Here is a 72,089-nt window from a genome sequence, read left to right on the forward strand (position 1 = left end):
AGCACTGGGGTGTGGAGACGTCAGCAGGTCGTGCTGAAGCTCATCAGCTTGGCCGACAGAAAAAAAATCTTCCCCCGAGGTTAGGGATACCATCCTCGATGTGACGGCAAAGTGATTTTCCCCGCTGCACCTGGGCCCAGGCATGTTGGCGTATGTGATAATGGCTGGAACCTGGTATCAGATCTGGAGCTTGCCAGACTCAAACACGGTCCACACATGGCCCACGTTTTCAACTTGTTGGTGCAAAGGTTCTTTGAAACCTACACCATTGTGCCTGATATACTGGTCAAAATGTGGCCATTTTCGTAAGTGAAAAGTAGCCTCTGCTAGGCTGAAAACATTCAAAGCACACTCCTCTCATCTTTAGACCGTTGGCTGGAGGAGGAAGACAAGGGGGATGAAGTGGCATTTCATGTCACTGTCCCACAGGAGGCTTGAGGGTGAAGTTCAGTGCATCTCATTGCTTCAGCACGGATGGTGTGAAGGGGAGTGGAAAATGTAGGAAATGGAGAGTGACCCTTATGGTTGGGGGCAGCGAAGTCATGCCAAGTAACACACTGGCACACATGGCTGACTTCATGTTGGGTTGCTTTTCAATAGACAAAGGCATAGTTCACATCATGAGAGCAAACAATTCTGGATTAAACAAAAAATTGTATTGAGTTTATATAGCTTGACTGAATTGTTGTGCATCCCAGGTAGGTTTTGGGGGGTACAGCATTAAAAAATTGGATTGAGCTTATATAGTGTGACTGAATTGCTGTGTATCACATTTAGCTTTTTTTTTTTTTTTTTTTTTGGGGGGGGGTAGACCCTTAAAAAGTGGATTGAGCTGATATAGCCTGATTGAATTGCTGTGTATCCCAGGTAGGTTTTGGGGGGTACAGCATTAAAAAATTAGATTGAGCTTATATAGCTTGACTGAATTGCTGTGTATGCCAGGTAGGTTTTGGGGGGTATATACGATCAGCAAAAGTCCAGCTCACCCTTAAGTAAATGAATCATGTCCTGGGCTGCTCGGATGTGGACGGACTTCACTCCACGTAATCCACAGTAGACAACAAGTAGAGGTTCCAGCGTCACCAGGTTTATTTAAAAAGTAACTTTTATTCGTCCATTAAAAAGGCATTACAGCATACCACATAGTGGAAAGTATACACTCACCAGCCACTTTATTAGGTACACCTGTCCAACTGCTCGCTAACACTTAATTTCTAATCAGCCAATCACATGGCGACAACTCAGTGCATTTAGGCATGTAGACATGGTCAAGACAATCTCCTGCAGTTCAAACCGAGCATCAGTATGGGGAAGAAAGGTGATTTGAGTGCCTTTAAACGTGGCATGGTTGTTGGTGCCAGAAGGGCTGGTCTGAGTATTTCAGAAACTGCTGATCTACTGGGATTTTCACGCACAACCATCTCTAGGGTTTACAGAGAATGGTCCGAAAAAGAAAAAACATCCAGTGAGCGGCAGTTCTGTGGGCGGAAATGCGTTGTTGATGCCAGAGGTCAGAGGAGAATGGCCAGACTGGTTCGAGCTGATAGAAAGGCAACAGTGACTCAAATAGCCACCCGTTACAACCAAGGTAGCCAGAAGAGCATCTCTGAACGCACAGTACGTCGAACTTTGAGGCAGATGGGCTACAGCAGCAGAAGACCACACCGGGTGCCACTCCTTTCAGCTAAGAACAGGAAACTGAGGCTACAATTTGCACAAGCTCATCGAAATTGGACAATTGAAGATTGGAAAAATGTTGCCTGGTCTGACGAGTCTCGATTTCTGCTGCGACATTCGGATGGTAGGGTCAGAATTTGGCGTCAACAACATGAAAGCATGGATCCATCCTGCCTTGTATCAACGGTTCAGGCTGGTGGTGGTGGTGTCATGGTGTGGGGAATATTTTCTTGGCACTCTTTGGGCCCCTTGGTACCAATTGAGCATCGTTGCAACGCCAAAGCCTACCTGAGTATTGTTGCTGACCGTGTCCATCCCTTTATGACCACAATGTACCCAACATCTGATGGCTACTTTCAGCAGGATAATGCGCCATGTCATAAAGCTGGAATCATCTCAGACTGGTTTCTTGAACATGACAATGAGTTCACTGTACTCCAATGGCCTCCACAGTCACCAGATCTCAATCCAATAGAGCATCTTTGGGATGTGGTGGAACGGGAGATTCGCATCATGGATGTGCAGCCGACAAATCTGCGGCAAATGTGTGATGCCATCATGTCAATATGGACCAAAATCTCTGAGGAATGCTTCCAGCACCTTGTTGAATCTATGCCACGAAGAATTGAGGCAGTTCTGAAGGCAAAAGGGGGTCCAACCCGTTACTAGCATGGTGTACCTAATAAAGTGGCCGGTGAGTGTACACATACAGAGATCTTGATTTGCTACGCGTTTTGGAACTTAGGTTTGTTCCTTCAGCATGGCATTTTTTGGGGGGTACAGCATTAAAAAAAACTGGATTGAGCTTATATAGCGTGACTGAATTGCTGTGTATCACACTTAGCTTTTGGGGGGTAGACCCTTAAAAATTGGATTAAGCTTATATAGACTGATTGAATTGCTGTGTTTCCCACTTAGCTTTGGGGGTACAGCTGAGGAAAACTGGATGTTGCGTATATGGACTGACTGAATTGCTGTGTATACCACTTAGCTTTGGTGGGTACAGCATTAAAAACAGGTTTGACCATACATGGACTGAATGAACGGCTGTCTCCCACTTAGCTTTGGGGGGTACAGCATTAAAAACAGGTTTGACCATACATGGACTGAATGAACGGCTGTCTCCCACTTGGCTTTGGGGGTTACAGCATTAACCAAAAAAAAAAAGGTTTGACCATACATGGACTAAATGAATGGCTGTCTCCCATTTAGCTTTGGGGGTACAGCATGGGAAAGCTGGATGTTGCATATCTAGACTTACTGAATTGCTGTGTATCCCACTTAGCTTTGGGGAGTAGACCCTTAAAAATTAGATTGAGCGTACATAGCCTGAGTGAATTTCTGTGTATCCCACTTAGGTTTTGTGGGTACACATACTGGGGATATCTGGATTGAGCATACATAGCCGGACCCAATTGCTCTGTATCCCTGTTAAGTGTTTGGGGGGACACCACCTGCAAGGCTGGGTTGAGCATATAGAACTGGACTGAATTGCTCTGTATTCCTGTTTTGGGGGGACACCACCTGCAAAGCTGGGTTGAGCGTATATAATATAACTGGACTGAATTGCTCTGTATCCCTGTTAGATGTTTGGGGACAATGTCTTTTCTGTGTCCCTCTCAGTAGTCTGCTGTCTTGCTCTTGCCTTAGACTAAGGTCCCCTTAGCTCTGTGATAAAGATGATTTTTAATGGGAAGTCTGCAGTGACAGTAAGGAGGCAGCCCCTGGAGGGAGGATAGTGGTCAACCTGCCTCTGTGCCTAGATATTATCTCAACCATCCAATACATCTATACATAATAAAATGGGTAGCTTGCTAAATATTTTACTGATTATATGGGATTATATGTGAGAAGCTGTGCACTGTATATTTGTACGTAGTGCCTTGATTGTACTGTGCCAGGTTGGAAATATGGGCCCACTAGTTACCCTGGGTCAGAGGCTCACTAGTGCCCTGGGTCAGGGGCTCACTGGGATACTTACAGTTCTGCAATGTGCATGAGGCTTGTATTCATAATGGATTTTTTTGTGGTGTTTTCCATGATTTGGTAATTTATTTTTTATTACTGAACATTTAGCTCCAAAACATGTGAAAAACCTACTTACACTCTAAATAATGTAACAAATACAAGATTATAAAAAAAAAAAAAAAAAAAAAAAAAAAAAGGCTGATATAACAAATTATTTTTCCAGCTTTGCAAGCATTCTGTAAGGGAATTGCACTAAGGCATTGCTAATTCCTTAGTGCTGCTGAAAGAAGGGAAAGAGACAGTGAGCCCTAAACTCGAGCCAGCCCCTATCCCTACCTAATTGCCACAACTGTCCTAATGACTGGAGCAACTGGGCGGCAATCCCTTCTCTGAATAACTGCACACAGAACAAAACACAGAAGCAGAGCCAGCAAGTCAAAGGGTCAGTAAAAGTTGAGCAACTCGGTACAAAATCGAAATCCAAGAGATTAGTCAAAGGTGTAGCAGAGGTCAGAAGTCAGAATACAATAATAGCAGAAAGAAGAGCTTAGCAGGGATAAAGTCTCAGGACAGAGATACAATAGCCAGCAAGCCAGTGTGGGCTGATGGCCTGTATATAGGAAGCCGAAGACCTGCCCTAGACTTGATTGGTAGACAGGCTGTCAATCACACAGGCAAGACTATGATTAACTATTTAATGAACAGAGGGAAACAAGGTGCAGGAAATGTGTGTGGTGGAAATTCAATTACAAAGAGAGGTAATAGAGCAGTGTTCAGACAGAGCAACAAAAACCTCTTAAGCAAGGAATCATAACTAAACATGCCTCCTGCATCGCAGTGTGTGAGCAGAGTGATGCAGAGACTTGAACAGGCAGAGATGCTACAGTACCCCGCTTTTATGAGGGACCACCTACGTTACACATTTATTGCATGACAATGCCATAGCTCGATGATTCAAGAAAAGCACAATCAATGATAAAAACAATAGGCTTTTTTATTATTTTTTTTTAAAGCTCTATTATGGCAACGTTTCAAACAACATCCCATAAAAAAGGCAAAAAAATAACATCAAACCAACTTAGCAATGTGCCAGTCACACAAGTGTGGTTCTTTACCTTATGTACATATTTAACACAAACATTTTAAAATTTAACATGTGTTGCACTTTGTACACATTGAACCGCAAATAGGTAGTGGGGTTATTTGCATTTTCTATAAAGTTCAATAATAAAGACCATTTTCCTGAGAATATTTGTTCTTGAAAGAAAATTACAATTAGAAAAAATAAACACAAAATGTTCATTTAAATCTTGTTGAGGAAAAGGAAGGGGTGGGGGACGCCTGTCACGACCTGGGAAAGTTATAAAAAATGCCAGCTTAACATTATTATTATTATTATTAAATTATTAAAGTACCATTAAGTTAAATGTATACATTCCATACAAAAAGTTGTTAAATCTTCTGTAAATGATTTAACACTGATTGTTGCAATGACAATTGCACTTTTCTCTTTACAAAAAATATTGTGTGTGGAAGAAAAAGTATCATTTGCTACCCTGTATGCACATCAAGACTGAACAATCCAGTCACTTACATAAACCTCAAACAACGAGAAACCCTCCACCCGACTGTGGCATTTTGTACACGTGGGGAACCTAGGACTTTGTGGTTGATGCTACTTTGATTTCATATTTCCGATTTTTGCCATATTAAAAGGAGAACAGATCTTGGAAAAGGAACAAGGAAACAATCCGCCCAGACCCTTATAAATGTTTTCTGTCATCCACTGCCCTGGAAGCCATTCTCATCAGAATGGTCAATGCCATTGGTGAGAACTGAACCTCAGTGATATAGGCAAATACTGCTCTTAATAGAATAGACTGTTAGTCGATTTTAGGTGGCAGTGACACTTTCTTTCTACCTGAAAGAGAGATAGAATTGTGGTCAATGACAAAGACTTTTTTGTTTATCTACATTGAAAGCGTAAAATACAAATGGATGGTGCACCTTGGCGCAGGTATTGGCAGATGTTGAGTCCACTGGGGAGTAGGTGTAATAAGTAAACGTAGCGGTACTACTAATTTCTTCAATTGTGGGGGGGGGGGGGGACTTTTTTATTAAGACTGGAATTTCCTACCCCAGTCTTACTTCATTCCCCAACAGGCACAAGACGCAACAGAATTACTAGAAGTCCCCATCCTCTTAATAGTTGCTCATGTAGGTGCACCTGAACTCAACCTTAGATTTCTGGTATAACACACCACTTTTTTTGGCATGATTTATAGTAAAGCTGATGGACTGGGGTGCCCTTGGTCAATCTAGATTCCTGCCAGATTTTGCCCACTTTCTAAAAAAGTAGGACGTGAGGCACAGGAGCTGAGATGTGCCATCAGGTGTCCAAATGTGCATAGTTGAGGTACCTTTTTGGCCAGCAAAGTTGATATATCTGGGTCAGTGTGTTAACCCTGGGTTTCCGCTGTGCAAATTGTTGGAATTCATATTTGGAAGAAGATAAATGTTCTAAAATGGCAAGCTGATCAACAGAACAGTTTATCAACTCTCAACACAGTTTATTTGTGGTTGTGTTATATTTGTATTTTTGTGTATGTAATGGACAATCTAACAGCCAGAAGGATATGCCACTGTTTATCTCCAAGACCACTTGGCATCTAACAGCCAATCTAGGTTGGCAACAAGAGCATCTCCAACAAAAAGAACACCTTCTATCAATATCTGGTTTCAATAATTACGTAGCAGGTGCCAACATCAGGTTTCTAATGCTGCTACAACAACGTTTAATACCAAAATATACTTCAATGCATGACCAGGTTTGTAGTGTACAGAATGTCACTTCATCGACTTCTGCTAAATAGGAGTGACAGTAAAACTTCTTGAGATGATTACATAAGATGAAATAGTGGATTTAGCTAGTGGAAATTGGGGTGAAATTCACCACCTGGAAGCCTGGAAAATAAAACTAAGTCAAGTGTCTTTTCACAAGGCAGCATTTGTCAATGTGTGGTGGAGTATAAAGGCCTTCCTCGAAAAAGCAGTAATTCCATCCATCCAGATTAGGAAGTTCATTCAACAGTAACTTCTTGGAACAAAATCATGTAGGAGATGTATCTGCTGGTCTTATTCCTCTTGCATAGATGATCTACAACGTTCTCCACATGAACCAAGGCACGTATGATTAGAAAGCATTCTTCATGGATGTATAAAGATCAGAAGTCTGTAGACTTGCTTTAACAAGCATAGAGGAGGAGGCTTACGGATGCCAAATCCATTCCAACAGTTATCAAGCCAAAGCCAAAGCACACCAAGAATCCGGCCTGACAGAACCGCCAACTTCAGAGGAGGATCCCATAGTGACAGCGGAGTACAGCCCTTCTTGCCCTGTGTATTTTAGTGCATTGTTATCTGGGCTGGTGCTACCACTTTGCTGAGAAGACATCAACAATGACCCGACCTTCAAAAAGAAAAGGTACATAAGACATTAAAACTTAATACGGCATTTCTACATCAAAAATCCCTTGCAATTAACTACATGGTTTGTGGAGCCAGGATGCTTAACTTCTATGTTGCTAAAAGTGTTGAGGCTGGTTATGATGATTGTCACACTTATCTGTATAACTGGTTACTAGAAAAGTAACAATAACATTCAACAATGAAGTGATGATTAGAGTAGAATTCGATCCAAATTTCAGGAGTTATTCAATACGCATTGAATCCAGATTTCCTCACACTTTGTGGTAACAAATAGCATTTTTTCCTAAAATGGGTGCTGCAAATGTTAGGACATGAGGCAAGGAACTCTGGGAACGCGAGATCACCCACAATGCCATGCGTGCAGCCACTCAGCAACCACCCTGCTCCAAAACCCGTGGTCAGAGCACAGCTCCATATGGGGGTTTTAAGCCCTTGGATGCTGTGATCAAACATGACCACAGCATCCAAGGGGTTCCGCCATGTTACATGACCCCCTCTGCGAGATCGGGCAAGGGGTTGCCTATTTGTTTCTTCTGCAGCACTTGGTCTGGCCATTGACACCGAGCTGCTATTAGCCTCCAGTACCTGGTTAATCCTGCTCAGAAGTGAGTAAGTCAGCCTATGCGTCTGCAAAGTCTGACTTCCTCTATAGGACTAAAATACATGTGTATTGCAGTATATAGTGCTGAACAAGCAATCAGTGTATGACTGGTTCACATCCCCAAGTGGGACATCACTAAAAACCACTGCAAGGCAGTGTCCTACACCACTATACAGGCTCTCTGCAGACAGAAAATAGCGGTTTCTAATGTGAATGGCTGTAAATTAATTCGGATTGAATCGAATCGGAAAATTTTTGAAAAATTCATTCATCTCTAGTGATGATTGTCTATAATGTATATTTTTATGTGTGACTTTGAAAAAAATGATTGGATCAATAGGTTTTTTTTTTCTAAAAAGGTGTACTTTAACAAGACACAATACGGAGACATATGCATCATTCATTATTTACACTAGGATTTCACCATTTTGACCAGGCACGAAGGGATTTCATTGCATCAAATTTATGAAGTATCATGAGACATTTTCATAAATGTGTTGCAATGTGTGAGAACATATATGTGCTAGAATATGACCTATTATCTACATTCTGTTCTATTTGGGCTTCACTTGAAATATAGTTGTTACATTGCCCAACAATATCTGTTACTTTGAGCAAAGTATACCAAACTCAAACTTCAAGATAGATATGAGTTTTTCTTCCCTGAGGAGTTCACAAAGCCAGACATATCAGGCGCTCTGTGCTAGGAATTTCATGCAGCTATACTTAAGTTGTCACTGTAAATTATGGCATCAAGATTTGCAAGAAGGATCTAATAGCTATGGAATTAGAGTAATCGGCCAATAACATGGAGTCCCATGGTGCCATTTATAGGTCATTGATTTAATACATTAACCATAACCCATCATCAAACGTTAAGATACTCCTTGACTTCAGGATCCAATACCATGGACATGGCTAGAAGGTTTTGTAGATTAATTCATTATTTTACATATTACTTATTCATTATTTTAACTTGCGACAAAAAGATTGTTAACAGAATGAGAGACTTCCTAGACAGGAGGAAGGTGTTCAGATCTTAAGGACAGGTTACTTTTATGATAGGGTGTCTTTCTATATTTCTTTTGGTTGCCACATGTGATCCGTCAACATTGTGATGTCAGATGCAGTCCTGAATGCAAAGGTTTGGGGCAGATTTATTAAGATTGGTATTTTGGACGCCAGTCTTAATACAGGCCTTGACAGATGCAAGGTGTGCCTGATTTATCAAAGGGCTCCACTTGTGCTCCAAACTGAAAATCAACACCATTCCGGAAAACTAACATAAGGTATAATAAATGTCAGATCCAGACATCTCTGCTCTGGCCCATTTCGGTCCATTGGTCCAGAAATGGAAAATCGCAAGCGATTGTAGAACAAAAAATGCCTTGCACATTCGGCACAGAAAAGGTCCTTGCATGAAATGTGTGCCAGAAGACTGGCATAGATGGGATACATAAACGATACATTTCCCCCATTGTGTCTCTCTGAGCTACACGTTACATTTATTGGGCACTTGTTATTGCAATGATGATCTCCTGCTATCTAGGCTTCCGTGGACTAACTAGAAAACTTATATTTCAGTCTTCAAATGTACAGTTTATAGGACTTGGGTGTGTAGATGAAGTATCTGTGGTATGAAGATAAAATTGCTGACGCTACTTTCTAGTGAATAGATCCAAGCCAGAGTCTTTCAGTGCTGGGAACTGTTTTGCAATAAATCCATTTAGTGCCCTAAACACTGAATTCTTTTAGCATTCCTTCACTTTTACTGAGGTCTGTTATAACTATGGCCATAATCCAAAGTGTTTCTCTATATGTTCATGTAACACAAAATCTTAGAAAAATATAATAAACCTGTAGAGGAATTATCACTTAATACAACATCACACATAATATATGTAACAAAGATAGTCATTAGTAATGGTAGTAATAAATCATTCCTGTTTTGTACCTTATTGGTTAAATGTAGGATTCTTCACGGACAACCTGGCAACTTTCTTAATATCATAGGACTAAGGTGCCCATTAATGTGCCCAATTTGCTGAGGACCACACATGACCATTACGTATACCACAAAAATCCTTGGGGTACCAATCATGTTATCATGAACTGATCCCCAAAACCCTAGTTAACATTTGTGTTTCTGTCTTCTAAGGAGCTAGTCAGATTCCAAGGAACCCTGCCTGAAAGATACTTGCCTATCTGAATACCATCCTGAAAGGGAACTAATGGCCCTCTCAACTACAAAGTAAATGCATATTCTATGTTTATAATGAATTCTAACCCTCAATCCAAACATGTGAACCGCTGCATAAGAAGTAGAAGCCCCTGAAAAATGATTGTGGCAAAGGTCACTATATATCTTAATGTGCTAGTGTTTTAAAATACAGAAATAAAAGTAAAAAAAAACAAAAAAAAACACTTTACCGTAGTCATTTATAGACTTTCCTTTCAGATACGAGTTAACCAAATTGACACAGAATTCTATTTTTATATTGGCCTGGTTATGACTTATAATTTTCTAGTATACATGCTATCAGGCATTGAAAGCTAAATGTTTGTAGAGATAACTTCCCCAAGATAAGATAGAGATAAGATACAGAGTTGTATTCTGAGGTTATCACGATGACACTTACCCCAGAAGCCGTGCTCTGAGTGCTCGGAGAACCGCTCTTTACACAGTCATCAGAGTTTGTGGATGAAGTTGTGGAAGTCGGAGTCATAGGGATTTGGTGGTTACCAGTACCTAGAAGGACATACATATTAAATATTTGGCGCTTTCTTCTTCACTGGACACTCTGAAGAAGCAGCAAACCATCAACAGACATGGAAACAACGCTCACCATTTTGTGATTTATGGACTTGTTTTTACAGGACAATTTTTTTTCTCCACATTATTTACAGGTTTCTTACATAACGTTCACTCTAGTGTTCAGGTTTCCAGTCTCCAACTCCACTTGGGGACCAAAAACGAAAATCCTATTCCCATGAACCCCATAGGCTATAATGTGGTCTACCGGGCTTCCGCCTATTTTATTTTCCTGTTTGCAGGACTCTTCTCTCTGCCTATTTTAAGCAGAATGGAGGACGCAATCCCCAAATGCTAGTGTGAACCTAGCCTTATTTATTTCTTCATTTTACAAATGTTTGCATTTACTGCTCGTATTTCTAACATAAAATGGATCTTTCTGCAGTGGCACAGGTTTGTAACCCATTTACAGCCAGTGGTCCATAACAGGTTAACAACATAGTTGTCCATAAGCTTTACTGCTAAGCATTACTAGTAACAACTGCTGACCGTTTGTAACACAAATTTGGTGATAATTTTATAATATTTGCGAACTTGTTTTAATTATGTGAACACTGAGCTAAGAAATGCATTAATGTCATTTCTATTGTACACCATATTGTATAAAGATTTTTCTCTTTTCTATACAAGATTTGTTTATATATTACCATTACTAGAGGAGGATATCCTTGTTTAGTGTAGGACCTACCATTACTAGAGGAGGAAAGCCTTGTTTAGTGTAGGACCTACCATTATTAGAGGAGGACAGCCTTGTTTAGTGTAGGACCTACCATTACTAGAAGAGAACAGCCTTGTTTAGTGTAGGACCTACCATTACTAGAGGAGGACAGACAGCCTTGTTTAGTGTAGGACCTACCATTACTAGAGGAGGACAGCCTTGTTTAGTGTAGGACCTACCATTACTAGAAGAGAACAGCCTTGTTTAGTGTAGGACCTACCATTACTAGAGGAGGACAGACAGCCTTGTTTAGTGTAGGACCTACCATTACTAGAAGAGAACAGCCTTGTTTAGTGTAGGACCTACCATTACTAGAGGAGGACAGACAGCCTTGTTTAGTGTAGGACCTACCATTACTAGAAGAGAACAGCCTTGTTTAGTGTAGGACCTACCATTACTAGAGGAGGACAGACAGCCTTGTTTAGTGTAGGACCTACCATTACTAGAGGAGGACAGCCTTGTTTAGTGTAGGACCTACCATTACTAGAGGAGGACAGCCTTGTTTAGTGTAGGACCTACCATTACTAGAGGAGGACAGCCTTGTTTAGTGTAGGACCTACCATTACTAGAGGAGGACTTAGACTTGTTTAGATTCTTTGGCTTTCGCTTTCTAGTTTGGATTCCTTCTTTCTTCATAGCCAGTGGTCGAGGAACCTGAAATAACAGGAATATAAGATAATGCTTTATAAATACATAACAGGGAAGGTTCTGCTTATCTCTACTGAACTGGTGTCACCCAATATGGATCGTTATATACACAAATGTCCCCTTGTCCACAAATGGACTTTGACTTTTCACTTCACCTTTGCGATACCTAAACATTTTAAGGCTTTTTTTCCACAAGTTGGCCTACACTAATATTATTAGAGATGAGCGAACAGTGTTCTATCGAACACATGTTCGATCGGATATCAGGGTGTTCGCCATGTTCGAATCGAATCGAACACCACGTGGTAAAGTGCGCCAAAATTCGATTCCCCTCCCACCTTCCCTGGCGCCTTTTTTGCACCAATAACAGCGCAGGGGAGGTGGGACAGGAACTACGACACTGGGGGCATTGAAAAAAATTGGAAAAAGTCATTGGCTGCCGAAATCAGGTGACCTCCATTTTAGACGAATAGTGGATTTCAAATCCGGGTCATATGAGAATGTGAACTTTGTGACTATGAGACAGGGATAGCTGTACAGGCAGGGATAGCTAGGGATAACCTTTATTTAGGGGGGAATGTTATTAAAAATAACTTTTTGGGGCTCTATCGGGTGTGTAATTGTGATTTTTGTGAGATAAACTTTTTCCCATAGGGATGCATTGGCCAGCGCTGATTGGCCGAATTCCGTACTCTGGCCAATCAGTGCTGGCCAATGCATTCTATTAGCTTGATGAAGCAGAGTGTGCACAAGGGTTCAAGCGCACCCTCGGCTCTGATGTAGCAGAGCCGAGGCTGCACAAGGGTTCAAGCGCACCCTCGGCTCTGATGTAGGAGAGCCGAGGGTGCACTTGAACCCTTGTGCACCCTCAGCTCTGCTACATCAGAGCCGAGGGTGCGCTTGAACCCTTGTGCACACTCTGCTTCATCAAGCTAATAGAATGCATTGGCCAGCGCTGATTGGCCAATGTATTCTATTAGCCTGATGAAGTAGAGCTGAATGTGTGTGCTAAGCACACACATTCAGCTCTACTTCATCGGGCTAATAGAATGCATTGGCCAGCGCTGATTGGCCAGAGTACGGAACTCGACCAATCAGCGCTGGCTCTGCTGGAGGAGGCGGAGTCTAAGATCGCTCCACACCAGTCTCCATTCAGGTCCGACCTTAGACTCCGCCTCCTCCGGCAGAGCCAGCGCTGATTGGCCGAAGGCTGGCCAATGCATTCCTATGCGAATGCAGAGACTTAGCAGTGCTGAGTCAGTTTTGCTCAACTACACATCTGATGCACACTCGGCACTGCTACATCAGATGTAGCAATCTGATGTAGCAGAGCCGAGGGTGCACTAGAACCCCTGTGCAAACTCAGTTCACGCTAATAGAATGCATTGGCCAGCGCTGATTGGCCAATGCATTCTATTAGCCCGATGAAGTAGAGCTGAATGTGTGTGCTAAGCACACACATTCAGCACTGCTTCATCAAGCCAATACAATGCATTAGCCAGTGCTGATTGGCCAGAGTACGGAATTCGGCCAATCAGCGCTGGCTCTGCTGGAGGAGGCGGAGTCTAAGGTCGGACCTGAATGGAGACTGGTGTGGAGCGATCTTAGACTCCGCCTCCTCCAGCAGAGCCAGCGCTGATTGGTCGAGTTCCGTACTCTGGCCAATCAGCGCTGGCCAATGCATTCTATTAGCCCGATGAAGTAGAGCTGAATGTGTGTGCTTAGCACACACATTCAGCTCTACTTCATCAGGCTAATAGAATACATTGGCCAATCAGCGCTGGCCAATGCATTCTATTAGCTTGATGAAGCAGAGTGTGCACAAGGGTTCAAGCGCACCCTCGGCTCTGATGTAGCAGAGCTGAGGGTGCACAAGGGTTCAAGTGCACCCTCGGCTCTCCTACATCAGAGCCGAGGGTGCGCTTGAACCCTTGTGCACACTCTGCTTCATCAAGCTAATAGAATGCATTGGCCAGCACTGATTGGCCAGAGTACGGAATTCGGCCAATCAGCGCTGGCCAATGCATTCTATTAGCCCGATGAAGTAGAGCTGAATGTGTGTGCTAAGCACACACATTCAGCACTGCTTCATCACGCCAATACAATGCATTAGCCAGTGCTGATTGGCCAGAGTACGGAATTCGGCCAATCAGCGCTGGCTCTGCTGGAGGAGGCGGAGTCTAAGATCGCTCCACACCAGTCTCCATTCAGGTCCGACCTTAGACTCCGCCTCCTCCAGCAGAGCCAGCGCTGATTGGTCGAGTTCCGTACTCTGGCCAATCAGCGCTGGCCAATGCATTCTATTAGCCCGATGAAGTAGAGCTGAATGTGTGTGCTTAGCACACACATTCAGCTCTACTTCATCGGGCTAATAGAATGCATTGGCCAGCGCTGATTGGCCGAATTCCGTACTCTGGCCAATCAGCACTGGCTAATGCATTGTATTGGCTTGATGAAGCAGTGCTGAATGTGTGTGCTTAGCACACACATTCAGCTCTACTTCATCGGGCTAATAGAATGCATTGGCCAATCAGCGCTGGCCAATGCATTCTATTAGCGTGAACTGAGTTTGCACAGGGGTTCTAGTGCACCCTCGGCTCTGCTACATCAGATTGCTACATCTGATGTAGCAGTGCCGAGTGTGCATCAGATGTGTAGTTGAGCAAAACTGACTCAGCACTGCTAAGTCTGCATTCGCATAGGAATGCATTGGCCAGCCTTCGGCCAATCAGCGCTGGCTCTGCCGGAGGAGGCGGAGTCTAAGGTCGGACCTGAATGGAGACTGGTGTGGAGCGACCTTAGACTCCGCCTCCTCCAGCAGAGCCAGCGCTGATTGGCCGAATTCCGTACTCTGGCCAATCAGCACTGGCTAATGCATTGTATTGGCTTGATGAAGCAGTGCTGAATGTGTGTGCTTAGCACACACATTCAGCTCTACTTCATCGGGCTAATAGAATGCATTGGCCAGCGCTGATTGGCCGAATTCCGTACTCTGGCCAATCAGCACTGGCTAATGCATTGTATTGGCTTGATGAAGCAGTGCTGAATGTGTGTGCTTAGCACACACATTCAGCTCTACTTCATCGGGCTAATAGAATGCATTGGCCAATCAGCGCTGGCCAATGCATTCTATTAGCGTGAACTGAGTTTGCACAGGGGTTCTAGTGCACCCTCGGCTCTGCTACATCAGATTGCTACATCTGATGTAGCAGTGCCGAGTGTGCATCAGATGTGTAGTTGAGCAAAACTGACTCAGCACTGCTAAGTCTGCATTCGCATAGGAATGCATTGGCCAGCCTTCGGCCAATCAGCGCTGGCTCTGCCGGAGGAGGCGGAGTCTAAGGTCGGACCTGAATGGAGACTGGTGTGGAGCGACCTTAGACTCCGCCTCCTCCAGCAGAGCCAGCGCTGATTGGCCGAATTCCGTACTCTGGCCAATCAGCACTGGCTAATGCATTGTATTGGCTTGATGAAGCAGTGCTGAATGTGTGTGCTTAGCACACACATTCAGCTCTACTTCATCGGGCTAATAGAATGCATTGGCCAGCGCTGATTGGCCGAATTCCGTACTCTGGCCAATCAGCACTGGCTAATGCATTGTATTGGCTTGATGAAGCAGTGCTGAATGTGTGTGCTTAGCACACACATTCAGCTCTACTTCATCGGGCTAATAGAATGCATTGGCCAATCAGCGCTGGCCAATGCATTCTATTAGCGTGAACTGAGTTTGCACAGGGGTTCTAGTGCACCCTCGGCTCTGCTACATCAGATTGCTACATCTGATGTAGCAGTGCCGAGTGTGCATCAGATGTGTAGTTGAGCAAAACTGACTCAGCACTGCTAAGTCTGCATTCGCATAGGAATGCATTGGCCAGCCTTCGGCCAATCAGCGCTGGCTCTGCCGGAGGAGGCGGAGTCTAAGGTCGGACCTGAATGGAGACTGGTGTGGAGCTATCTTAGACTCCGCCTCCTCCAGCAGAGCCAGCGCTGATTGGTCGAGTTCCGTACTCTGGCCAATCAGCACTGGCCAATGCATTTCTATGGGGAAAAGTTAGCTTGCGAAAATCGCAAACTGACAGGGATTTCCATGAAATAAAGTGACTTTTATGCCCCCAGACATGCTTCCCCTGCTGTCCCAGTGTCATTCCAGGGTGTTGGTATCATTTCCTGGGGTGTCATAGTGGACTTGGTGACCCTCCAGACACGAATTTGGGTTTCCCCCTTAACGAGTTTATGTTCCCCATAGACTATAATGGGGTTCGAAACCCATTCGAACACTCGAACAGTGAGCGGCTGTTCGAATCGAATTTCGAACCTCGAACATTTTAGTGTTCGCTCATCTCTAAATATTATATTTAACGTTCTCTAATGCTTCATTTTCACATTGTTACAGACCCCATTTAGCCTCTAATGCAAAATATACATCTTATTATATGGCTCAAATGACTTCATTTAGAAGAAGCCTATTGATAAATGGGTGTTTTACACATGTACATACTGAGGGGTAGTCGTCAAACGAAAATCATGACTGTCTTAACCTGTTTGCCAGAAAGTTTATAGGTTAATGGAAAGGGGCACAGTAATAATAGATTATGACTGTAAATGGAATTTATGGTGTTTTTGTGCAAACTTGCTCCATTCACATATAAAATAGAGGTTACAAATGCAAGAGTGCTGTATACACAAGGAATAGTTGTGGGGAACACAATTATCCCAAAATTATCATTTCACCCCTCAACAAACACAGGGCATAAGGCAGAGCATTACAAGCAGTGGTTAGATTTTTCTCGAGTTTCTGCAGAGAATGCAGCAAAGACCCCAGAGGTCCAGGCGCCATACCTAGTATAAGGCTGCATTCACACTGAGTAACACTGGCGTTTTTTGTGCTTATTTTTGCACATAGCGCCGCGTTAACGCTGAGTTTGCGCCGGTCAACGCCACCGCAAAATAGCGCGGCGTTAACGCGGCGCTATGTGCAAAAATAAGCACAAAAAACACCAGCGTTACTCAGTGTGAATGCAGCCTAAAGGAATCCCATAATAGAATATAGAAAAAAAAATAAAATAAAATAAAATATTACACAGATGAGATGTCTATTTTGATTAAAAAAAAAAAAAAAAAAAGTAGCAAAAAAAAGTAATACATACCCCATGTAATTTCATGTATAAGCCACAGGCATTGCATACAGGCTCTCCCTCTGTATTCCTGCGCCATAATGTTGTAGTAGTCGTGTGACAGTTGGCACAAGACAGTCCAATTCTCCTTGAAGAAGGCTACAAGAAATAAAAGGAACCTCTGTAAATATCAGATTTCACTGGATTTAAGAGGCAGTCAATGTCTGACTACATACACTGGCAGGGTCTTTAATATTTCCCATAAATCTAATTACAATAGTAAAAGATCAATGCACCTGTGTGTAGGAATATTAAGATAGGTTATCTCCATCTATAAAGTTAATGGTTGTTTTCAAACATCAGAGATAAAGATCCTTATAAACATAATAAAGAAGAGATAGGGATTCATTATAGTAAAAAAAAAAAAAATTCTTATGCAATAGATAAGCTGGGAGAGAAAGCAAAAGATGGCGCCGCAGGCGTTTACAGAGCTAATATGCTGCTTCACCATGTACAGTTAGGATTACTCCCAGCCAGATCCCGCTGTGCAAAACATTCAGGCCCATCACTTTGGGATCTCTGGCTTACAAACCCCACCAATGTAAGTCAATAGATCTTTCCCCTTTTAAGTGGGGGCTGTTGACCTGTCCATCTGTCAGAAGAGTGTCATAAGGGAATAGTAATGTAAGTGTCATCAGACGTCTTGTTTGCTCCTAGAACATTACGACGTGTGTTACACATTAATAAATACGTTGTATTTCACAAAAAGTAGACAGCTTGTTTGGAAGCAAAGAATAATAAATGCCATATGGACAATGCATGATCCCTTCTTAATCTGTTCTCAAACTACAAGTGAACTTTTGGCAGCGAGGGCCGTGTTACAAATAAGCCCTTTATGACTCTATATCCAGCACTTTGAAGCCAAGGTACAGCAGTCTCATATTAAAAGCAGTCATATAACAAAAACTAAACACAGCTTTATTAGTGCCTGAGTGTACAATGGACAATGACTCTCTAACAGACAGAAAGGCAAATGGCTATAATAATGATGGCTAAGGTACAAAGCATAATAAAAAACTGAGTAAATATGGGAAATAACATGAACAATTCATTAATTCACATTTCATATTCTCTTATTTGTAACCAACTAACCATCAATGACTATTAACTTCTTACTTGTTGGAAATTTAGACAAAAGTTAGGACAAAAATTGTAGGCAGTCTGGGGTCTGTCCTCCTCCATACAACTAATGGACCAAGGGGGTCTCTGGGACAATAACATTGATATCTTATCCTTACAACAGACATCCAGGCAGGGTGGACCGGGGAGGACGTTAAAACTCAGGGATTTCTTGGAATAAGCCCCATAAACAATAGAGAGGATCTGGTGGAATAGAGAGGATTCTGTACTTTGGCCTTTCCTTTTGACTTGCATATCTTATTTTTGTAGCGCACATTAGGGTGTGCTAGAAAAAACTCCAATGGTGAACACCAGTTATAAGTGTCCCATGGGTTGGACCCACACACCAAACACACAGTGATGGCCAATTCAGGTTTTAATGTCCTTTCAAGCCCCTTCCCCAAGCACCATTCTAGTCTGTAGGGGGTAATGTGCAGTGTTTGACTGTACCCCTTGTCATTCTAATAGATGAGGTGTATATCTACATCTCAGGAGGATATATCAATAAGCCAGTGACATATGATACCGATTGTACAACCAATGTCACATAGGTTTTAGGCTGCACAGTTCGCCATTTCTACTATACACAATACACTATGCCACCATTCAATGCGTTCCAGAGACTTCTAACTGATAAATGGGAAACATTTAAACAGGAACAACCAAGAAAATTTTTTAGGAAATCCATAATCCATTATGAGGAATAAGGCAGGACGGCGCTCACAGGTCCAATAGATTAAATCTATTGGACCTGTGAGCGCCGTCCTGCCTTATTCCTCTGCTGTTTCCCCAGTTGACACAACTGGTGTCTTTGAGACGTGCTGCTCCCCATACCTGGTATCATATACACCTTAGTACGGAGTTGTGAACGCTGTCACAACCAAACCAGGTGAGAGGCCACCAGGTCTGATACATTCATTACAATTATCTAAAAAGGTGAATAGACTATCTACACTATAAAGTGTGCTCGGTGTTTTTCTATCTTTTATAATCCATTATGAGTGATAGGACACATTGCCATCATTTGGAACTGCTTGTCTTCATAACTCATAAGGATAACCATTATGTGACTTATCTAGCCAAATAATAATGTCTAGAGAGTGTCCCTAATGCTAATTGTCACCCCTTGGGATGTGGTTCAGCCTGTGACCGTCTCCTATGTGTGCTCTGCCTAGTCTTCACACTGTAAGATTAGTGTAGCCTGCTATAATCTCGTATTGTACCTATTATATATCATGGCACAGGTTCTTCTAGATCAGGAATTGTGTCAACCACATGTTAAAGAGACTGATGAATAAGAAAAGCATTACTTTTTTCCATAAACAATATTGCTTGTGGTATTGGCTTTTCTCCACCCATTTAAAGAACACTGAGCTGCAATACCAGATACATCCCATGGACAGGTGTGGCGCTGTTTCTGGAAGAAAACCCCTTTAGTCCGGGGCCCTATGTGGCGCAAATGCTGCATTTTGCCCATGGGAGAAATACCATGGAAAAAACGTGGTGTTTTGCAGTCAGTGTAGTGTATGGGATTCTAGTGATTTCCATCCCCACAGTGCGGCAAAGTGCGAGCGAACGACACACTGCAATTTCCAAACCCATTGCCGTTTTGGAAATGGTAGCACGTCAATTATACCTATGGAAACGCCACCAGTTTACCTATAAGTAAAATTTGAAAGCGCTGCGGGGAAAACCCACAATGTGTCGCTGCCATGTATTTTCCTACTCTACTTTTTCTCTTGCCTGCTATTTTGTGTCTTAGCCTTCGTGATCTCACACTACACAGATGTCAGTAAGCTGCACTCAGGGGGCGGACGCCGGTGAGATGTCATATTGTAGACCTAACTGAGCTATAGAGGAGATAGAGAGTAGGTATCTTTCGTTTCAATTAGCACAACATGTCCGTAGTGCATTGCCAACGTATATGGCAGAAATCGCTCCCTTATATATGTTGACATTCCCATTGATTGCCTAAGGCCTTGTTCATATCTGCATCAGGAGCCTCGGTTGTAGATTCCACCATTCAGTACTATACTAGCCTTCATAACAACAGACCCCATGATAGAACCAGGATGGGCCCATTTAAGTCAGTGGGATCTGTTGGATTCCATCATGTTATGGATCCACGACTACTTCATTTTTTCCACCTATAATGGTAAACACCCTGCAGATGTGAACAGAGCTCAAGGTCGGTCCTTGTGAAATACGTTTGGCTGGGATTAGTCAGGATCCCTTACTGCATTGATAAGCAGTGTTACAACCTTTCCAATACATCTGTGTACAGAAAGCTATGCAGCTTAGAAAACCTCATATGTGGTGTTGAATGTCGTGTGCATTTTTGGGGCCGTTGGTTCAGGACACAATTGCTGAATGTCTTAGGAGTCTAGCCTTATAAACATAAACACATGGGTCTAGGGAAAACTAATTTAACACACACTGGGGTTCCCAGTGTGTGTTAGTCTAGCCTTATACTAGCGAGTCCGATCACAGATAACCAATGACTACAAGAATAAAAACCTGAACACTGCAACACACAAGATGGCCATGTTACAGATTCTGCAGCAGGACAAGGAACAAATGTGTCCTACAAATTTATCATTATATACATGGAATCGTGGTAAAATTTCTGCAGCCTTTTAGGATTACTGTAGTGTAAATATCAGATGAATTTAGCTCAGGCCTCCACAAAATCCCATAAATAATCCTAATAAACTGTAATCTAATCCCAATCCAATAACACACTACAGTATTGATCCTCAACACAACAAATACATTACAAAAGAGACAGGTGTAACACAATAGTCAGGAAACCTCTGCTTGTATTATATATAGGTAACTGTTCACACACAGTGGAGCACAATGACCTGGAAACAATCTTCTCTTTAGCAGGACAGAGAACAATGGCAAGTGATACGCCATAATACAGACAGAACCTAAAAGACTAAGAGTAATGTGTATCATATACCATTTATACAGTAACAAAGTATTATGTATGTATGTTAGTTATAGAAGATACAGATATCAGTATAAAGGATATAGAGGATTGCTTGCTTTTACTGAACAGTACAGTATATGACCCCATGAAATAGCATAAAAATATGGGAATTACATGATTCTCACCTACGATAGGAAAGTAAGTGCCCCCTGACAGAGTAAGTGTACCCGGGCCCCAGTGCAAAATCTGTAATGGAGCCATTAAGTATTATATGCCATTTAGAACAGCGGTATATTTGTTGGGGCAGATGGATCATTGGGGCCACCTCATGTATCAGGGCTCTGTAGATATATGGCAGTAAAGTAAGTGCCCCCCTAACATTCTATAATGAGACACTATTACTTACCACTCTTTTCTGTGGTTTGATAAGGGGTCGGCTCAGACCATTCATCTTGCTGTACAGACCACAGGCATTACACAGATAGTGTCCGGTGCCGTCCCGTCTCCACAGTGGGGTCTGTACTGAGCCACAGTTCACACACTCCCGACTCTCCGGCAGCTCATCCAGCACATCTACGGGAAATCAGAAGTCATTATATAAAGCGCTATCGGCTCTGCCTCTCACTATACAATGCTCCGTAAAGGCAAATCACAATGTTCTTATATTCAACCCATTAATCCCAAGGCCCCATGCTGAATCTGTGAAAAACGCTGCAGGAAAAAAAAATGCAATGCGGTCTTTTCTGCAGTGCTTTTTTTTTTTTTTTGCTGTGACTAGCTACATGGGGCCTTAGCCTATTCATCACATTAAGTGCTAAAATCTTCCAAATTAGCTGTTTTTATTGTGCAATTTGAAATTTCTGAACTCAAGTAAATCTGGTACATAATTCCATTCCCTTATGCCTATTTTAACCCTTAAGTTATCTCATTGTAACCTTAAGGAGCCTTCACACGGAGTAAACGCACGTGTATTTTTGCAAAATACACATGTAAAAACACACGTGTAAAAATAAGACTCCCATTGACTTCAATGATATTTTTTGCACGTGTAAAAATACGCCTGTAAAATGTTGAAGTCAATGGGAGTCTTATTTTTACACTTGTATTTTTACACGTGTATTTTACAAAAATACACGCGCGTTTACTCCGTGTGAAGGCTCCATTGGCTAAATATAGCAAAAAAACACTGCAGAAAAAAAAATGGAGCGAAAACTTGTATCTAGAGTGGGGGGCGTATAGGAAAAAAAACTTCAATTGCCATTTTTTAAAATATATTTTTTATGACATTCACATTTAATGTTAATATTTTACAGTTATGATTTAGATAATACCAAATGTATATAGATTATTTTTTTTACAATTTTTGAGCAATAAAATCCTATTCAGAAAGTGACAAGACAAGTGTTTTTCTTTCTTTTTTTTAATGTAGTTTGTGAGTCCCATATAAGGCTCACAATGTACATTTTTTCCTAGCAGTATATCTTTGTAGTAGGAGAGAAAATCCATGCAAACACGGGGAGAACATACAAACTCCTTGCAGATATTGTCCTTGGCAGGATTTGAACCCAGGACTCCAACACTGCAAGGCTGCAGTGCTAACCACTGAGCCAATGTGTGCCCCCCTACAAGACAAGTTATTATTGGTAAATCGTTGCTGTACATGCGTCTTTTTGATCAGTGTTATGATATTTATAAGGAAGGATGAATAATGCACCTATTCTACTTTATTGGCCCCCCTTATACATTATATATGTGATAGGTATCCACACATCTATAATTTTTTTTCTTCATTAACAAGGGGGAAAAAAAAAGTCTATTTTTACAGAACCACCTTGGTGTTGCAGTCAACGTTAATTGCATCATAAGGGCCGGTCAGACAGGCTGCAGAGGCAACAAACGGCTGCACTAGGTGCAAAACACAGATAAAGATTTGTGTGTGTGTGTGTGTGTGTGTGTGGGGGGGGTGATGATGAACAAAGGTTCATAGTACTCCCTCTTCTGAGGTCATCTGATGCCACAGGAACAAAAGAATAAGGTTGGGTTTATACTTTCCACCACAAAAATGCATGCAAAGCCAAAAACAAAAAAAATGGTTTTTGAAAAATTCAGAAGATATTCAAAATGGCGCAGGCGGCATTCAAAAATTCATGCATTTCAATATAAAAATGTTTTTGTATGCATAGCGTTTATATGTTCTGCTGGGGTTTGTGTGGGTTTCCACAATTCAAAGACAAACAGATAGGGAATTCAGAATAAAAGCCTACGACTGAAAGTAATATCTAATGCTAGGTTCACACATGTGTTTGGGTTTCCATTCTCCACTATAATGGAGTCTGCTGGGTTTCTGCCTGAAAAAGGTAGAAAAATGCAGAGAGAAAAGTTTTGCTTGCAGAAGTTTTCTCTCCACATTTTTTTAAGCAGATTTGGGGACGGAAAAACATAGCGGAGACCAGGCGCAAGTCTGAACCTAACCTGATAGGAACAGTGACTGATGGTAATAACTGATAGAGGCAGTGACTGATGGATACATGTATAAAGTGCTGCAAAATATGTTGGTGCTATATATACAAGGAAAATATAAAAAAATAAATAAATAAATAAATAATAATAATAGATTTCTGTGAAAAAAGGACTGTGTAAAGCCAGCCTCAGAAATCTCTCAACTCTTTGCACAGTCAGCAGCCCCTGTTCCCTTGCACAGGATAAAGTGAGAGCTGTGAACATAAGCAACTTCCACCCCAACCATTGGTGAATGTAATGGTGCCGAGAACAGAGCAGCACATGGAGGGGATTAGGGTTGAGTAATCGAGATCAGAAAAGATTGGATCCCAATCAAGCAATTTTCATGATCTGCTGGAAAGTGATCGGAAATCGGATTTTGAAATCTCAAGATTGGCTCAATCGACCCCAAAAGTGACTTTTCTCATAGAGAAACATTGACTAGTGTTGAGCAATCAGGAAAGATCGGATCCCAATCGTCGATAAGAGCAAATTTCACGTTCGCAATCGGCTGGAAAATGATCAGAAATCAGATTTTAAAATCGATCCCGAAATCTCAAGATCAGTCCCCTCAAACAAAGAGGGGATCCATCACATCTATATACCTCTACTGGCCCAGTCATTTACTTAAGTGCCCCCCCCCCCCCCCCCCCCCCCGCAGAATGGACAGGAATAGGACCTGTCCCAATACATGGCCCCCTGATAATACATAGGTTTGTATATAGGGCCATAGGATATAATGGGTCAGTGTGATAGACGTGCATAACACAGCTAGCTGCTCATAATGCCCAAATGAAACCGAAGGCTGAGACTTCACATTGCAAAAAACACAGCCTTGTTGGACTTTGTGGAAATCATATCTCCACGTTTGAGGGGGAAAAAAAATATTAAAAATGTAAGCAATTAAAAAAAACGCAGTAAGTTAATTTTTTTGTGTGAAAATGCTGCAACTTATATAAGGGGAGGTTTAAAAAAAATAAAAAAAGCCATCGGGCTCAGGATTGCATTTTCACTGGGTATTTTAGTTACACTTCAGTGTGGCAGTCCAGATAATATATTAGGGATTGTGTTCATAACTCGGGAAATTGTTATTAGGACAAATCTTATTCCAGAAAACAGACGCATAATCGCTACAAGAACAGATCAGATCGGCAGATCTCTAGCAGCTGTGAAACCACAGAGTACAGCAGATACTTGTCTATAGACGATCCGGGATCTCACGTGACCCTGAAATACCTGGTGTTATTACTATTGTCACTAATACACACAATTATAGTCAACATTATTCTGATGAAATATCCCTACTATCCAGACGATTTTATATTTATTTTTTTATACATATTCTCTCATTCTATTTGTGTGTGTATATATATATATATATATATTATATATATATATATATAGATATATATAGATATATATATATATATATATATATAGATATATATATATATAGATATAGATATGATATGACAGATAATCTCCCTCCACATATATAGGAGATGTGAAGAATATATTTTATTACAATAATTCTACCACTGTTTTAGAACCTAATATTAAGCGAGATCGATGCAAAAAGAACATGAAAACCTGTCGCTCTGTCTGTATATAAATGTGAGTGTTTGTGTTTTTACTAAATTATTTTGTAACTAGATACTTATTCTCTCTTTTATTGTTTCCTTATTTCTGTCTTCCTTCCTTCTCAATATACAGTAATCCCATGCCGATTTTAATATAAACCAGATATGACCGTCTCATATTTTAAATACAATATCTCTTTCATACCATTTAATCACCTTTTCTATTTTACTTACATCAAAGAAGAAACTCCACAATATTTTATCCATAAGCATTTAATCCATAATATATTATGGATAAAATGCAAAAATATATTTAAACAAATAGAAAATTATAATATATATATATATATATATATATATATATATATATATATATATATATATATATCATACACACACACACGTAATATAATATATATATATACACACACACACATATATATAAATAAATATATATGTATTATTTTTCTACAGTCATGTACACCGATGAGCATAGCTCGGGATTACTTCCAGTGTATCTGCACAGTTGTTCTTATGAATCCATTTATTATATCCCAGATCAAGAAAAATACAGTATATATATTCCAAATGATAAAATATAATTTAAGCTTTCTGTCTATTTAATCCCTAACATTGCAGACACTTCAAGGACATTGGAGTTCACCTGCAACGTGTCAGCAGCCTGGATGAGTCCTCCTATATTGCACAATGCAGAGCAATGACTAATATCTCACATATAACACGAGTTAAGGTTTAAGCTGCAGACCTACAAGGAGTTGACCTTTCCAGCAGTAAAAGAAAAAAAAAAAAAAAAAAAAAGCTATATTCACTGTTACATGAAACATTAACCAAAAATATAACTTTTCTATTCTTCATATTTCTTCTAAATTTATGTAATTCAATTTATCAGTTCATGGATCACGTTCATATCTATCCATCATTTTTATCTAGTATCGATCCATCCATCATATTTACCTAGTATCTATCATCTCTGTTCATTATCTATTTATCTAGTTAGTTATTGATCTATTTCATCTTTTATATTACAATTATAATAATATTAAATTGTAATAGTAACACATACTACTAAAACTAAATGACATGTAATGTAGAATTCTGTGACATCCGATAATATTTTGTTCTGTAAATGTCGGTCTGTCTATCTAGAGCTTGTAAACTACAGGTGGGTTATTTAGAATAATATTGAACTCAATAGAATAAATGGTTTTCTGTGATCTTGGTCTCTAATCTGTAACTAAAGGAAATATTTGGTTTTCGGATGTCTGCTCCCTTCATCCTGCCTGTCTGTAGAAGGATCTCGGAGGAATTTTATGATAAACAGACTGTCAGTGGCTGCCCATGAATAAATCTCTGGAAGTGGCAGCCTGTCCTCTGCCGTGTGATCAGGAGGAACCACTCGGATCTATATCCCTGCACTGAGCTCCCTCCCATTCTATCACATTGGGAGAGATCTGCAATGTATACAGTGGGGTATTTATAGGCTACCGGTAGATGGAGACCTCTCCTATTGGGCAACTAAAAACAGACATTTTCCCTGCGGCATGCCCACTCACTAAATGGAAATGTCAATTTATGTATAAGGGAGGTAATAAGGTCTTACTAACATTTCTGGTTATCTAGTTAGTAGATCACACACATATATAATTTTTTTTTTTTTGGAACCACACCCCCAAATATATTCACATTATATATATATATATATATATATATATATATATATATATATATATATATATATATATATATATATATATATATATATATACACACACACACATACACACATACATACACATATACACACATATATATGTAACTACTATCACTGGTAGTCTTTTATCTGCTACCCATGTCATCCCAGTGAGTTCCTCAGGCCTAACCAATAGATGGACACTTCAGTCTGCTGATAAAATATTTGAAGACATTTATAGAAAGCTAATAAAACATATTATACATGATAAGTGATATAAATCTTATCACCATTGTGTATCATTTCACAGTTGTATTCATGTATCCAGTTACATTAGAAATTCTAGTTTTTTATTCAGGTTCCATGTCCTATGTGTACATATAAAGCTATGTTCACACAGGGCAGATTTACTAGAGAAATGCCTGAATCTGTTCCATGTGAATGCTGCTTGCAGAAACCTATTGGTGTGCTGCAGGAACAACCTCAGACACACACGTGAAACTATATTTTAGGAATAACACCCCTTTGTGAATTGGTAATACCCTGTTAATTTATTCTCACATTTTCAGGACAAGTAAAAGAGAGAGCGCAGCATAGAGTGCCAACAAAAGGTAAGGCCTCAGGCTAAGGCTCCACATTGCAGAAACACAGCATTTTTTTGTTGCAGATTTTGCTGCTTTTTTTTATTTTGTTTTGTTAAGCCAACATCAGGAGTGGCCTGAAGAGGAATGGAAAAAAGAAAGCGCTTAGATGTTTCCCTTCTGTTACATCCTGACAAAAAAAAAAAAAAATACAGCAATACCTGCAACAAAAAAGGCTGCATTTCCTCAATGTGAAGTCTTAGCCTTAGATATGCTCTTTCCATTGCAGTAATGTGGCCCCTGGACAGGTCCAGCACAACTACTGGTGTGCCAGATACCATAATGGATCACATGGAAAACTATGGTATCCGTATTGGCGTTAATTTTTCACTAATTTGATTGTACCACTCCAGACGGTAACTACAACGGACACCATGTATGTGCTAACACCCCCTAGCACTAGGTTCACACCTGCGTTGGGGTTTCTGCTCGGCTGCCCAATCCAGTAAAAAAGCGGTTACCCATGTACCCCCCATAGATTATAATGGGGTCAGTCTGCTTTACACGCAAAAATGCTTACAGGACTTCTCTCCACATTTTTCAAACATAATGGGGGATGGAATGCCCAAATACATATGTGAACGTCGCCTTAGTAAGATTAGATCAGGAAGCCCAATTTAATTTAATATATATATATATATATATATATATATATATATATATATATATATATATATATATATATATATATATATAGGTTTTTTGTTTTGTTTTTTTTTTTTTCAAAGAAAAAAAATTGCCGCAAATCTGGGGATTATCCGACAAATTGCACGGCAGAAACCCCTCTCCAGGCAAAAGGGTTTGCAATAGAAAAAACAATCCGGTCTGTCAGCAACTTGTATGGATGGAAAATGTCCTTTTATTGGAAAAAGCAGTACACCACATATCGGTCCACGCTGGGACCTTTTGCAGACCGGAATATTTATTACACACACATACACCTATATCTACTGTATATATCTCCCTGGCTGTTGTCATAGCAACTAAAGTGAAAATATTTTTCGCATTCCTGGCTTCATTTACTGTCCTGGAAAATGCTACACAACTGAGAATAACATGTTACATTACAAAGCTATATCTTTATAAACAGCTTTGAAAAAAATACTCCTTAAAGACTGGGCCTACAAAAACACCTGAACATTGTGGGGGGTTTCTGGCAACTTTTACTTCTGTAAACCAGAATTTTAAAATTTTTTAAAGATGGTCTTTTGCTACATTTTTTTCAGTCATTATAAATTTGTTTTTACAATCCTATTGACTACATTCAGCATGGTGCCTTAAAAGTAAAGCCGTACCGAAAAAAAAATGACCTTATCATGACCTATGAATTTATCAGGCAGCTGGGTTTAAACTTAAAACAATTCTGTCTAAAACTGTTGCTTTATGCTGCGTGTAAATGTGGCCTAAAGTAAATGAATTACCTACAGTTCTATAAAATACTGGATACCTCCCTCTACCACATAGAGAATTGGTGACATATCAGACCTGTGGATGTCGATATACTTTAAGAAGTAACTTGTCAACCAAGAAGTCCATACACTTTCCTCATATGTATCTGATCTTGTATGGACACCCTCCATTACAGTAAATGGGTGACATGCCTACCTTTATTTTAATTGTGATGGCCTTTAATCTGTAACAATTTTATTCAATTACTACTTCTGCATTGACCACATGTTTTCTAACAATTGTAGTGTATTAATATCCCTTGTTATATAACTATATTCCTATCATTCATACAATGTAAGCTTTTGCGAGCAGGGCCCTGACTCCTATTACATAAATAGATTTATCTCATTTTGTCTGTAGGTGAACACTAGTGGGGCCAAGTATGTTGGTTCTATATAAATAAAAAATGTATTTTTATTAAATATGTAACGGTGTATGAGCATTGTATTCACGGCTATCCCCTCATAACCATATACAATCCTTTATGTGGATTTATTTCAATGATGGAAAGGAATACAAGTACTGGATGTACAACGGCCAGATACGTTCACAATCCAACCTGACTAGTCCTTGTTCCCCTAGACAGTCACTGCTGGGGGGTCTTTACCTATCATTTTAATGTGTATGGGCAGTTGAGCTCAGAAATATATTATATCAATAACTTCTCTTTCTGACATGATTCTGATACAATATAAACTGATATTTGTAGCAGCTTGTGCTGTAGGAATCCTATATTACTGGTGTAATTTCTTGTATATTTGTGTTATGATCAAGAAAGATTTCCATCTATTGGTAATAGGATTTTAGAAATATGAGGAAAACTCAAGTAAAAATGTTTGGAGATGTAGGGTATATTCTGATTTAAAGGTGATATTTGTACTATTTTGATGTACTTCTAAGAAGCCAGATTCACACACTCACATCTGACTAACCAGACTAATATTATATTATTATATTGATGGAATTGGAACGTCAGCCATATACATAGATTATTTTGTTAGGATAGAACCAATTCTTATCTTCCTCATCGGTCATGATTGTCCTACATTTGATACTTTTTGGTTGTCTTTCAGATGCCCTAAATAAATAAAATACTACTACATAGGCCGACCAACATGTCCGATAGGCCTTCACACCAGTAGATGCACAATGCATGGTATGGACACTTCCATTGGTAGTACATCCTATTTGTATGATGCTTTGCCAGTCAGTGAGCATTTTTATGGTTGAATAACCGATTGGATGAGCCGATAGACAGACATTTACCGTACTTATTTGTTGGCCGATCAGGTCAATTAACTTTCCCGTCAGTGCTCATTCCCAAACATCGGCCTATATAATAGGGCAGGGGTAGGCAAACTCCAGCACCCCAAATGTTGTAAAACTACAACTCCCAGCATGCATACTTGCTTTGCTGTTCTCAGAACCCCCATAGAAGTGAATGGAGCATTTTGGGAGTTTCACAGCGGCTGGACTGCTTAAGATTATTGACTCCTGTATTATGGCCTTTTGGGAGCATTCCAGATTCTGAATGATAATGGACATGGGGCCTATCATGTGCTGCTGGTGCCTGCTTTTGAGTAAAAATGGAACAGCTTGATGTGAAGTTGTACAATCCTGTCTTTGTAGATAAGCAGTGTCTGGATACACCTGACACCTACTTATTTACTGCGATCCACTAAAATAACCTGTATATTCAGCCTGGAACAAGAAGGCTGATATATCTATGTTAGCTTTAGGCATTTGCCTAGTTACTTGTGCTACAACAGTCGCTTTACATGAACTGCCATTGACAGTAAAGCGACGTCTAGGTAGGGAATTTAGATGGTCAGCCCTATTGGGGACAGTGATTGTCGACAAGGTCTGTAAAGTGCCGCAGAAAATGTAAGCATTGTAGAAGAAAAAAGAAATAAAGCAAATATATGAAGGTTTGTAATGTGACATATGCTTGCTATACTATTAATGTTACAGTCATTGCTTACAAGAAAAATTAAATAAAGCCTTTTATATTCATATAATTCTTTTATAGGGATACTACTGTATATTATAAATATTACATAATCAACACAAAATTCTGTAAGTCCTATCACTATTCCACATTACCATGACTTCTTATATTGGGTGCACTCAGCCATGTGACATCACATTGGAGATGTAGAATCAGTGGGTGGTGATGCAAGTCTATGGGATCTCCTAGTAGAGTGGTCTTATCAATCTGATAAGACAGAAAGACATGATAATAGGGCAGATGAATGTCCTGTCACTGGAGGTTACTCTGCTTCTGCTTCCACTCACTTTACAACTTTGGATAGTAGGTAACATCTGAGTCCAGAGTTGAAAGAAACCTAGAAGAACCAGTCTAGCTCTGAGGAATTTGCGACATACATATAATTTTATGATCTACCTATATATGATAGATGACCTATGATAGTTATCATGTCTTGTATTATTCCAAATTGATATAAAAATTCCAGCATTTCCCAATATTTGGATCAGGTTGACAACTCTCAGCAGACATTGCTATTTAATATGATTAAAGTAAGCAGGTGGTGGCATCTATTGGCAATGCCACTCTACAGCACACCTGACAAGTTTCTCACATAAAATCAATCTACTTCGTCCTCTTTCATCTTGGCATCCTCCTGTTCTTACAGTTATAACATTGGGCAATTTCCTATGACCATTGTGCAGTAAAATTTGCCTAAGCAGCTAGGTGTCCATTTTGCAACTCACTCCCGGTTTAACTATTAACTTAAAGCAGACTAACATGCATTTTTACCATGTAGATTACATGGAAAACAGATGTCGATATCCAGGTTTGCAACATTGTATTTTAGGATGAATTTCTTATGCCAGGTTCACACTAGCCTTAGCGTTAGTTATGAAATTACCATTTAGTAGGAATTCTATGTCAAGACAATGGTCTTACCTCCAGGATGTCCTCTCATAGGGATAGGTGTCGGTCTGCCTTGAAGACCATGGAGCATGGAGTTGTCAAATGGTCCAGTAGACCAGGCTGTAGTCAGAGGTGGTGTCATGTAAGATGTGTATGGATTAGTGTAAGATCCATTCAGAGATCTAGGAAGAGGTGCATATTGATCTCTGCCATTGACATTGATGGCACTGTTGTAGCTGGAGTCCCTGGTGCCTCCATTGGCCATGGGAGGACTGGGGGAGTAGTGGTATCTGCTGGAGGTGTGAGGACTATTGCTGCTGTATGACGAGGTCTCTGAGGCTGCCTGGGACCACACTGAGTGACTGTTCACAGAATGGGAGGCCTGGGGGGGTCCACTCCCCTGGATGTAGGAGATGCTTGTAAGCATGGGTCTGTTGGTGGGCACATAGACCGGAGAGCTGGTAGCGGAGTGCATAAAACCTCCCGGAGATCCATCATAGCTGACCGGTCCCTGGGCCGTAGTGATGGCCAAAGTTTGGTACATATCCCCTTGTGGTTCAGGCAAGGCGCTAAACCTGGAGTCTCTGTTGGGCAGGATCAGTTTGTTGATGTGATCTAAATCCCTAAAAAGTATAATATCTTCCGGATTAGGCAAGGTGGAAAGATGAGTAATGCCAAAATGGTGGGCAGAGGTGGGCGACCTGCCCTCCTGCAGAGGATGGCTCCTGTCCGAGTCAGGCTGCTGCTGCTGGGCTTTGCTTGAGCTCTGCTCTCCTCCTTGAGAGCTGGAAGATGGAGATGAAGACGAGCTGTCAGTCCCTTTCACCTTGATGGGGTAGAAGGAGCTCCCCACACTGAGTCTCTTGACATCGGACCAGGAGTCCTCAGGAAGGTCCATCCAGGTCGGGAGCTGGAAAGAAATGGGGACTTGGAACCTGGACTCCTTTAAGCACAACCCATAAGGAGGATATGTAGAAAAGGAGACATACAAGCAGAAGGTTAGAAAACAACCAAAACGGGACAAATAAATCCTTTTAACTCAATTACTTAGAATACTTTTAGACAAAGGAGCCTTGGTCAGATGTGGACTATGGTAAAGAAGGGATATAATAGGATCAGACTCCTTAACATGCCCACAATGATAGGAGGGAATGATTATGTTAGCACAAGAAGTCCCAGCAATCCCTGTGAGGAACCAGCCAAGAGCAGCACATGTAGTACCATATGTAATCCCTGTAGACAGCTCTGCTCTTCTCCTGGTGCAGGAGCTCAGCTCACATCCACACTGACTCAGTCCTATGGGAGGAGGGAGCCAGGGGAAAGCAATCTTCAGGAGAAGGTCGGTGCCAGTCAGCACCATTTACTTAGGGCCTCCCAACGTTTACATTTGGTTACATGTTCCAACACACCTTAGGGATGGCAGCTCTCCACTATCAACAGTGAGAGTCTCAATGAGAGGGCAGCTTCCCTATATCAGCCATGCCATGTGTCTGGGCTCTGGTGTGAGTTGAGGTCTCACCTGAGAGCAAGAAACATGCAGAGGGAGTGACAGGAAGGTTTATCTCTCTACACTTTAACCCCTTACCTTCTAACTAATCTTTACACCAACCAGAACACAAATCACATGCACTATATACAAGCCACGATCCCTTACTAGAGGCATGGGCAGGTCTCCCTGTGTAATAATCCGTAGTCCTCAGTCACAAGTACACCCTGCAACACAGAAAGCAAGGCAAGCGAGCAAACCTAATGCAGAGCTGTGTCCATGGGTCTTGTGAGTCCAGCCAGAGCTCCAGAGTGACAGTCAGCAGGGAGATGGATAGAGCTGTGTGTGGATAGAGCTGTGTGTGGATAGAACTGTGTCTACACAGAGCAGTGACTACAATGTGAGGAGGAGGCGTCTCTCCAGCTCTGCATGAACACTGCAGCCACTCAGCACTGGACTCCTGCAGCTCTCCCCAGGGTGCCAGCCCCAGCATACACACACTGTGTATATCCAACCAACAAGGGGCTACACAAACACCAAACACATTAATGACTCATGATCAAAGCTAATAGAATAGTTTTACAGCCCACTTACTGCAGCCCTAAATATTGATATGCATACAAATACACAGGCACATATGGCACACACCACTAATAAAGACTAATAGGTATTCAGAATATACCACCAGAACTGATGGTTATGGAAAGACCCCAACAAAAAAGATGTGTAAATGGAGTATTTTTTATTTTTAGGTTTTTTCATAGTACATGTGTGCAGTGGCTTGTATATGGACTCCTCCCAGTGACTGTGCAGGTAAGTGATAGGGAGGTCACCATTGTAGGCTGCTGGTCCCCTGACAGTGGAGGAGATACTGGTTATCTCTCATGTGGACATAGTGATATTGTGACTGCATCAGCTTATCATAGTGGATCTGTCACTAGCACCATGTATATGGTATGTGTATGGTGTCTATGTGGAGGATACATAAATCACAGACTGATATTACCATGATACATAAGTGAGGTGAGTATGAGGAGCACAAGCTCATAGACAGGTATATACCATATACCATCCCCCTGGACTAGTCATACAAATGGCAGGATTAATGTTCGGCTGGACATTGCTGTAGTAATAGCAGGTTGTGCAGGTCAATACTAGTTTTTGACGGTAAATTCAGTTACTTTTCTTCTTATTCGATTAATGCATAATATTATTTACACTTTCTGATCTATGATACTTCGTATTTATTGTGACTTGTGTATTGTGTCTTGCAGGTTTAATTACTCTTAGGATCTAATTATTAATAGAATTTTATGTTGATTCAATTGTATAAAGCAGCTAAATATTAATACAAAAAATAAATGCATTGTTCTATCTGTGAAATAGAAATAAAAGGGAAGTATCGAACAATTTAATTGAACATCCCTATTATTACAGTTTTATTATGATGTTCGTTCTATGGTTAGCTGGTGGACAGAGGGATATGACCGACGAGTTTTGTGAAATATTGTTGTTTTATAGTATATTATATATTGCTATATTGTTTAAAGGGAAGAAGAGTATATATACATATTGGGTAAACGTTCCTTATACATATATGGATTCCTGTATTTATTTGTTTAGATTTCATTTAGAAATTAATATTCCCAGAAAAATAATTTGAAATAAATAGAAAAAAAAAAATGACCGACATTTGCTTAGTCAGGCACCAATCCTATTAGGTCAGGATTTATGTCCAAATAATCCACATGGAATTAGTAATTTACATAAAATCTGGCTAATTCGCTCACAGGTAAATGGTACACAATGGCAGTGTAACACTGAATACAAAATACTGGATTTGCAATTCTATAAATCAACTAAAGGCATAAAAATACAATCCCTATAGACTATAGGGTCACAGAGAGAATTCAACTATAGGATCTCAATGATACTATAGGGCAATAAAGAAAAAATATATTAACCATAATATCTAACAATATACATAAAAATATTAATATCTAACATTATAAATGTAAAAAAATAAAATATAAAAAATATAAAGAAACGAAGAAACCAGCAAGAAATAACCACAATGCCTGCAGCTGCAGAAGAAGTGAAATAAAATGCAGGAACAGTTTCCAAAACCACAGCAACAACTATCATAATTTAGCTAATAATGTTGTGGTTTTTTTTTTAAATTAACATAATAATACTATATACACACACCACAAATAAACACATTAGATACAATACATTAGGAAACTCAATCCTGTCTGTATGGCTTTAGAAGATAGACAGGTAAAAAGTGTTAAAGTCGGAAAATGGGTTTGTCAGGAGTCAGAATAATAAAGATGAATAATATGAAGAATAAAAGCAACACGAACTAAGATAATTATAACATTAAATATTACATTTTAGAGAAACTATGTATTACTGAACATATATATATATATATATATATATATATATATATATATATATATATATTCGGTTTAGCATGTATGATGCGAGATTCACATTGTGCACATCATTGCAGGTAAAGCTTTAATTGCTATAATTATTATTAGATTATTGTAAAATATGCAATTAAATAATACAAGGAATAAACAAGTAATATTTGCTCCCAATCCCTTTGCTGCACCATAGAACAGCTAGTCTCGCAGTTGGGGGTAGTATAGTATATAGTAGGGTATATAGTAGAGTATATAGAGCAGCAGTTGTGTCGTCTGCGTGTCTGAGTCCATGCAGCCCAGTAAGATAAGACCTCAGCAGAGTTGTGCGGCTGACTGGTGACCCGGCAGTGTTATCTGCAGACCCCTCATCCATACATGTATAGTGAGGGCAGATTAGCCGTCTGTTTACCAGCCATTACCATATACAATGTATAAGACAAATGTCACCAAGTAATGTTACTGGCCTGAGCCCAGCAGGGGCCTGACTAATGGGATTGTCACCCTGGTGCTGGAGCCTGGACCTGATCTCTACTAGTGCTGGAATTATCACCCCTATCTCTTATCACAGACAGCAGAGCCCCCTCCTCTATTCAGGTCTGGCACCTCACCAGCACTAGTCATGTGGTGCAAGACTTCATGCTGCACAGCTACATATATAGTATAGGTAACCTATAGGTAAGCCTCATAAAGTCTTATGTGCTATAGAAATCATTGTGCTATTTGTTGGTTTGCAGCATATGGTTTGTGATCGATCAACAATAATGGAGAGATAAGTATTAGCTGCACCTGGAGACAAAATATTATACTTGTTATTTTAGTAATTAGAGATTATAATATTTTATGTTGAACAAAGTATTATTAGGGGGCTAATATATATTAAATGATAATGCCTAAAATACACTAATATTTAGCTGTACACCTAGGATAAGATATAGAATTATACAGTGTATATTATATGATCTATATTATAAACACACACATATATATATATATATATATATATATATATATATATATATATATATATATATATATATTATATATTTCACCTATAGAGGTTTTATAGACGTATTGGAGCCTATAATGTCGCCAGTGGTTGTAATACTAATAGCAGAGATTTGGGGCTGGGGTACAAGCCCTTCCCCTCCATGCTGTGTTTATATAACTTCATGTACTTTATACACTGCAGCCAGGCAGATAAGAGCTGACTCCACCATGTGTCTCCCCCTCCTCCACACTCACATTTCATTAATATCCTTCATGATTCTCATTTTCCACCAGGATTATATGTAGATCTGGATCAGTTCGATGGCTGCAGTGTTGGTAGACTATACTATACATAGGTAATAGATGACACGTGTATGTAACATGTATATACAGAGTAACACTTGTACATATAATGTAGAGCTTGTACTAGACAATGGCAGTCTATGGTCTCCATCCCAACAGTAAATGATTTCTAGCCTCGGTTCACTGGCTGATCAGTCCATGGTCTGTGATGTGACATCTCATCTAATGTAGACAAGACTGTCAGCCTACACAAGATTAATGGCAGAAGAAATACCACTACTCCAGCTACTATTACTGCTACTAATAGACTAATAACAATACTAACAGAATAGACTAATAACAATACTAACAAATTCTGACTGTATATTCCACAATAGAGCTGTGACATCAACATTAATAATAGTGGCATCATTCGTTATAACCCTTGCAGAGTTATTATACTGGTCATAATAATATTAGCAAAAAATATATTCATTTCTTTCATGCTCAGTTTTCAAAATAAGTTCAATAATTATTTAGATAATATTACAAAAACACTTTAAAAAAAAACAAAAAACATTTTATTGAATTTTTGAAACATGCCTACAAGAAAAGGAAAATATAAAATCTGAAGCCCAAATAAAAGAGTGAACCTGTGAAATATAAAGAGGATAAAGGGAATACTCAGTATGGTTTATGGTCTATTATTAATATATAATAATCCTACTGTATAATCCTACTTGACTAGAAAACAAAGTGGTCAAGGTTTGGAACAAATTTCCAGCAAATATGATTTTAAAACAACAACAACTAGCTGAATAAAATAGTAATAGTAAAAATAGTAATCTGAATAAAATAATAATAATAATAATAATAATGCTGAACAATATAATTATTTAATATAATTATAGATTATACCATTTCCATTATTTGATCAAAAAATAAATAGAATTAAACTACAGTAACTGCATGTGTCTGTTGATTTGTGATTTATTTTTTTTCCTGAAGGAGTGCATATAACTTTTTATACTTTAGAACTTTAGAGCGATTGTTTTATAGTTCAGGTATCCACTGTTGTAGGACAAGGGGATGGTGTAGACAGATAAATAAAATGAAGAATATATAGATATCAGTTTCAAATTCACTTTAGAATTTTCTATTGCTGTGTTTTGTGCAGCACAATTTTACTTTGTTTTTTTTTCCCCAATACTTACTACATACAGCAGCGTAACCAGGGTTGCTTTTGGAGTGACATATTTATTGTATGTTTTTCTGAAGCAAATGAAAAAGAAATCAAACAATGTAATAAATAAATTACCCTTCGGTTGCATGTTTACTTGCTTTTTTTTTTTTTTTTTTTTTTAACCAAGTAAAGGAAACAACCTTTAAAAGTTCTCATCCATTTATATCGCACACAAATTAATGTCAATTATTTTTTTTATTTTTTTTTTTTTTATCAGTACAGCAAGGACATTTTTTTTTTTTTAAAGAAGCCAAAAGCTAATACTGTATCTTTTGTAATAAAAATTGTTAGACTTTTATGCATCAATTTATCCTTAAGGCTGAGGCCCCACGTTGCGGAAATGCAGATTTTGCTGCATTTTTTTGAGCCAAAGGATTGGATTGAACAGAAGGGAGAAATAAATGTACTTCCTATATATTTCCCATTCCTTTTGTAGCAATTATTGGCTCAAAATAACACAGCAAATATTGCAGCAAAATAAGCAACAAGCAATAAGTTTCCGCAACATGGGGCCTCAGCTGAAAAGTGTCCTATAGTAACACATGCCATAAGTCCTGCATGAGAGAACGTTGTATAACAGAGACATAAAGCTGGCCATATACACTAGATTTTAGACTATTAAGTGGCAGATTTTGACCCTTTGATGAACAATCATTTGTACATATACCTATGAGAGTTTACCCTGTAGAGTCAACCATAAAATAAATTTGGTCATGAGCAAAAAAAAATAAAAAATAAAAAATGGTTGTATTGGTTTTTTTTTGGCCATCTTTAAGCTATAATCGTATGTGCATTTGATAACCTAAGTTGTATATTATGCCTCGTTCACACTTGCTTCTGCTGTCCGTTGAACTTTGTTTCAGTACAAAAAAAGCGGTTTTACGGGGAACGGACACCTGCGTGTTGCTTTGAAAATTCTTTGAGAATCTAGTACTTTTTTTCCTGCAACTTTAGTGGATTCATGATGGATAGACAGCAGGCGCAAGTGTGAACATCCCCTCACACGCATGTGTTCATACTACTAACACGCACTCAGAGTGTCCTCTATTTCCTGCTTTATTCACTTGATTAGCATTGACCACTCCCACTTGTTCACTTTCTAAGTGTTAGAACTTTATTCAGTACTTTTAGGGCTAGTTCATGAAACCAATGGGAGTCTGTCATTTCCTTTTTCCGCAAGCGGTTTGTTCCCGCTCACGGAATAAAGAAGCACCACCCTCCAGACTAGGCCCATTCATTTGCGGAGCGGAAAGCCGTGACAATGTGTTCACGCGGAACCCCATGTGAACCAGCCCTTAGTTGTTTTTATGTGTTTGTTACAATCTTCTGAATGAAAACTATCAACAAATATTCACTCCAGACGCAGGATAGCAGTATAAAATCTAACGGGGGAATTTACTAAGCTTGGCGTAGATGGATGTTAATGTGGCATAACATTGACATTCAGCTCCTTCTTCAGCCAAAGATGAGCCACATTGTTTATTCTCATTCCCTACCTTTTGCAAAAGTGAGCTGACGCTAGGTTCACACCTGTGTTTGGGTTTCCATTCAGGGGGTCTGCTTGGGGGCACCGGAAATGGAAACCCAATCCGCTTAAAAAAAGCATCTACCTTCGGAAACCTGTGGACCTCAGAGTATAATGGGGTCAGTGTGGTTTCTGCCTGAAAATTACAAAATGCATAGAGAAAAGCGATGCTTGCATGATTTTTCTGTCTACATTTTTAAAGCAGAATGGGGAACAGAGACCGGGCACAGGTGTGAACATAGCCCAACTGGGATGGAATTAAAGTCAGTTATAGCAGAAATTTAGCCCAAGTCCTCACTGGGATTGATTTCAGTTCTGGCACACAGGAGTGCACTCGAGTTACTAAGAGGCCAAAGATACTTCACTATTCAGGTGCATCTTGTACCAATGGGGTCTGTATTAAGACTGTCTGTACAGCTACTGTTCTGATGGATGGTACAATATGGATATATTGTAACCATATAACAGGTTATTTTTACAGATAAGAGAAATAAATGCATGTCCATGTGATGGATCTGCACCTTAACCTAAAATAAGCAAAACAAAGGCAGACAGCAAAAGATGCTATGATAAAATCTTTACGCCAGTGTTCTTTGTTGTCAAGATGGATCAGTTAGCAGATTCTTTATTTTTATGGGACTCAGCTAAATGCATAGCTTATGCCTCAGATAAAAGGGTTGTCTATTATCAGTATAAGGCTGAGTTCAGACGGAGTTTTTACACGGAGGGCGCGTCAAATTCCGGACCAAAAAAAAGGCTAACCACATTCTGCTCCGGATTAGGCCCAAAAGAATGGGCCTAGTCAGGAGGGAGGTGTCAGCCGCGGAATCCGCCTGAAGAAAGGGCAGGTCAGCTTGATTTCTATGGGAGGTGATTCTTTGGTCAGGATTTTGATGTGGATTACCCGTCAAAATCCTGACCAAAAAACTCCTAACTGAACTCAGCTTAACATGACAGATTTCTTCCATAAACAGCCTTATACTTCTGCATGGGTTATGTCTAAATGTCCGTCATTTATGTCCATTTTTTAGGTACATTTGGCATCCATTCTGTTCCAATTTTGCAGCAGTTTTTGTCTGACAAAAATGTATTTTCTTTTTTGACCTAATCCATTAATTAATTTTTATTTGACATAAAACAGATTTCTATGGGGTCTGTACTAATGGACAAAAAGTGCATGTCAGTTTTTTTGATGGATGTTAAGAATGGACCATGAATAAACACATTGGATTCAATGTATTCTCAAACATATGGTGTGAATAAGCCCTTATTGTGTCATTTTCGTTGTTTTGCAGCTTATGACTTTTGCTGATGTATTTGTATCTGTGCTCTATACTGTAGATATCACTTATTTTATCATCACGGATTACCATTTCTTATTATATTTAATACATTAGCCGTCAATGACATTTTGAAACCTGAAGTAAGAAAATTGAGCTTTAGTATTTCCAAGCTACTGCTAGAGAGTCATTGTCCCTCTTATCACAGAGAGGCAGCCATATTATCAAGAAACCTCAGTGCTATCCTCTCTGCAAGTCAATGATTTTCTTGCAATTGTTGTGAAACAATAGGTCATTGCTATTCATTTAGGTTGAAGTGTTGTTACTTTCTGATTTAGTAGACTTACAGTGGATGTCTGTTTTTTTGCAATTTAATCAATTTTTTACATAATCTCTTTATCCTATGTAAAAAATATTATTTATCATGAATTTGGTATCACAAAGAAAAGTAGCATTAGACAACTTCAGGACATCTTCAGAATTGACGACTATTCTCCTATACAGTATTAGGAAACGCATCCCCCACAATGCGGCTTTCTAGAACAGTTTATTGCTAGCCAAAATGCGAATCCTTGTAAATAACCATATGTATTTAGTCATGTAGATGGACAAGAGCTCTTAAGGGCCCGTTCACACAGAGTAAACGCGTGTGTATTTTGGCAAAATACATGTGTAAAAATAAGACTCCCATTGACTTCAATTTTTTTTTTTTTTTTTTTTTTTTTTTTATACACACACGTGTAAAAAAAAAAAAAAAAACATGTCAAAATACACGTCAAAATGTCGTGGTCAAAGGGAGTCTTATTTTTACAAGTGTATTTTGCCTAAATACATGCGTTTACTCCGTGTGAACAGACCTTTACAGCTTTTCCTGAAGAAGGGGCTAGTATGGCCCTGAGACATGTTGGTGTATACAGTGTTTTTCAATAAATGAATGAGAAGTCCCAGCAAAACCACCTTAATCCTCGATTCAAATTATATTCTAACTGACCACAGACATTGCAGTCTAATGTACAGTTTTGCTTTATATACCACCGATCACTTTGACAAGTTTCCAGATTTTTAGTTTCCTTAAGGACAGAGAATTAATGAAAATATTTTTAAACCTGCTTTTGGACACAAAGTATTTAATACGCAGATCAAAAATTCAATAGAAATTCTGGAAGTCAGGATTAGGATCAACACTAATTTTATCAAGACCTTAAACCATCAATTTTATTTGGGATGTCCTGGTTTACCTTGATGTAATAAAGGTCAGGGAAGAGGAGGATTGGACATGTTGGATTTCAATACGCACAATCCTTTGCTATCACAGAAGATAAGCGGTTGCCAACCGTACAAGTGTATATAGGGTCAGGAAAAAAAAAAATAGCTGAATAGTTAGATCCTAAGAAAGCTCTGAAATCTCCATAGAAAACCTCCCTCATTTCTGAAGTGTAGAGATGAGCGAACAGTGTTCTATCGAACTCATGTTCGATCGGATATTAGGCTGTTCGGCATGTTCGAATCGAACACCGCGTGGTAAAGTGCGCCATTACTCGATTCCCCTCCCACCTTCCCTGGCGCCTTTTTTGCTCCAATAACAGCGCAGGGTAGGTGGGACAGGAACTACGACACCGGTGACGTTGAAAAAAGTAGGCAAAACCCATTGGCTGCCGAAAACATGTGACCTCTAATTTAAAAGAACAGCGCCGCCCAGCTTCGCGTCATTCTGAGCTTGCAATTCACCGGGGACGGAGGTTTCCGTCCAGTTAGCTAGGGGTTAGATTCTGGGTAGGCAGGGACAGGCTAGATAGGAAGGAGAAGACAACCAACAGCTCTTATAAGAGCTAAATTCCAGGGAGAAGCTTGTCAGTGTAACGTGGCACTAACGGGCTCAATCGCCGCAACCCAGCTTTCCCAGGATCCTGAATGGAATACACTGTCAGTGTATTCCCGTATACCCGATATATACCCCCGATACCCGTTCCAACGGTGTGCCCCCCCACCTTCACCCCAGAAATACCCTGCAAGTCCCCTAGCAATAGAATTGGGGCTATATACACCCACTATTTTTGCTACTGCCATATAGTGCCATTGTCTCACTGGGAATTCAAAGAATATATTGGGCTTACATATAACTTCAATTCCAGGGAGAAGCTTGTCAGTGTAACGTGGCACTGACGGGCTCAATCGCCGCAACCCAGCTTTCCCAGGATCCTGAATGGAACACACTGACAGTGTATTCCCGTATACCCCATATATACACCCCAAATCCCCGTTCCAACGGTGTGCCCCCCCACCTTCACCTCAGAAATACCCTGCAAGTCCCCTAGCAATAGAATTGGGGCTATATACACCCACAATTTTTGCTACTGGTATATAGTGCCATTGTCTGACTGGGAATTCAAAGAATATATTGGGGTTACGTGCACCCACAATTTTTGCTACTGCTATACAGTGCCATTGTCTCACTGGGAATTCAAAGAATATATGGGGGTTATGTGCACCCACAATTTTTACTACTGGTATATAGTGCCATTGTCTGCCTGGGAATTCAAAGAATATATGGGGGTTATGTGCACCCACAATTTTTAATACTGGTATACAGTGCCATTGTCTGACTGGGAATTCAAAGAATATATGGGGGTTATGTGCACCCACAATTTTTACTACTGGTATATAGTGCCATTGTCTGACTGGGAATTCAAAGAATATATGGGGGTTATGTGCACCCACAATTTTTACTACTGGTATACAGTGCCATTGTCTGACTGGGAATTCAAAGAATATATGGGGGTTATGTGCACCCACAATTTTTAATACTGGTATACAGTGCCATTGTCTGACTGGGAATTCAAAGAATATATGGGGGTTATGTGCACCCACAATTTTTAATACTGGTATACAGTGCCATTGTCTGACTGGGAATTCAAAGAATATATGGGGGTTATGTGCACCCACAATTTTTACTACTGGTATACAGTGCCATTGTCTGACTGGGAATTCAAAGAATATATGGGGGTTATGTGCACCCACAATTTTTACTACTGGTATATAGTGCCATTGTCTGACTGGGAATTCAAAGAATATATTGGGGTTATGTGCACCCACTATTTTTACTACTGGTATACAGTGCCATTGTCTGACTGGGAATTCAAAGAATATATTGGGGTTATGTGCACCCACTATTTTTACTACTGGTATACAGTGCCATTGTCTGACTGGGAATTCAAAGAATATATGGGGGTTACGTGCACCCACAATTTTTGCTACTGGTATACAGTGCCATTGTCTCACTGGGAATTCCACAAATAATTTGGGGATTCATTCACCCTACATCTCAGGGTCTTGCCATATTCACCCAGGTTGTCAGTGCTGCACCAGCTCGTTCCCAGACAGCTCGGCCCGAAAAACACGTTACCTATATAGAGGATTTGGACAATGAAGACAACATGTTCTAAATCTAATGTCTGCACCTTCTCCAGAATTAAAATAAAGGCAGCGTTTAACTTTCAAATAGCACTGCACAAAGGAAGAGCTTATCAGCTTGTCTCATGACATGCTACTGAAAAGTTTCATTTGTGTATCTTAATGTAAATATAGTTGTATAAGCTTTTTGGGTTTTAGGCACTGCCAAGTTATTTATTACCACCCGCTCCCTTATAATGATGATGACGCCAAAGTCACTGTGGGTGTTCAGAGCTCACAGCTTTGGGTGACATTTGTCTTGCTCTCTGTCGGTACCAGCTGTCTTTTTGGATACCGTAAAGTTATGTTGACTTTATTAACAGCTATAGAAGCTTTAGCCAGGTTGTGACGGTGTGTAACCCTAACAACACTAAGTGGGATACACATTAATAGTCAGTCTATGTACGCTAAACGTATCACTGAAGTAATTTTTTTTCCCTCTCCCCTAATATAAGAAAGGAACAGACATTAGACCTAGACCGGGGTTCGAGGCTTGAAAAAATCCAGTATTATTTGTTCTTCATGATGTGAAATATGTGTTGAAAAGCAACCCAAGATGAAGTCAGCCATGTGTGCCAGTGTGTTACTTGGCATGCCTTTGCTGGCCCCAACTGTAAGGGTCACTCTCCATTTCCTCCATTTTCCACTCCCCTTCACACCATTTGTGGTGAAGCAATGGGATGCACTGAAGTGCACCCTCTAGCCTCGTGTGGGATAGGGACATCAGATGCCACTCCAACCCCCTCGTCTTCCTCCGCCAGCCAACGGTGCGAAGATGAGAGGAGTGTGCTCTGAATGTTTTCTGCCTAGCAGAGGCTAGTTCTCACTTACGAAAATGGCCCCACTTTGACCTGTATATCAGGCACAATGGTGTAGGTTTCAAAGAAACATGGCACCAACAAGTTGGAAAACGTGGGCCATGCGTGGACCGTGTTTGAGTCTGGCAAGCTCCAGATCTGCTACCAGGTTCCAGCCATTATCACAGGCGCAAAAATGCCAGGCCCCAGGTGTAGCAGGGAAAAAAAAATGCCATCTCAGCCAGGATGGCATCCCTGACCTCGGAGGCACTGTGCTGTCTGTCCCCCAAGCTGATCAGTTTCAGCACGGCCTGCTGACATCTCCCCATGCCAGTGTTACAGTGTTTTCCGCTAGTAGCTGGGGTGGAGGTTGCAGCTTCGTAGGGTTTCAGTCTACTCCTGCCATGAATTTTGGCCTGGGAGAGGAGATAGGCCACCCCAGTTTGCACCCGGGGAACAGACTCCACCACATTCACCCTGCCTGTCATTAAAGATAAGCACTGCAGCATCCCTGACCACAGGCGCTTGTCCACGTGTCGGTGGTCAAGTGGACCTTGCAGCAAAGCGCAGAGCTCTGGGCCCGACTGATGTTATGGGACACATGCAGGCGCAAGGCAGAGACAGCACACCAAGAGAAGTAGTAACGGCTAGGCCCAGCATAGGGAGGTGCCCCAGCTGCCATCTGCTGACGGAAGGCCTGGGTCTCCAGAAGCATAAACAAACACCAACATCTCCAGGGCCAGCAGTTTATCGATGAGGCTGTTACAGGCTTGGGCATGGGGGTGGGTTGTATTGTACTTCTGCCTGCAATGAAAAGCTTGGGAAATGTGGAGTGGCTGGGAAGAGGCGCATGATGGTGCAGGCCAAAAGGGCGCATGAGGGTGAACTCCCCAATGTGTCAGAGATAGGTGTGTAGGTGTCCTTGCATCATATACTTGCACCATATTTGGCTTTGGAAGTTAATTTTGTGCCAAAAAGTGGTTAAGACAGCGATCCCTCAGCTACTCCCGTTACACTGTCTATTGAAGTTACCATCTGTGGAAGTGGACCACCATTTCTAAGATCCCAAAGGAAGCAGGCAAGAGATGTGCAGTTCAGAAAAAAAGATGAGAAAATAAGTTTAGGCTGTAGAGCACAGAGGGATCGGAGAGGACAGAGCTGGTGTCGGCCAGGTATTCCCACAACATGCGCCTATACTTGTCCCTCCTGGTGACACTAGGCCCCTGAGTGGCAGTAATTTGTCCAGGGGGGCCATTAACGTGTTCCAGACCTAGGAATAAGTCTTCCAACAGGGTAGAGTTTTGCATGCCTTTGCTTCTACCCACTGTTTTTGCTGCTTAGCTTCCCTCCACATCTACTCTGCTTTCACCCCTAAACATCACCCCAGTTTATGCCTTTGCTTCTACCCAGGTTTTTTGTTGATTTAGCTTCCCTCTACATCTACACTGCTTTAGCCCCTAGACATCACCCCTGTCCATGTGGGGTCGGTGGCCTCGTCATCCACCAACTCCTCTTCCAATTGCGCACTGCCCCCTTACTGCAAACCGCACATGACCACAGCTTGCCTTGATGGCAACTGTGTCTCATGATCCCCACTTAGGTCCAGACAAGTCGGTGGCGGGTCCAAAACCCCAAAATTGGAAGGAAATGGCAGATGCTGCAGTATTTCTAACACCTGTTCCTGGTGCTCGGGCCTGGTCTGTGTTGTACCCTGCACCCTGCTTAACGCATCTGCCATATCCGAAGTTGTGCTGAGCGCATGCTAATGTTTCGTGTCCAGTGCAATGGATGGGATGGGATTTCACATAAGTCTGCCACCCATGGCCACTCATGGTTGAGCAACTGAGGGAGTTGACTTTGACGAACCCGAGGGTTTTGGAGTTGGAACTACATCAAAGGTCTGTGCTGCTCACACACTCTGCTCAACACATGATATGTTTAGTGCCAGCAGTGTGGAGACGTCGCACAACAGCCGTTGTTCCAGCAGGTACAGGCGTTGTAGGAGTGCATAGAGGCTAGCAGCGGCAACTATACACTTTAAAAACTATCCGCACAAGCACCACACTTTCACCAGTAGCTCAGGAACATTGGGGTACCTTTTTCAAAAGATTAGCAGCAATGAGTTAAAAACGTGGCCCAGGCATGGAATATGTTGCAGGCTGCCAAGCTACAGAGCCAATCCCAGGTTACGGCCATTATCACACATGACAACATGCCTGGGCCCAGGTGCAGTGGCAAAAACCACATTGCCGTCTCATCGAGGATGGCATGACTCACTTTGTAGGCAGTGTGCTGTCTGGCCCCCAAGCTGATGAGCTTCAGCACGGCCCGCTGACGTCTCCCCACACCAATGTTGCAGCGTTTCCAGCTCGTAGCTGGGGTCAATTTAACAGCGGAGGAGGGTGGTGTTTCAGCCCTCCTCCCAGGAATGTTGTGTGGGGAGACAAGTCAGGCCACCACATTTTGCGACCCGGTCCACGCCTCAACTACATTCAACCACTGTGCCCAAATTGAAAGTTTGCGTCCCTGTCCGCATGCACTTGTCCATTCGTAACTGGTCACATGGAACTTTAGGGCTAAGCGCTGAATTTAGGGACCGCCTCATGTTTGGGGGAAAGTGCTGGTGTGGACGGCACAGTGCGGTGGCGCAGTAGACACTCTGCCCAAAAAGGGCAGAGTGTCCCCCAGCCGGGATTCCAACATCTCCTGGGCCAGATTTCTTGAGATGAGGCCGTTGAAGCCTTGGGCATGTGGGTGGGTTGCGCTGTACTTTAGCATGAAATGAAAGGCTTGGGAGATGGGGAGTTGCTGGGAAGAGGCGCATGATGGCGCGGGCAAAAGGAGAAATGGCAGGAAAAGGTGAGGATAAGGGTGAACTCCCCAAAGTGTCAGAGGCAGATGTGGAGGTGTCCTGGCTCCTGGTCTGGACTGCAGCGCCAGCCCTGTCAACAGTGGAAGAGGCAGTGGCCGCCAGGCCAAACGACGATTATCCTGCGCTTGCTCTCACCCACTGAGCCCAGGGCTTGCCTTCCAAATGATGGCACCCGCAAGAGGTGGTGAGATTCCTCTCCGCAGATCTCCAAACCATCTTGGACTTGCAAATTGCACTAAATTTGTCATGTAACTGACATGTATATGATGAGTCTATCCATTGTCTGTTCATTTTGGTGAAAGTCAGCCTGTCAGCTGACAGACAGCTGTGCTTGTCAGTGATGATGTCACCGGCTGCTTGTACCCCCAGTTTTTGCTGCTTAGCTTGCCTCCACATCCACACTGCTTTTGCCCCTACACATCACCCCTATCCATGCCTGTGCCTCTAGCCATAAGTCTGCCACCCATGGAAACTCATGGTGCAGAAAGTAAGGGAGCTGACTCTGAGGAACCCTTGGGTTTTGTAGCTGGTACTCCATCAAAGGTCTCTGCTGCTCACACACCCTGCTGAACATACGGTATCTAGGGTTAGAGCGTGTGGTGACCTCGCACAACAGTAGGTGCTTCAGGCAGATGTAGGCCTTGCTGGAGTGTATTGCGGCTAGCTCCAGGTACTGTAGACTTGGGAAAGTGGGTGTCCAAGTGCCGCACTTTCACCCTTAGCTCAGCTAATTTGGGGTATGTTTTTAAAAATCATTGCACCACTACATTGAACATGTGGGCCAGGCATGGAACGTGTTGGAGGCTGGCAAGCTCCAGAGCCCTCCAACAAGCTAAAAAACCTGGCCCCAGGGGCAGCGGGGATAAACAAATTGCCATCTCATCCAGGATGGCATCCCTGACCTCAGAGGCAATGTGCTGTCCGTCTCCCAAGCTGATGAGCTTCAGCCCAGCCTGCTGACGTCTCCCCACACCAGTGTTGCAGCGTTTTCAGCTCGTAGCTGGGGTCAATCTAACAGCGGAGGAGGAGGAGGGTGGTGTTTCAGCCCTCCTCCCAGGAATGTTTTGTGGGGAAACAAGTCAGGAAAATTCTTGAAACGGGAGAGTTTTGCATCTTTGCCCTTGCTGCCTATGGACATCCCTTTGCCTCTAGCCACCATTTTCCCTGCTTTGCTTGCCTCCACATCCACACTGCTTTTGTCCCTAGACATCACCCCAGTCCATGCCTTAGCTTGTACCCCCAGTTTTTCCTGCTTAGCTTGCCTCCACATCCACACTGCTTTTGCCCCTAGACATCACCCCAGTCCATGCCTTAGCTTGTACCCCCAGTTTTTCCTGCTTAGCTTGCCTCCACATCCACACTGCTTTTGCCCCTAGACATCACCCCAGTCCATGCCTTAGCTTGTACCCCCAGTTTTTCCTGCTTAGCTTGCCTCCACATCCACACTGCTTTTGCCCCTAGACATCACCCCAGTCCATGCCTTAGCTTGTACCCCCAGTTTTTCCTGCTTAGCTTGCCTCCACATCCACACTGCTTTTGCCCCTAGACATCACCCCAGTCCATGCCTTAGCTTGTACCCCCAGTTTTTCCTGCTTAGCTTGCCTCCACATCCACACTGCTTTTGCCCCTAGACATCATCCCTATCCATGCCTCTTCCCCTAGCCATAACTCTGCCACCCCTGGAAACTCATGGTGCAGAAACTTTGGTTGCTGACTTTGAGGAACCCTTGGGTTTTGTAGATGGAACTCCATCAAAGGTCTGTGCAGCTCACACACCCTGCTCAAGATATGGTATTGTAGGGTTTCAGCGTGTGTGAATGACGGACAACAGCCTGTGTTTGGACAGATGTAGGCCTTGCTAGAGTGTTTTTAGGCTAGAAGCGACTCCTGTGCACTTGCAAAAGTGGGCGCACAAGCGCCGCATTTTCAACAGTAGCTTCGGTACATTTGGGTATGTTTTTAAAAAACTTTGCACCACTAGGTTAGACGTGGGCCAAACATGGAACGTGTTGGAGGCTGGCAAGCTCCAGAGCCGCTACCAGGTTCCAGCCATTATCACAGGCGTAAAAATGCCAGGCCCCAGGTGTAGCAGGGAAAAAAAAATGCCATCTCAGCCAGGATGGCATCCCTGACCTCGGAGGCACTGTGCTGTCTGTCCCCCAAGCTGATGAGCTTCAGCACCGCCTGCTGACGTCTCCCCACACCAGTGTTTTAGCGTTTGCCGCTAGTAGCTGTGGTGGAGGTTGCAGCGTCGTAGGGTTTCAGTCTACTCCTGCCATGAATTTTGGCCTGGGAGAGGAGATAGGCCACCCCAGTTTGCACCCGGGGAACAGACTCCACCACATTCACCCTGCCTGTCATTAAAGATAAGCACTGCAGCATCCCTGACCACAGGCGCTTGTCCAAGTGTCGGTGGTCAAGTGGACCTTGCAGCAAAGCGCGGAACTAAGGGCCCACCTGATGTTGAGTGACACGTGCTGGTGCAAGGCGGGGACGCCACACCGGGAGAAGTTGAGACGGCTAGGGACGGCATAGTGAGGTGCCACAGTTGCCATCAGGTCCGGGAAGGCGGGAGTTTCAACAAGCCGGAACGCCAACCTCTCCTGGGCCAGCAGTTTAGCGATGTTGGCGTTCTAGGCTTGCGTGGGTGGGTGGTTAGCGGTGTATTTCTGCCGGCGCTCCAATGTCTGAGAGATGGTGGGTTGTTGTAAAGAAGCGCCTGATGGTGCCTTTGATGGTGCAGGAGAAGGAGATAAGACAGAAACAGGGGAGGATGAGGGAGAAGTCAACAAAGTGGCGGAGGCAGATGAAGTGATGTCCTGGCTCGTCCTCTGGAGTGCATCGCCAGCACTGTGAGCAGAGGCAGTGGCATGAACGGCGGGCGACGTTTGTCCTGCCGTTGCTGCCTGCCACTGATTCCATTGCTTGGATTCCAAATGACGGTGCATTGAAGTGGTGGACAGGTTGCTCTTCTCAGGGCCCCTACTCGATTTCGAGAGGCAAATTGTGTAGACGACACTATATCTGTCCTCGGCGCATTCCTTGAAAAAACTCTACACCTTCAAGAAACGTGCCCTCGATGGGGGAGTTTCTCTGGGCTGGGTACAAAAGGGAACATCTTCGGACATTCCGGGTCTGGCCTGGCTTCGGCAAAGCAGCTGACCTCTGCCTCTGGACATGTCTCTGCCTCTAGCTACCCTTTTTGGTGCTGCACCTGCCTCAACATCCACACTACTTTCCCAGCTTGACATCTGCCTTGTCCAGGTGGGGTCGGTGTCCTCGTCGTCCACCACCTCCTCTTCCAACTCCTGTCTCGCCTCCTCCTCCTGCACAATGCGCATGTCAACTGGCTACCCTGACAGCAACTGCGTCTCATCGTCGTCGATGAGGGTGGGTTGCTGGTCATCCGCCACCAAATCGACCGGAGATGGAATGGAGGAGACTCTAGTGTTTGAGCATCTGGACACAGATACTCGTCTGTTAGGTCCGTGGAATCGCGAAATGGAGGGGCAGGTTGCGGTACAGTCAAAGGAAGGGAGAACAGCTCTGGGGAGCAGGGACAGTTGGGGTTATTGTTCTGGGAAGATTGGGAATTTTGGGTGGAAGGAGGACAAGACTGTTGGGTAAGAGGAGGTAGAGGCTGACTGGCTGGTGGACAATGTGCTTTAAGCGTTATCCGACAGCCATTGCAAGACCTGTTCCTGGTTCTCGGGCCTACTAATCTTTGTACCATTCAGCCTAGTTAATGTGGAACTTTTGTGCAAAGCGCAGAACTTAGGGCCCGCCTGATGTTAAGGGACACACGCTGGTACAAGGCTCAACTCACCCTAAGTGCCAAAAACACTGCTGGTGCAAGGCTCTACTCATGCCAAGGGCCTCAATCTCTGCTGGTAGCTCAGCTTAAGGTCATGTAACTTTGTTTGGAAGGGCTCATGTTAAGGGCTAGAAAAGTGAATTTTGGAAGGTCTTACCACATCACACACACACACACACACACTCAAAATGACAGTTAAGGGTGAGGGCTTTTGGAATTCCCATTGCCTATTCCATTTGTGGTTGTCATGGGGAACGTGATTTAAAGGGGTGGTTGTTACTGTTTGTTGAGCTTAAATTGGGGTTTGTGTCCATCCATTTGGGGAGTAAAGAAGGTTTCCAGGTATTTTCCCACTTTGATAGAGGTTTTTTTGAATGTGGAAAGTGTGTAGTTGTTAGGCAGTGATGTTGGGGTAATAGAGGGTCTTTGGTGTGTTAGATGCCCCCAGACATGCTTCCCCTGCTGTCCCAGTGTCATTCCAGAGGTGTTGGCATCATTTCCTGGGGTGTCATAGTGGACTTGGTGACCCTCCAGACACGGATTTGGGTTTCCCCCTTAACGAGTATCTGTTCCCCATAGACTATAATGGGGTTCGAAACCCGTTCGAACACACGAACATTGAGCGGCTGTTCGAATCGAATTTCGAACCTCGAACATTTTAGTGTTCGCTCATCTCTACTGAAGTGGTTTGATACAATGATGTCAACTATAAAAGTCTTATACACTTAAGAATGATATTATTAGTGATAAGGATATAGGCAATCCTTATAGAGGACCTGTCACCAAGTACAAAATAACATTCCCGCTGTGCCCCTGAACCAAGTGGATTTTTTTTTTTTAATTCAAAAGTTATGGCACCATGAATGTTATTCAAGTTATTTCTTATTCACCAAGTGGGAGTTAACCTTTACCCAATATTAAATATTATCACCTACTTGGTGAATAAGAACATATTGACATATAACCTTCCAGGGACCTTCATTTTGAACAGGATTTTGCAGTCTCCAAGATATCATCAGATCAGTTTCTTCAACTAATTATATTAACCCTTTCCCGACAGACACCATAATAGTACAGTGAATGTCAGGTATTTAAATATGGCTACCGCTCAAGAGCTGAACGGCCGTCATAGCCATGTCTCTGGTGTATTATACTGATCACGTGTACTAACCCCTTTGGTGCCTCAGTCAAAGTTGACCAATGCACCATTTTGGCGATAACACTAGGAACTGCCATTTTGCTGGGGATTGCTGGCACCCAAGAGAGATCCGGAGGCTGGTGTCCCATTGGTATGACAGCCAGGAGACAAACAGACACCAATGGCACCTGATGGAGCCCACTGGCTGTTATGGGACCCGTCAGGTGTCTGTCATTTTATCAGACAATATGGTACAACCTCTGACATGTGAACACAGCCTAATATTTCACGTTTTCTTTCACTAAAATGATACCAGAATTAGCAGACAAATGCCAGTGCACTATACAAGATGGAGGTCCTCTATCAGATCTTATACGTTGATGATGATGGACTACCTTAATGCATGTTACTAAATCTATTAAATGCATCGCTTAGAAAATGTCAACAAGTAGAGAGACATTGCAGGCTGGATAAGGTGCATTGTCCCACAAGAGAATGATCCCAGTCTGCATTTCCCATGTCATCACCCTTGTGGTCATCTGCAGGACTTCCTTGTAAGACACTCTGGTATCTGCAGAAGTTGCAGAGTTATTTATTACCCTGCTGTCTGAGGTGTGTCAGACCACCCCAATTAGCCATGACCATATCACTAGAGAGTCACTAAGGTCGGCAGTATAGCGTTCTGCTCAGTAATGTCGAGTCCATCTTTTCTAATCCTACCAGACATATGTCAGTATTTTGATAACACATTTTCAGTCTACATAGCCCTCTGTCTCCTAGAAAAATTCAGCAAAATGCTACTTATATATTCAGGTTTTTGCTAAGGCTGGGTTCACATTTGTGATCGCTGACTGTTCGGCGATTCCGTTCTCCATTCTGCTTGAAAAATGTGAAGAGGAAAGTCCTACAAGCAGGACTGTTCTCCACATTTTTCAGGTGGAAACTGAGCAGTAACCCGGCGTCCCCCATTATAGTCTATGGGGTCCATGGGTTTCTGTGAGTAACCGATTTCTGAGTCACGAGTGGCCCACAGAATAGAAACCCCATCATAGGTGTCAACCTACTGTTAGGCTGCATTCACACGGAGTAACGCGCCGCTCATTCTGACGCGTAAACACGGGTCAGAATGAGCGCTGTAACACAGAATCCCATTGACTTCAATGGGTTCTGTCTTATGCGCGCTAAACATTGAAATCAATGGGAGGCTTTTTAACCCATTGATTTCAATGTTTAGCGTGCGTAAGACGGCACCCATTGAAGTCAATGGGATTCTGTTTTACAGCGCTCACTCTGACACTTGTTTACGTGTCAGAATGAGCAGTGCGTTACTCCATTTGAACGCAGCCTTACACTGCAACGTCAGTTTTACTTTGAGTTCCACTTTTCTGTTCCATTACAGAAAAAAGCTGAAGCCTTGATGGGGTGGTTTTTCATATGATAGAAATAAATAAATTCCAGTAGGGCCCTTCTGTACAGCATTGGAGTCTAAGGCTATCAACTTACACCCTAGTTTCTATAGCCAAATAGTCATTACCTACCTACCCAAAGACAAGACAGCCAGGTTCCCTTTACTTCTGCACTTGTAAGGACATGGCCAAAGAAAGCACATTGACTTCACAGCATCATTGTCACCAGTACTTTACTGAGGTACAACTATAGTAGCCAAATAGAAGTTAACACCAGTTGTTCGGCGGTTGAGAGGATCAACAACATCAGTTAGACACTCAGCAGCCTCTTAGCATGAGAATACTGATCCCAATACATCACGCAGCGATATCCTGGTTCTCAAAGCGTTTTATATTTGGCCCCTACAGGTACCACTTCTTAGATACATGCTAGAATCACTCTGCTTGTCTTCAGAAACTGTCAGGCTCTGTTGCAGTAATCGCTCTAAACAGACTGTTAGCCGCAACAGTCACAAATGAACTCTGGAAAGAAGAACCCAAAAATGCGAGAAAGCCCCCATTTTATATGGGAAGCTAACAACCTGGAATGACTACAAGGTGTCATGGTGCAGTGTGTGTAGGCTGTACCCAAGATGGCACAAATAGTAATTGGTGCACCACATTTATCGACATAGTATGGCGGAGTGATACACTATGTTCCTGGATATAGTTATAACCGCACTCTGGTCTGGGGCCACATGTGCCGACACTACTAATAAGTGAAGCACTGTGTTATTCCAGACTATTTCATAGACAGTGCAAAGTTTGACAGTGTTGATGAATATACCCCACAGTGTGTCACCCCCCAAAAAAATCTGCAACTCCAAACACAGCATTTTATAATCCCTGCAATGAAACCTCTGTGGACTTTCTCTGAAAAGCATAATGTGTTTTCATAGCAGTTTTTCGCTGTAGCCCACTACGGAGTGTCTTAGCCTAAAGCCCCACATTGCAGAAAAGCTGCTGCTTTTGTTGCAGATTTTGTTACGTTTTTTTTTTAGCTAAAGCCAGGAGTGAACTGAGCAGAAGGTAGAAGTATAAGGGCTTCCTATATATTTTCCATTCCATTTGTAGCCAGTACTGGGTTTAGATTGAAAAACTGCAGCAAAATCTGCATCATAAAAAGCTGCTTTTCCACAATATATGGACTTAGTCTAAAGGTTGCAGACGCAGCACCTTCAGGGTTGTAATGTAACTATCATTTACTGCGCAGAGGAGTCAAAGGGAAACATGGCAATCCTGGGTTGTGTGAGGGGACTTGTGATAAAGTCACTGTGTAATCCTTAAGATGCTTTGATCGAAAAAAAGCAACACAACTACGACAAAACTCAACACAACTAAACCATATGCACACAGGCTTAAAGTGACTGAAGACTGATGTTGCTAAAATGCAACGTTTTTGCTGCTTTGGAAACACCACTGCATTTTACAGTACCTACAAAGGGAAAGAGATTCTAGCTAATCCCATCCACACATTGCAGAAAAATATCTGCTGCAGAAAAGCTGCGTTTTCAAAAACATCTGCATTTTTGGAAAATCTCAGCATGTCACTTATGCCAGTGGAAATGCTCACGTTCTCTGTATAGTAAGGGGGGGAAAAAAAAACCTGATTTTTTTAGCTGCGTCTTTCTACGTGGAGCCTTAACTTAAGTGTTCATTATAAAGCTGAATTTGGCTGATCTAAAAGGAATCTTACACTGGCTGCAATATAAGGGTGCAACAGCTGCTTAAATAGTTATCTCACATATGAATAACTGCTCATGTGACCAACTCAATTTACATATTCAACATCAAAACATTTATTAAAATCACCTATCGTCATCACTACATGCCATAGCCACATACTGTCAAGTATAAAGTGTTGTAAAACTTATAACCAAGTACGTATAATGCTGCTTATATCTTACTATTACTGTATGACATGGGTCGGTCAGGATCACATCACATTTCTACCATACTGTTCATTCCTCAGTTTTGGAAAAAAAAAAAAAAAAAGTATGTAATTGAATGCCATGCAAAGGACACCGGTTTGCATCCATTTTACATAGACTTTAATGATAAAATAGTGTATATATCTGCTCCTCGGTGTACAGATTCAAACTCCAAAAGTGTTTTTAACTCAATGCTTCAGCACTAAACAGCATGCAAACAAAACAAACCTAAGTCTGTCCGGCTCTAACTAAACAGCAGGATGCCTCACTAACCCAGCACAGGCCCAATACCTGGCACCAATACTGACCTTCACTGCCCCAGGGGTGCGCTCTCTCCATCTGGCTGCAAACCTGTCAAGCGTTTTCGGACTTCCTTCCCCAGTAATGACTTTCAGCAAGCCTCACCTGAGAACACCTGGGACTGGTGAAAAACCCAGTAGTGGACCAGGGGTGTGGACTGGAAGACTCACACTACCAACCTGTCCTCCAGTCCAGGAAATCCAGCCCAAATAACTTAAACAAAGAGCCCTAGCAGACTACGTTCTGCTAAAGCTACATATATCCTTCTGGATTTCCACTACCATGCCTGGCTGAGGAAACCAGGTGAGATATACACCCGTCCACCACTTTACCATACACTTTACCACATTTCCACCCCCTCTTCTCCAGACTAGAGGTCTGGGCACTTTTACTAAACATAGAGCACACTCTGGACAGCGCATCTGCATTTCCTTGTAATTTCCCTGGTCTATGTTCCACTTTGATACTGAAGTTTTGTAAGGAGACAAACCATCTGGTCACTCTCGCATTTTTCTGCTTATTTTGTTTCATCCAAGTCAGAGGAGCATGATTTGTCACCAACACAATTCTCTACCCAGCAGATTATATTTCAGGACTCCAACGCCCACTCTCTTTCCACTATGGCGTAATTTTTCTCTGCTGGGGTCAGTTTCCTACATAGGTACATTACTGGGCGTTCTTCCCCATTTACCACCTGTGACAGGATGGCTCCCAACCCTGTATCAGACACATCCATCAGGGCCACACACTGTTTTCTGAAATCTGGGGACACAAGCACTGGTTGTTCACACAGAGCAAACTTTAGGCTCTGAAAAGCCTTTTCTGTCTCTGGAGTCCACTTCATCATGACATGACATCATGACATCATTACCGTCCTTTGTCTGTCAGTTGAGGCAAAATTGGGCACAAACCAATGCTAGTACCCAGTTATGCCAAGGAAGGCCTTGACCTGTTTTTTTTAATTAATGGCCTAGGCCAGTTCTGTATCGCCTCAATCTTATTGATCTGGGGCTTTTGCATAGATATTTAGCATCCTCCAGACCCACTGCACACTTCTCAGGGTTTATGGGTAAGCCCGCATCACTGATGAAGTTTAACATGGCCTGTACCTTACAGAGGTGACTTCTCCAGTCAGATGAAAAAATGACCACATCGTCCAGGTAAACAGCGGCATAATCACAATGTGGTCTCAAGATCTGATCCATCAGCCTCTGAAATTTAGCAGGGGCCCCATGTAACCCAAATGGCATCACTACCCACTGGAACAGGCCTTCTGGAGTGCAGAATGCCGTCTTTCCTTAGCCTCATCAGATAATGGTGAAGCGTCGTGATATACCATTCCCTCCCAAGCCTTTCAATCAATTCATCTATTCGGGGCACGGGGTACGCATCAAATTTTGACACCTTATTTAACTTCCTGAAGTCATTACAGAACCTCCATGTGCCATTGGACGTTGGGATTAGCACAATGGGTCTTCACCATTCACTGACAGACTCCTCATGCGCTTGACCTCAGAGGATATGGCCTCTCTGTGGGCTTATGGCATCCTGTATGGCTTCAAGATCACTTTAGTGTTAGGCTCAGTCTTAGTATGATGTTTCATCAGGTGAGTACGGCCTGGTAGGTCAGATAACTGTGTCTATTTTCCTGTAGGAACTCCCTTACCTCCTGCTTCTGGTGCACTGACAGGGCCTCTCCTATTCTTACTGGGGGAACTGACTGCAACCCTTCTTTAACCACAGTCGGGGTGGCTACCAAAGACTCTTAATCTTTCCACGGCTTGATCAGGTTTACGTAGTAAATCTGGAAGGGTTTTCCCCTGTCTGGTTGATGAACCTTGTAGTTCACCTCACTCACCTTTCCTACAATTTCATAGAGACCCTGCCACTTTGCCAGAAACTTACATCGACAGTGGGTACTAAAACCTGGACACTGTCCTCACGACTAAAGGCCCTCGCACTGGCAGACCTGTTATAAATTGTGCTCTGGGCCTCCTAAGCTCTTTGCAGATGCTCTCTGACAATAGGCATCACTGTCACTTTTCGGTCCTACATCTGAGCCACGTGTTCAATAACATTTTTATATGGGATAGCCTCGGTCTCCCAGGTTTCTTTGGCAATATCTTATAAACCCCTTGGATGCCGGCCATAGACTAAATCAAAGGGTGAAAACCCTGTAGACGCCTGGGGGACCTCCCTGATGAAGAACATGAGATACAATAATCAACATTCCCAGTCCCAGCCATCCCTTTCCACTACCTTTTTTAGCATATGCTTCATGGTTTTGTTAAATCTCTCAACTAACACGTCCGTTTGGAGGTGATAAACTGATGTACGGATGTGCCAGATTTTCAATTTGCACAATTCTTTCATGACCTTTGACATAAAGGGTGTATCCTGGTCAGTAAGGATTTCTTTAGGGGTCCCTGTGTGAGAGAACATGTAAAACAACTCCTGAGCAATATTCTTGGATGCCATGTTTCTTAAGGGGACTACCTCTGGGTACTGGGTGGCATAGTCTAATACAAATAGACTGTATTGATATCCCATTGAAGATTTGACAATGGGCCCCACCAGGTCCATTGCAATTCTCTCAAATGGCACCTCAATGATAGAAAGTAGCACCAAGGAGCTACAGAAGTGTGGTGTTGGGGCACTTATCTGGCATGTGGGACATGACTCACAGTACCTCCTCACTTCTTCAAATACCCCAGGCCAAAAAACCTCTGGAGGACCCTCTCTTGTGTTTTGCTAGTCCCCAAATGACCCCCATAACATGGTTTTGAGCTATGCCCAGTACCATGCGTCCGTATGGTTTTAGCACCAAAAGCTGTTCCACATTTTCACTGTTTACTTTGGTGACCCAGTACACCAGATCCCAATTCATGGCAATATGTGGAAATTTCTGGTCAGGTTCTGGTTCCTGTGATACACCATTTCCTACTGTACAATTTATCAGTGCAGTACCCAGAGTCAGGTCTCTCACTTGCTCGGTTCCAAAGATATCTCAAGGCCTTTCTGTTGACTAGGTAAGGAAGTTTCTTCCTCTTCCCAGGCTAACACCTGTAAGGAAAAAAAAGTCATCATCATGTATTTCAGATAAACTCACTTTTCCATTATGCCCCTCATTGGTACCATTATTTCCAATGCTCTTCTCACATGAACCATTATTTAAAGGGGAAGGTACAGATTCTGCTGGAGTTTCTTCGCTGGCAGCAGAATTGTTACCTCTTTTCCACAACTCCCAGATCAATGGGAAATCGTGGCCCAATATTACTTCATACATGAGCCTTCACGGAGTGGTCATTTACTGTACCTTCACCGCTCTGTATATTACTGCACAGGACTGGGACTAATGTTAAGATAAGCCTGCGTACAAACACCCCTATGGATATATGACCCTGTATCATCAGTGTGTTTTACAGTCTCGTATATTCTGCAGAGAAATAAATGACCACTTTTTCATTCATTTTCCATTGCAAATGAATCATTACAATGAAACCTCCTCCCTGGTGTATTGTAGTTTGTATTGTAGATGCGGCAAAGTGTTTTACGTAAAGATTCTGTTACAGATGAAAAATACAGAGCAGCATGGCCTCTGGATGCACATGCCAGCAGTTCCTGTGCGGAGTAAGCTTTCTATTCTTCTGGTAACATTAGACCATTGGGTGACTTCACCTGGTCTGCAGGCTTCACTCCGAACAACAAACCTGTTGTTACCGGTGGTATTATTCCTGGCTACAGCTTTCCTTTCCATAGTAAACAGCAAGTTTAACAAGCAGTCCAACAAAGCTGGCCCTGTTACTGGTGCTATAACCCCCAGGAGGTTGTATTATCACGCTGTTCACTCATTTACACTTCCCTCTTCAACTGGGTTGTTTTTATCGATGCTATAAAAGCTGTTCCTCGTGTATAAGACACTGATCTGCTGTTAAAAGAATATATTACTATTAGAAAGTATTCCTTCCATTTACTATAGTAAAAGGTTGTCTTATGACAAAAAACACTATCCATATGATCATCATATAGGGGGTACATACTTTTAGGATAGAACTATGTCTCTCACTGCAGAGAAATCATAGTGATTAGAGATGAGCGAAGACTGTTCAGATCAGCCGTTCCGAACAGCACGCTCCCATAGAAATGAATGGAAGCACCTGGCACGTACACTTTGCCGGCGGCTGGCCGGCGTCACAGGTGCTTCCATTCATTTCTATGGGAGCGTGCTGTTTGGAACGGCTGATCTGAACAGTCTTCGCTCATCTCTAATAGTGATATATCTGACCATATGAATAAAATAAGGTCAGGTTTTAATTTCAACTCTACTTGGCACTTTAGGAAACAGATAAAGTTGAATACAATGGTGGAGCACAGAGCTATCTGCTTCACGTTCAACCATTCCACCGACTGATAATGTCTGCGGCAAGGAATTCGATTGAACACCGGGCCAGAGACACCGTTAGAGCCAAAGTCTGCAGCCAGGTCTGTGGGACTGAGGTTAGACAAGTATAACTTTGTTAAAAATTTGTATGTAATATATTGATTGAATGGTCACGAAGGAAGTAGGGAGATATGTGGAGTCTACTTGAATGGACACTATATTGTGGACCACTTATGGGACATTAAATTATGTATTAAAACAGCCCTTGTCCCACTATCAATCATACAGACGCATCCCAGCTGTCAAAAATACAGAACACATAGAGCCAGCTTCACTACAAGACGTATAGAACGTATACAGCCAGCTTCACTACAAGAAGTATAGAACGTATACAGCCAGCTTCACTACAAGAAGTATAGAACGTATACAGCCAGCTTCACTACAAGAAGTATAGCTGTGGCCCTAGCCATAGAGTGACCCTGTCTGGTGATTTCAGTTGCTATATATGAGGAGTGAAGGATATGACAGAGGTTTGTGATATAGAGGTTTATATTATATGAGTATGGTAGAATAAATCCTGGCAGAACTCCTCAGATAGACAGTGAGAGTCGTGCTTACTACATCCCACCTAGATTGACAGCTTGCTGTGTAGTACTGTATAGAGAAGTCGATCTATAAGCATGTGTGGTTGATGTAAACAGGACTCTCACAATACATACAGATATCAGAAACATGACATGGGCAAAACCAATGAGTCTGAGGAAATTGGCTGATGATTGACCACAATTGGCTCATCATGCCAAACACTGACACCGATGAGGGGTGGGAGACACTGGAATAATATATGTAAGCTAGCAGTTACCTGATGTCTTATGACAAATTATCTAGTCCAGAGCTAATAAATAGTCCATTTGCTCCAACTATAAGGAGAAACTACTCTGTGCACAGGAGCCACTGTAACAACTGCATGAACTATAACCCAGCCTTGGCACTGAACAGCAGACTCCTATCCCTTTGGGGCTACCATTAGGAGTGACTCTATGTAGGAATACATGTTTTTAGATACGTCAATCACATAAATCATCATCCATGTGACTGGTCTATGCACCATTGGTCTTCCATCGAATGTTCACCTGGCACCTTTAGATACAGCTAAATGTCATTTATAAGATACCCCCTCCACCATAAATCTTGCAAATAACCAATTCCGTGTGCCACTGAAGCATTTGATAGCATTCTCAAATTATCAATATACGATCAACCACATAAGCATTGGATGAACAGTTTAGTCAATGTAAAGCAATTAGTAATATTAAAGAGGTCATGGTTTGGTAAGAGAGTTCCGCATCATAACACTCAAGAACTTGTACTTCAGTAAATATGTGAATGATGGAGCTAAGCCAATATAAACTTATGTCGCGGTGCTGAAACAAATTACACCCCTATTAAGCCGGGACATGAATCTCAGTTCTGATCATTTGTAATTTCAATAGGAGAAAACTATGTTCACATAGCCAGTACATTAATAATACAATAAATGTATTTCAACTAATACCCATCTTCTTATTTTCCATTATTACATATTTTTTCCATTTTTCCAGCTGCTCCATATCTGAAAACAAATCTTTTTGCTAATAACATTCAATCAATTCAAGATCTTGGAATTATCACAACATTACAGAAATATTAGAGGGGTTGTCCAATATTAATATCGATGGTCTATCCCTAGCTCCTGGAACAAGCCAGCTCCTGGAAAAAGAAGCAAGATGCTCATTCTTCAGGCCGTTTCGACTCACGATTCAGCCTGAAGACACTCCCTCCTTCCGACTAGGCCCATTCATTGTCTGAAAAGTTCATCCATGTGAACAGGGATACATTTCTGAAAAACACTGGCCAATATCATTATCCAGTTACTTAGCCATCACTGGTGTCCATACACATCAGATTGTCTGCAAATCTAATACCTAAAACTAGTAACACAAACACTCTAACAAAGCCTGATAGAATATTACTAAGTAGAGATGAGCGAACACTGTTCGATCGAATACATATTCGATCGAATATCAGGCTGTTCGGGGTATTCGATTGGAATCGAATACCGCAAGGCAAACGCAGTAAAAATTCGTATCCTCCTCCCACCTTCCCTGGCGCTTTTTTTTGCACCAATAACTGAGCAGGGGAGGTGGGACAGGAACTATGACAAAGGAGGCATCGAAAAAAAATGGAAAAAGTAATTGGCTGGCTAAATCAGGTGACCTCCAATTTATATGAATAGTGGATTTAACATTCAATTAATTTGAGACTGTGAACTATGTGACTGTGAGACAGGGATAGATGTACAGGCAGGGTTAGCTAGGGATTACCTTTATTTAGGGGGGGGAATGTCACTCACCCAGCGGGATCCCTGTCAGATTGTGATATGCGCGAGCTGACTTTTTCCCATAGGAATGCATTGACCAGCATTGATTGGCCGAATGCCATATAGAGTACAGCATTTGGCCAATCAACGCTGGTTCTGCCGGAGGAGGCGGAGTCTAAGATAGGTCCACAGCAGTTTCCATTGTGGTCCGATCTCAGATGTAGCAGTGCTGACACAGCTCTGCTACACAGAGAAGCAGCAGAGCTCAGCACACTCAGAGATGCATCCGAGCTGAGTGTGCAGCAGGGTTAAGCCCACACTCAGCACTGCTACATCTGAGATGCAGCAGAGCTCAGTGTGCAGCAGGATTCAATGCACACTCAGCACTGCTAGATCTGAGATGCAGCAGAACTCAGTGTGCAGCAGGGTTCAATGCACACTCAGCTCTGCTGTATCTCAGATGTAACAGTGCTGAGTGTGCATTGAACCCTGCTGCACACTCAGCTCGGATGCATCTCTGAAGTAGCCGACCTCAGCGCACGGCCAGCTCTGCTTCATCTCTGATGTAGCAGTGCTGGCCGTGCGCTCAGCTCAGATGCATCTCCTGAGTAGCCGAGCTGAGCGCACGGCCAGCTCGGCTTCATCTCCGATGTAGCAGTACTGGCCGTGCGCTCAGCTCGGCTGCATCTCCAGGGTAGCCAAGCTGAGCGCTGGGCCAGCTCTGCTTCATCTCCGATTTAGCAGTGATTGGCCATGTGCTGAGCTCGACTGCATCTTCGGAGTAACCAATCTGAGCGCACAGCCAGCTCTGCTACATCTCGGCATAGGAATGTATTGACCAGCGTTGATTGGCCGAATGCCATACAGAGTATAGCATTCGGCCAATCAACTCTGGTTCTGTCTGTGGAGGCGGAGTCTAAGATCGGTCCACAGCAGTCTCCATTCTGGTCCAATATTAGACTCCGCCTCCTCACAGACGAGCCTCCGGCAGAACCAGCATTGATTGGCCGAATGCTGTATTCTGTATGGCATTCGGCCAATCAACGCTGGTCAATGCATTCCTATGGGAAAAAGTCAGCTCCCGCATATCGCAAGCTGACAGGGATACTGACATAATACAGTGACTTGGGCATGTTAGATGCCCGCAGACATGCTTCCACTGCTGTCCCAGTTGCATTCCAGGGTGTTGACATCATTTCCTGGGGTGTGATAGTGGACTTGGTGACTCTCCTGAGTTGAATGGTGGGATCCCCTGTAGCGAAGCATTTTCTCCCATAGACTATAATGGGGTTCGATATTCGTTCAAATAGTCGAATATCGAGCGGCTATTCGAAATGAATATCGAATATCGAATATTTTACTGTTCGCTCATCTCTATTACTGAGTATTAAAGACCCTATATCATTTTAGATTTTGGCGTTTCACAATTACATGAAGAGATTGCTTAATTTGACAAAATACCACATAGAAAAAATTCTATATTTTTTTATTTTCTATTTGGTGACATGTTACAACAAATTGACATGAAATGTAGCGATTTCTGACCTTGGTACGGCTAGTAACATCTACGTATAATACTTTTCTCAATAGACAATGTCCTTCTCTTTTATTATGACTACAAGTTGTTTTTTTGCAGAGGCTCCCATACTACTTGTTGTTTCCATATTTCGGCTACTAAAGTTCAGGACTTGGGCATATTTACAGCAATATCTTTGAGAGGGAAATCCAGTTTATCAGTCATTGATGTACATTTGTACGTATGTAGTCATGAGATCAGGGCCAGCGTTGGGTGGGGTAATCTGGTTAATTGCCCATATACAAATGGCCCCTCTCTGTGGAGCCCATCCAATGTCAGGACGTAGTATATACTATAAGTAGATTGTGCCCCAATGCTGTATGATATCAGGGCACTATTGTGGCCAGACCATATGGGCTAAAAGAAGGCTGGGGACTCTGAAGAGAAGTCATAGTTGGTATATATGAATTGTGCACCAGCACAGCAACAGTTTTTTGGTCTGGGTTCTGGTTACTTTTTCATTTCTCTCTGGTCCGGGGTCTCAATTGTTATAAGACTAATATGCATATATTATATTAGCATATATACTCGAATATAAGCCGACCCGAATATAAGCCGAGGCCCCTAATTTTACCACAAAAAACTGGGAAAACTTATTGACTCGAGTATAAGCCGAGGGGGGAAATGCAGCAGCTACTGGAAAATTTCAAAAATTAAAATGGTCGGAGTTTTTGGGTGCAGTAGTTGCTGGGTGCTGGGGAAGGGGAGGGGGTGTTTTGGTTGTCTGTTTTCCCCCTTCCCTGAGCTTGAGGACTGAGTTTTTTTTTCCTCCACTTGGAATTCAGTCTGGCTGAATATAGTGTATCTGCTGTGCTCCTATTAACCCCTTCCCGACAGAACAGGAGCACTGCAGATCCCCTATATTCAGTAGACCGGGCACTTTCAGACACAGGGATACCTAATGTGTTTGTGTTTCATTGTGTCATTGTTTGTGTCATTTTCTACTTTTATATGTATTCTATGGAAAGGAGGGATTTAGAACTTTTATTTACTTTATTTTTTTATTATATTTTTTTAAGCTTTTTTTTTCACTATTTTATGGGAGATTCTATACATTACTATTGCCGCTGGTCATAGACCCCCCTCCCAAAAAAAAAAAATTAAATTTTTTTTTTTTTGCTTGACTCGAGTATAAGCCCCCCTTAAAAAAAAACTGTGCTGAAAATTTGGCTTATACTCGAGTATATACGGTATATATATATATATATATATATATATATATATATATGACAATTATTCAGTTTACATGTATGGAATTCTTTTCAAAGATGAACTATCACCTCAGTGAAGAGTTTTCCATCACAAATTAAAAAAATATACATTTTGTATATATATCAAGAAAGCTTACTATTATTATGAATTATGCAAATAGGTGACTGTTGTGTCTGGTGCAACCTCCCATCATGCACTGTCCTGGGGTTTGAGGAAATGTGATGTCGGTAATGCTGGATATAATGGGAACCATCAGAAAGAAGGCAGCGGTTTGGAGGTAAGAGTCACTCACCTATTTGCAGTCAGGCACATGCCATAAAATGTTATTAACATTGTGTTTGTTTTATATATTGAAGATTATTTTCTGTGGTGCTAACTTTTTATCATTAAAACCTGGTGATAAATCTTTATTAAGTGAATATACAGACCTACTGTATATTCAATTTTTTTCCTGAAACAAACTTCCGCTAGTGGAAAAAAAAGCTAGCAGAACCCATTAAAATCAATGGGAGACTTTTTTTTCAGCATGGAAAATTCCACACCAAATTCCTCACCATTTTCCTCCGTGTGAATGGACCCTTAGTACTGTGAGCCAGGGATATGTACCCACATAGCTGCAGGTCTCAGGCAATAACAAGATGTTGCAATGTGATTGGTGACTGGAGCCCTTGAAGTGCAATTTAGAAGATGGGGCCAACCTAGAGCACCACTAATTCCATGGTGTTATACATTATTATATTAATTCCATGGTGCTGTAGATTATTATATTATTTCCATGGTGCTATACATTAATATATTATTTCCATGGTGTTATACATTATTATTAGAGATGAGCGAACAGTGAAATGTTCGAAGTTCGATATTCTATTTGAGTAGCCCCTCAAAACTCGACTGTTCAAATGAATATTGAACCCCATTATAGTCTATGAGGAAAAAAATACTTGTTTCGGGAGAAACCAATATTCGAGTAGGGTCACCAAGTCCACTATGACACCTCAGCAAATGATAACTACACCTCGGCAATGCAACTGGGACAGCAGGGGAAGCATGCCTGGGGGCATCTAACATGCCAAAGTCCCTGTATTATGACACTAATAATGTGGGAGCTGACTTTTCCCCATAGGAAAGCATTGGCCAGCGTTGATTGTACAGTGTACAGCATTCGGCCAATCAACCCTGGTTCTGCCGGAGGAGGCGGAGTCTAACATTGGTCCACAGCAGTCTCCATTGTGGTCCGATCTCAGATGTAGCTGCTACATCTGAGATATAGCAGAGCTCTGTCAACTCTGCTACATCTGAGATCAGACCACAATGGAGACTGCTGTGGACCGATCTTAGACTCCGCCTCCTCCGGCAGAACCAGATGGTGGTGTAGTGACAGTAGTGTTACTGGAGATTGTAGGTCTTCCTGAACAGTTGAGTCTTCAAGGTCTTCTTGAAGCTCACTACTGTGAGGGACAGTCTTATTTGCCATGTTAGTGAGTTCCAGAGCTTGGGGGATGTACAAGAGAAGTCTTGGAGATGGTTGTGTGAAGAGCAGATAAGAGCAGAGCGGAGTAGGAGGTCTTGGGAGGATTGGACGTTACATGTGGGCAGGTAGTGAGAGATTAGGTCAGATATATATGGATTTTTGTGGTTGGCTTTGACCACAGTCTACAGTATATAAAAATAAACTGGCATTGAACAATCTACCAGAATATTATACCGTTGCCTAGCATAACTTGGTTGAGATGCGTATAATCTGTATGAAGTGCAAGGAGTATACTGTGCCATGCTAGGTTGAGCTGGGGCTTACCTGGCTCATGGTACTACCAAGGGATTCACCTGTCTACTTGTTGGGCAATCCAAACCTGTTCTAAGGCTTGACTGTTTATGTCATCTGAATGCCTTCAGTTTTTTTTAATTGATGGCACTGGGATAACTTTATAGTCCATGTTTTCCTATGGACTCATGTACACGCCATTTTCTTTTAACTGATCAGTGTCTCCGTTTCATGTTTTTATAGGGTATGTCCTATTCAGTTCTGTTTTCACTAATCTGAGCTGTGCATTGAAGTCTACGGATTAGTATTTCATCTATTTATGTACAGATCCATTGAAAAGAGACATTTTAAAACATGTGATCACTGAAAAACGGATGTAAAATGGATGTAAAAAATCAGACACTCAGATGTGATTCAAAACTGAAACAGTGGTCAGCAAGAGTTCTTAGGTTAATTATATTTGTTGCATATTTGTTCCAGAATTTCAGTTGTGGAATCAGCAATGAAATTCCTGCACAAAAGGCCGTATACTGTTAGTAGAAAGAAAACTGCCACAGATTCTAGGAATTCTTTGAATTTAGAAATCCACAACTCGTCCCATCTGTTTCAGAAAATGCAACATATTTACTGCAGGTTTTTTTCATTGCAATACAAAGATCAATGGCTAAGTCCGCGCCAAAATCAATGACAAAATGCAAATATGGAACATAGAAATGTTATTGCAGATTTTGGTGCAGGTTTCTAGCCTGAGTTAGGTGTTCACACATCTGATTATTAACTTATATTATGATGCATATTCTGTGCCAAAATCCATGTTGAGACTCATGTAAACTACATCAGACACAGGGATACCTAATGTGTTTGTGTTTCATTGTGTCATTGTTTGTGTCATTTTCTACTTTTATATGTATTCTATGGAAAGGAGGGATTTAGAACTTTTATTTACTTTATTTTTTTATTATTTTTTTTAAGCTTTTTTTTTCACTATTTTATGGGAGATTCTATACATTACTATTGCGGCTGGTCATAGACCCCCCTCCCAAAAAAAAATAAATAAATTTTTTTTTTTTTTGCTTGACTCGAGTATAAGCCCCCCTAAAAAAAAAACTGTGCTGAAAATTTGGCTTATACTCGAGTATATACGGTATATATATATATATATATATATATATATATATATATATATATATGACAATTATTCAGTTTAATCAGCAATGAAATTCCTGCACAAAAGGCCGTATACTGTTAGTAGAAAGAAAACTGCCACAGATTCTAGGAATTCTTTGAATTTAGAAATCCACAACTCGTCCCATCTGTTTCAGAAAATGCAACATATTTACTGCAGGTTTTTTTCATTGCAATACAAAGATCAATGGCTAAGTCCGCGCCAAAATCAATGACAAAATGCAAATATGGAACATAGAAATGTTATTGCAGATTTTGGTGCAGGTTTCTAGCCTGAGTTAGGTGTTCACACATCTGATTATTAACTTATATTATGATGCATATTCTGTGCCAAAATCCATGTTGAGACTCATGTAAACTACATCCCATTGTTTCCAAAGTAAACCCATGCCAAAAGAATAAAAATTATTGACATGCAGCTGGTAGCCACAAGCTAAATACACCTATTCTATGGGTAAGCATGAGGATTCATGGCAGTATATAAAATGCAAGACCACGCTAGAAAGTCAAGGGTTTACCTTAGATTTTTATCTTAAAATACACAGAATTTTACACTATTTTTTTTTTTTCAATATATATTGAAAAAGCCATCTGGAGTCATCTGGGTTCTCTGGTTTTGAGTCCTACGTTTCATTTTGCCCAGGGCAATACTATGTCTAAAACTGGTCCTTTGTGAGATATACAATATTATATTGAAATACTGGCAGGACCTAAGCTGCCCAATGGCATAAGATCATTGCAGACAGATCCAGTAGATTCTTGTATGATTGTGGCTGGGTTTAGGATCACTGTAATTTTTTGGAAAGATTGTTATCTTACAATGAATAAGAACAGATTGGAATATTGATACATCATGTCGAGAGATGAGTAAACATTTTGTTACAAACTGAGATTGATCCGAATATTCCACGTTGTTTGATTATTGCAATTCGTCTCAGGTGACCTAAAATGGAGGAGGAGACAGAGGAGACATGTGTGATGTCACGGCATAACCTGCCAGTCTCCTAATCAATATTCAGTATATACAACGTACTGCAATGCAGGGCAGACTGAGACTAAGTACACAATAAATACCATCATTGTACACAGCATGAAAGTGTAACATACAGTATAAGTTACCCGACAATATACATCACACCACATGCTACATTAATATCCTTTAACTATCAACAAAAATTTACAATTACATACACTCCACACAGCATCAATCAAGTGATGGGGGAGGGGGATGGGAAGGAGAGATGACACACAAGAGGACAAGAGGAGAAGGTTAGTCTTCTTCCTGTTCAATATCCAGGCTGTCCAGGATGGGAAAGTCTCTGAGCAGGCTGTGGATTAGCCTGTGATAGTCCTGGATAGCGATTCCTGGTGAACCATGCTGGGTCCTTAAAACTGTTCATAAGGCACCGGGACTACTGGATTGCCTCCACAGATTGTTTTCCCAGAAATATTCCATAAAGTACAGATTGGTAAAATAGGTTGTTCCTGGGTACAGAATCCTCAAGTTCCTGTTCTAGAGTGTCCAATAGGCTCTGAGCAAAAGTGAATGCTCAAAAGAGGTGCAAAGTTGTTTCCTCACCGAAGAGGAACCTGGGGCAGTACCAGGTTTTGTATGGCCATTCATGAAATAGCATTGTGCCCATTGGTCAGCTTCTTTGAAGACACATTGTTCCAGACGGTCTTCATAATGTCCACAGAGAGCACTGGAAAAGACTGGACTGGATAGTCTTGGGCTTCCACAAGTCAGGTTCAAGGCCCTCCAGCTGATGCTCCCTTGCAAACCAGACGACATCTGCATAGAACAATGGGGCGTGCCAATTGTACGGGATGGAGCTGTCCCACATGTCCTAGCCGAGTTCCCACCAAAGGAGAAGGAAGAAAAACTGAGACATGGCCTTGCCTGTGAGCCATTGGCAGTCCTCAGAGTTCTCTGGATGCAATCACACACAAAGACAATCCAAGAGAGCATTGCAATATCTGGGATACCTATGCCGCCCCTTCTGGGATTACTTGTCCATGATGGTTCGCTTCACTCTGTCCATTTTGGAACCCCAAACAAAGTGAAACATTGTCCTAGTGATGGCCCTAAAAACAGTACGAACAGGGGACCAAGCCTGTGCAGTTTACTGGAGCACAGGCAGAACTTTGTTCCTCAGGATGAGTGCTTTACCCTCAATAGTGATCTATCTGAGGCTCCATAGTCCAGTCCTCTGGCTCACCTTGGCTAAGTGTTCTTACGAAGACCCGAGAGCTGCTCTTCCTTCCCAAACTAGACTCCCAAGATCTTGTTGAACTCCGGTTGGATAATAAATGGGAGTGGACAGAGGAAGAATTCTTCCAGCTCCCGAAGAGCATGGCCCCTGACTTCCCACAGTTAACTTTTGCCTCTGAAGCTTGTCCTAACTCACAGGTCTAGGCGAGTGCAGTCACTGAATTCTGATCAGCACAGAAAACGGTCATGTCGTCTATCTACAGCAAGCACATGACCTCAAAATGTGGTCCTAGTGCGGTGATTCTTCTTATTTATCAATTTTGCCAGATAGACTGAGTGAAGAGGTCTACAAACAAAAAGGATAGGTGAAAGAGGACAGCCTTGTGTGACCCTGGAGGGGATCGGAAAGAGGTCAGTCTTTCAGCCATTCACTAACACCAGCAAATGTCAGGGTTGGTGCAACACCTTTGGCGTGAAGTCACCTTACAGTGTTGATGTCA

General features: G+C 41.8%; 1 protein-coding gene across 3 annotated transcripts; it reads right to left on the reverse strand.

Annotated features, from left to right (window-relative positions):
- Positions 1 to 4,618: 4,618 nt before the first annotated feature.
- GATA6 (GATA binding protein 6) lies at positions 4,619 to 33,743 on the reverse strand. Of its 3 annotated transcripts, none has more exons than XM_075270618.1 (7): positions 33,664 to 33,743; positions 31,951 to 32,860; positions 21,548 to 21,714; positions 17,061 to 17,186; positions 11,826 to 11,919; positions 10,375 to 10,484; positions 4,619 to 7,114 (listed from the first exon to the last, which is right to left on the reverse strand). In XM_075270618.1, exons 2-7 carry the CDS (start codon positions 32,813 to 32,815, stop codon positions 6,944 to 6,946), a joined length of 1,533 nt encoding a protein of 510 aa, XP_075126719.1. In that variant the 5' UTR covers positions 32,816 to 32,860; positions 33,664 to 33,743; the 3' UTR covers positions 4,619 to 6,943. The 3 variants fall into 3 exon arrangements, with proteins under 3 accessions (XP_075126719.1, XP_075126720.1, XP_075126718.1); XM_075270619.1 differs by lacking the exon at positions 33,664 to 33,743 and adding an exon at positions 33,327 to 33,413; XM_075270617.1 differs by lacking the exon at positions 33,664 to 33,743 and adding an exon at positions 33,139 to 33,158.
- Between the last annotated feature and the right edge of the window lie 38,346 nt (positions 33,744 to 72,089).

This window comes from Leptodactylus fuscus, chromosome 4 (assembly GCF_031893055.1).
Source record: "Leptodactylus fuscus isolate aLepFus1 chromosome 4, aLepFus1.hap2, whole genome shotgun sequence".
Classification (NCBI taxonomy): Eukaryota; Metazoa; Chordata; class Amphibia; order Anura; family Leptodactylidae; genus Leptodactylus; species Leptodactylus fuscus.

What these genes read in the sequence shown, in the direction of transcription:
- GATA6 (XM_075270617.1), bottom strand. An exon ending in TATACATGAAATTACATGGG is followed by an intron (nt 11,920 to 17,060) that starts GTATGTATTACT and finishes CTGTTATTTCAG; the next exon opens with GTTCCTCGACCACTGGCTAT. An exon ending in TAAGTCCTCCTCTAGTAATG is followed by an intron (nt 10,485 to 11,825) that starts GTAGGTCCTACA and finishes ATGTCCTTCTAG; the next exon opens with GTACTGGTAACCACCAAATC.